The 72089-nt window shown below is 30.4% G+C and overlaps 6 protein-coding genes and 2 pseudogenes across 12 annotated transcripts; 5 read left to right on the top strand and 3 right to left on the bottom strand.

Annotated features, from left to right (window-relative positions):
- Nucleotides 1–2294: 2294 nt before the first annotated feature.
- Nucleotides 2295–4929, bottom strand: LOC100809169 (ervatamin-B). Of its 3 annotated transcripts, XM_014776053.2 has the most exons (4): nt 4313–4731; nt 3157–3374; nt 2889–3023; nt 2295–2748 (listed from the first exon to the last, which is right to left on the bottom strand). In XM_014776053.2, the coding sequence occupies exons 2-4, from the start codon at nt 3331–3333 to the stop codon at nt 2734–2736; spliced, it is 327 nt and encodes a 108-aa protein (XP_014631539.2). In that variant the 5' UTR covers nt 3334–3374; nt 4313–4731; the 3' UTR covers nt 2295–2733. The 3 variants fall into 3 exon arrangements, 2 of the variants coding, with proteins under 2 accessions (XP_014631539.2, XP_040871472.1); XM_041015538.1 differs by having other exon boundaries at nt 2295–3023; nt 3157–3313; nt 4313–4929; XR_005891536.1 differs by lacking the exon at nt 3157–3374 and having other exon boundaries at nt 2295–3023.
- Nucleotides 4930–6501: 1572 nt separating this feature from the next.
- On the top strand, nt 6502–10564 carry LOC102665249 (uncharacterized). Of its 5 annotated transcripts, none has more exons than XM_041015536.1 (5): nt 6502–6855; nt 7421–8571; nt 8886–9842; nt 10051–10100; nt 10220–10564. In XM_041015536.1, the coding sequence occupies exons 2-4, from the start codon at nt 7558–7560 to the stop codon at nt 10063–10065; spliced, it is 1986 nt and encodes a 661-aa protein (XP_040871470.1). In that variant the 5' UTR covers nt 6502–6855; nt 7421–7557; the 3' UTR covers nt 10066–10100; nt 10220–10564. The 5 variants fall into 5 exon arrangements, 2 of the variants coding, with proteins under 2 accessions (XP_040871470.1, XP_040871471.1); XM_041015537.1 differs by having other exon boundaries at nt 10210–10564; XR_005891535.1 differs by having other exon boundaries at nt 6504–6855; nt 7484–8571; nt 9946–10100; nt 10220–10563.
- Nucleotides 10565–11710: 1146 nt separating this feature from the next.
- LOC100808625 (two-component response regulator ORR24) lies at nt 11711–18379 on the bottom strand. Its single transcript, XM_003524158.5, has 7 exons — nt 17736–18379; nt 16045–16445; nt 15534–15610; nt 15392–15428; nt 13525–13726; nt 12989–13418; nt 11711–12516 (listed from the first exon to the last, which is right to left on the bottom strand). Exons 2-7 carry the CDS (start codon nt 16358–16360, stop codon nt 12373–12375), a joined length of 1206 nt encoding a protein of 401 aa, XP_003524206.1. The 5' UTR covers nt 16361–16445; nt 17736–18379; the 3' UTR covers nt 11711–12372.
- Nucleotides 18380–34888: 16509 nt separating this feature from the next.
- On the top strand, nt 34889–41786 carry LOC100808098 (protein MALE DISCOVERER 2). The gene is made up of 15 exons (XM_014775699.3): nt 34889–35042; nt 35116–35257; nt 35464–35890; nt 36004–36136; nt 36301–36372; nt 37206–37349; nt 37436–37558; nt 38664–38807; nt 38909–38970; nt 39061–39516; nt 40084–40274; nt 40358–40490; nt 40618–40775; nt 40851–41036; nt 41163–41786. The coding sequence occupies exons 3-15, from the start codon at nt 35791–35793 to the stop codon at nt 41421–41423; spliced, it is 2163 nt and encodes a 720-aa protein (XP_014631185.1). The 5' UTR covers nt 34889–35042; nt 35116–35257; nt 35464–35790; the 3' UTR covers nt 41424–41786.
- Nucleotides 41787–48698: 6912 nt separating this feature from the next.
- LOC100807567 (CBL-interacting serine/threonine-protein kinase 12) lies at nt 48699–50814 on the bottom strand. The gene has a single exon (XM_003524157.5). The coding sequence runs from the start codon at nt 50567–50569 to the stop codon at nt 49016–49018; it is 1554 nt and encodes a 517-aa protein (XP_003524205.1). The 5' UTR covers nt 50570–50814; the 3' UTR covers nt 48699–49015.
- Nucleotides 50815–54150: 3336 nt separating this feature from the next.
- LOC102663611 (P34 probable thiol protease-like) lies at nt 54151–55644 on the top strand (annotated as a pseudogene).
- Nucleotides 55645–56761: 1117 nt separating this feature from the next.
- Nucleotides 56762–58616, top strand: LOC100790604 (P34 probable thiol protease-like; annotated as a pseudogene).
- Nucleotides 58617–62677: 4061 nt separating this feature from the next.
- Nucleotides 62678–64650, top strand: LOC100807034 (uncharacterized). Its single transcript, XM_003524156.5, has 2 exons — nt 62678–63079; nt 63369–64650. Exon 2 carries the CDS (start codon nt 63427–63429, stop codon nt 63952–63954), a length of 528 nt encoding a protein of 175 aa, XP_003524204.1. The 5' UTR covers nt 62678–63079; nt 63369–63426; the 3' UTR covers nt 63955–64650.
- Nucleotides 64651–72089: the final 7439 nt, after the last annotated feature.

Genomic DNA, 72089 nt, shown 5'->3' with positions numbered 1-72089 from the left:
TGGTTTGATAGATTATGATCGAGAGAAGGATAATTCTTAGATTAGTCCTGAATGGAGAAAATATATAAGAGTAATCACCAGAGAATAATTGTAGTTTGATTGGAGCTATTCCATTCCTGGGTGTTTCATCTTGTTGACAAAGCCGGTGAGCCTTATTGGTTTAAACTATGACTACTTGATCGGTCGTTTAGCCAGTATAAAAATAATGAAAAATGTATTGATTTCTATGGCCGAGTAAACAATACAGAATAAGATCGTCAAATATGCAGAAGGGTCAAACACCATTTGAGACATTCTTCTCCATCGTATATCTAGTTGGTTGTTGAAAAACTAATCACATGCAAATTACTAAATTACAAAAGACCTTGACTCAATAATGTTCGGTCTTCCACTTAATAAATAAGTCATCATCAGACACTAAAGGCTTTTTGGCCCCCCTTAATAATCCTTTACAATTGGCAAACCTCACTCATGGACGTAATTTATTCATACACGTTAATTAGAATATGCAATAAGATTGTTAGTATGAGTAAATTTTGGGTAAATTATTAAATATATAAATACATAATATAATAATAATAATAATAATAATAAAGTTTTTCGTAATAAAAATTAACAAAAACTGAAATTGTTATTAGGAGCAACAACTACATGATCTTATTCAACAAGTTTAATTTCCTTCACATTCTAAACCCAAACCTTGACTTCTAACCCCCAAATTCCGCAAATATTTAGTATACCTCCCTCCATCATAATTTTTTTTTAATTTTAGAAATTGTGGGTTGAAAAAAAAAGATAGAATAAGGTGTTCTGAAGAAACACGAAATAGAAATTTTCCTGGAAATTCCTCTTACACAAAATGACAAATTGCATACGAATGGTATGGTAATCAAATTAAGGCTGAAAGAAAACACATACACAATGACAGTTTAAAACTACGTCCTGAAGTTGGCAAGTATTTGCTCCACAAATTCGAGGTGCTAAATGCCATCTCACCTGCTCTGGCACGTGATCTTGGTTTCTTTCTTTTGCCATTATATACTACTGATTCTATATATGTTAATAAACTATGTTTGGAATCGTTTTGGAGGGTAAGTTAAGCGGATGAAGTTATCACCCTACCGTACCCTCTCCCCGAAACCAAAATTCCCCAATGACAACTAGGACTTTGAATACATTATTAAGCTTAGAGACTTAATTATATAAGATTTATATTCCAAAATACCTATTATGAAAGATAAAATTATTTTTTATTATTGTGAAATACCTATTCTGAAATTTATTTTTTACTGTTACGAAACACCTATTTCAAAATGGTATTATATGAAAAGGATAATTTGGAATTTTAAAAAATTTGGAAGGTGCATGATTCAAATTCCAACAATCTTATTTATAGGAAAATGATGTGAGAAATCCACATCATTGAAGAAAAGAATTTAATTATATAAAATATAAAAGAATTATTTTAAATATAAAATATAAAAAATAATGAAATTATAATAGAGAATTTTCTAAATAATTTTATTTTGTTCAAAATTATGTACTTTAACAAATCAAATTTACCAGTATTTTGAATGAGTTATACAATTTTTTATCTATTCAATTATATTAGAATACAAGTTGTCAGACAAATATTTTTTTTGTCAGATATTAATCTCATTTGTGATATGTGATTGTCATCGATCTAATAAAATTTTATACATCGTGGGATTCAAATATGAATTTTCTCACTAGATCATTTTCATTCATATAAATAAAGTGGAATCATATACTACTATGTCAATCCAATGATTGATGTAATAGAATATTTTTATCCTAAGCTATTTATTATGAACAATTTATATTAACTAAATCATTAAATATTTTTCAGTCAATAGCAATGCTTATCCTAAGGTATTTGCCATTAATAGCAATGCATATTCCAGTTACATTAAACAAATTTTCACCTTACTTGAATTACATGAACCACTTTGTATTCGTTTTTTTTTTTTTTTTACTATTGTTGCTCCACCTACTTATAGTGTCAATGATAACTTGGAGGACTTATTTGGTGATCAAAATAGAATAGAACAGAACAGGAAATAACAGAATTTGAGAAGGCATATGTTTTTGGTTGGGTTTTTTTCCTTTAACAAAGACATATATGCCTATTTTGTTTCAATTTTCTTAGCGTGTTACAATATACAAATTATATTGACGTTTTTGAGTTGCACATACCTCTGCTTAACATTTTTACTAACGAAATTTTCGCTTACAAGTCATAAACCAGTTATGAATATGCTCCAAGAAATAAATTAACCCAAGCCAACTGGTAGAACTACCACCATTCATTATTATATTAAAGCATGCACCTTAACCCGAATTACAAAACGCACTTGTAGTTCATAAACGTTATCATTTTTGGAGAAAGGGCAAGTACATAAGTAGTAATATATATGGCCGGATCCAAGACAAGACTACAAAATGTTGGTGTGGTTAGAGAAACCTATAGGTTTCAAAAGGATGGATAGTACTCCATGCTCTAATTCACTATAAAGCCAAAGATGATGCAACCTCTTTGATTGGAAAACCAGGCGCAGCATTGATGGGACATACACCATAAGGCCACTCATCGCTATCATTCCTTTTTATTAAGAGGTAACCTTTCTTTCCATAGTCTTTTTCTCTTAAGTTTTTTTTTTTTCACTTTTACTTTTACTTGATGTGTGATTTCAATTCACACTTATACTTGTATTACTCACCTCCATTCTGTGATTATGAGAACACAAGAATTTACACAATTAGCATACACATTAAACATACCCAAAGTTTTTAATTTTGAATAACCTTTAATCTATAGACATTATTAATATTCAATTAACCCCTTGTCAATAAATAAAGATACTTACACCCGCGTAAAATTGAAGGCCAGTTGCATCTATGGTCACATTAACAGGCTGTTTGTTAACACGGCACAAGAGAGCTTCTTCTCGTCCAACCACAACTTCAAGGTTATCTATACTAACAACCTTGTTTGCATTTGCCTTCAAGAAAAAGAAAAAGAAAACCTCAAATTAAGAAAACAAAAGCAATGTCTAAATTTATTGTTCCAATTTTATTTTTTAAAATTTTGAAAACGCAAAAACTAAGCTTGGAGAAAAAAGTGTTAACCCAGACCTTGCAAGTACTATTTTGGGCTATGTAAGGATAATGAGCTTCTGTGTCAACGCCACCATTATCTATAACGTAACCAAATGCATTGAAGTAAAAGCCTCCAGCACAATCATTGCTAGCAGGGTCACAATCCACGAGTTGTTGTACAGATAGGGTGACACTGAAAGCCCAAACCATCATCTATAACTATTTTGTTTATTCCTTCGAAAGCCCAATGCTTTCTAACAAAATAACATGTTAAATCAGTCCGAAAAATTCATACACATATATATATATATATATATATATATATATATATATATATGGGGTTAATGTTGTAAAATGAAACTATTTTACTACTCGTATCTTTTTGAAGAAGTATAAAGAAACAAAAATCTGTAAATCAACGACTTTGCTTTTAGTTGTTTCACAAAATATTTATTGTGTTTGAATTAATTCATTTTGAGAATAAAAAATTATGTTTTTTGAAAAATGATTTTTAATTCTAAGTTAGAAAATCATATCATATGTAGCCGGCTACAGTGAACAACACAACTCATTTTGTCACTTACTTGAAAATAAAGAGATTATTACTTTTAACACAAATTTGAGACATCAAAAAGTTGTTTCTTTAATTTTATAGCGTACTGTTAAGATGCACCGTATATATATATATATATAAAAGTCATCATATACAATATCTCATACAGTTTAATTTTAAAGTGGGGTTCACAATCACAATTTTTTTTAACCATGATATTAAATTTTTTCAAGTTTTCGCAAAACTTACTACGTACAATGTTATGTTTAATGTTTAAAAGATAAATAAATACATAATATTAATAAATTATAACAAATTTAGGAATAATAATAATAATTCATTTAAATAGGCCAGTCTGTTAAATTTAAAAAGCTTTTTAAATAATCTAAATTAAGCTAGATCTTTTTAATTAAATAAATTTTAATAAAAAAACTTGACTTAATTTATATTCTAAAAATGTTTTGATCTGATTTAGCCTTAGACTAAATTTTATACCTTGTGAGTGGTGTGTGCTCTACTTTAGTCTTAAACTATAATATATATGCTATATGGAGTGAAATGAAGATTCTCAAGAAGGGAGGTAATATAATAATAATGAAAACAATTTTTGAACGATGCCATATTAGAATAAAATCTTACGGCATTTTCCTTGGTCTCTAACTTCAGTGACAGCTTTCCCTTGTTCCTCCAATCTACAGAATCAGGAAGATCATCATCATCATCATCACCCTTCTGCAGCTTCTTCGTCCTACTCTCCAATTAAGTTGGAGCAGCTAGGGCATCTCTATTTCTTTCAAGTAGGTTTCCGCAAACTCCTCAGGAATCATATCAGCAAACTTGTTCAGACCCAAGCGATGCTGCGTCGGTGACTTCCTTTGGAATATGCCTGCTCCTTCAGCCACTCTTGAAACACTTCTTCATCCTCCCAAGAAAACTTCTCCAACTGGGTACTGGACCAAGAAACAAGGACCAAGAAAAGAATAAATAACTTGGTCATTTGGAAAGTCATCATTCACAGAAATCAGTAACCTTGTTAATGGTTATGTCGTTCCTGTGGAGCTGCGTGACATATATGTTGAGTCCGTGATGAAGTTCTTCACCTGCCACCTCGCTGCTAGGTGAATTATTATTGATCGAATACTCACGTTTAATTCGTTTCCTATTTTTTATGCCTTTTTTTAGTTTCTCTTGAGAAAATGTTAAAAATATACTCCCACACACATTCTTTTAGACATATTTTATTAAAAATTATAAAAAGTTTGTAAATAAATCACATGTTATTTAACCATTCTCTGATTTTTTTCATAGTTTCAATAAATTTTCATTAATTCAAGAAAGTGTGTCCCAACACTAGTGTTAAAGAATGTGTTCATAGTATATCTCATTTTTCTTTCGTTAAATTATAATTTGATTTTTTTTATAATTTATAATTTTAATTTTTCTGTGTTTTCTTTGTGATTTTATTTTTTTCTATTTTAAAAAATTTACGATTTTGATTTAATCTTTAATTATGCATATATTTATTTTTTTATTTTTTTATTTTAATTAATTAAATTATTTTTATATGGTATTTTAAGTGAATATTTTAGGTTTAGGGTTCAATTGGACTAAAATAAAAGAAGAAAAACATATGTAAAATTGAAGATTGAATGACCAAATTACATATTAAAAATTATAAAAACCCAAAATTATAATTTAAATTTTTGTTTTTAGGTCGTCCAATATCCAAACTTGTAAGTGGAGTAAGTACGCGTTATTCATTCTTGGCATATATCACCAGGATTTATTTATATGTAATTTTGTTCGCACGAGTCTCATGCCATCTTCCCATTCCAGAGGTCCCCCAACGCTGTTTTTTTTTTTTACCAAAATGATAGAAAAACGATATTTTTGTAATGTTGGTAACTGTCCAATATAAATTTACAGTACTTATGAACATTTAAGTAAAAAATTGAATTTTGCAGAGTTAATTTTTTTTATATATCTAGTTATTGTATTGAAGTTTTACTATCAAGTGAATTCAAGTTTGAATCCTCTATTTTAAATAAGAAGTAAATTTCGAAAGAATGTGTTAATGTAAAATTATTTATAAACTTTTAGCTAAAAACTTAAGCGTTAAAGGTAATTCATAACAATTTATACTGAAATTAAATAGTCATTGACATTGTCTCCATGGGTGTTCTTTTGCAAATTATTGTCTAATAAGCATATTTAAGAAAGTCAATGTAACAATTTTTTTTAAAGGACTCAATATATTATATGTCAATTGTATTGGAATTTGTTATTATAAGTTCATTTTTCTGAAGTGAGATAGTTTATACATAAATAAAATGCATAATAAACTTAACTTTTACAATTCAAATTGCTAAATAAAGATGAAGAAATATTTAAAATTCTAATAAATTAAAATTAAGATATATTTAAAATTTAAAATTATCAACATACAGATAAAATATATATTAAAATTAAAGTTGAATTCGTTTGAATGATATTTAACTTTGATTCTTGATAAAAATGATTTTTGACTAAATTTTATTTATTTATTTATTGAACTCCCAATTAAGGATGTTTCTTTTCTGTCATTGAGGCGGAAAAAAAAAACCAATTTACTTGAATGGCCGGGATTCTTCTCCTTAACGTTTATTTCTCTCTTGTATCTTTTTTCAGTCTCTAATACAAAATCAAAATTAAATAGTAAATGAGTAGAAAAAGCAAGCGCGTGGTTGCAACAGCACCTCATCACACTGAAAAAAAGTGTAGCGACTAATAGCATTGGAGTGGAATATTTAGTCGATTATGTTGTCTTCGTCAGACACATTGTAAAATCCGAAAGTACGCAGAAAGCAAAAGAAGACGAAATACCGAACCTTTCTGTCTCTATCTCTGCTTTCCTTTGTTCTTACTCATTCATTCCGTTTTGCAACTTACCAACCACTTCCTTGTGACGTGTTTCATTCATCTCTCATGGGACTGAACTCTCTCACCAAGTGATGTTCACTCACTACTTATTTGATGATTCTATTCTATCCCATTTTTTGAGTTTTATATGGCCAATTCGCATTCTTAGTGCTACATGACCATGAAAAAAAACACACACCTACTCTAGACACTTTATTCAATTTGGCTTGAACTGCAAATGCCTGGGATGACCATGTCCCGTGTTTCATGCTGTTATTAAATAGGTTTGTTTGATCTTTTCTTCATTACCATTTATTTATTTTCCTCTTGCACTTGAATTAGTACTCTAGTGGGAACTTAAGTTAAGCTTGTTAGTTGTTATGATATGATGATTCATCAAAGTTCTCTTGCTTTATCTGTTTAATTTATTAATTGTACGTTGTTGCCTCTGTTGTTTTTTGGTAGCAAGACTTGCAATGGTTAAATATTTGTATAATTGGCTTATTGAGAAGAGGAAAATAGGTTTTTATAGGAATCCTATCATCCCAGGCTTGAATATTTGGTTTCCTAAGCAACAAATATCAATTTTCCCGTTCCTCACTCTCAATAGACCATTACAGAATTTCTCTTTTTTTTTTGGTTAATGGTGGAGAAAATGGAAAGTTATTTCAGTCATCAATATCCTGTTATCATGAGTTCATTTTGGTTTAAAATTTTGCTCACTGGTTGCATCATTGTGCTTCTCTGATCTTGGTTCAAGTCCGGTTGAATTGAAATTTGAAACAGAGAATCTGCTGTTTAAATTGTAATTTAAAATGTAATGATCTTGTTCCTCCACCCTCTTTTCAGATTTTCTTGATTGAATAGAACGATTCTTATACCACATCCTTTTTGTGCTGAAATTAGTAGCAGATGATATTCCCTTGATTCTTGAACTTATTATTGAGAGTGCAACATAGAAGAGTTCAGTTGAGTTGGTGTGGAACATGATGAATGAAAGGAAATTGAACATTGATGCTCCTCTTATGTCGGTGAGGCGCTCTTTTGGTACATCACCTTCCTTAACTGAAGCAAATAGAAAGATATTAGAGAAGCCACAAACACTTCCAAACTACAAATCAGACACCACTTTGGATCAGGTAACAGAACCTGTTGCAGTGCCTTTCAATTGGGAGCATATCCCTGGAAGGTCAAAGGATTATGATGGATCAGAACCTCAACTTCCTACAAAGGCTTCAATTACCCCAATTCTCCCCCCTGGAAAATCCACAAATGTAGCCAAACAATCATTGGAAAAGGAACCTAATGTTGCAAATAACTTTAGGCCCCCAAGCATATCAAATTCTTTAAGTGAGAAAATAGATTGCAACAAAGAACATAAAGATGAGAAAATGAAAAAGGTGGAAGAGAATGATGACTATGATGATGATGGTGATGTTTATTCTGATGCACTTGAAACACTGTCACCTACAGAGCCTTTGTCTATGAACTGTAGTGTGAGTGATGTGAGTGGCTTAGATAATGTGGTTGCGGATATGTGTGGAGCCTCTTCTACTGATAAACAAGCTCATGATTTCATGATGAGCAGGTTTTTAACTGCAGCAAAGGCTATGACTATACAGCCTCCTCAATATGCTTCTTCTAGAAAGCAAACTGTTCTGACTGAACAACCTAGGGAATTTATCAAATTGGTTCCTGAACAAAAGAAGTCATTTGTTAGTAGACATATCACTGACATTGTACCATATACTGGTCAATGTCAAGAAGAGGAAGAAGAAGAGGAGGAAAGTGACAATGAAACTAATGATTATGCAAATAATTCAGCTAAAGGTTGCGGATTATTTCCCCGCTTATGTGTTAGAAATTCATTGTGCTTATTAAATCCAGTGCCTGGGACGAAAATGGGGAATCAGTTTCCCTTGTATTCTGCCTATGAGGTTGGAAAACCTGATAAAAGTTCTCATATTCGCTCGCATAGACCAGCTCCATCTATAAAGAAGGTAACAACTACATAACTCTTACTTTCTATTCTTGCATTTCACCCTTCAATAGTCAATTGTACCCTTCATGACATTTCTATGTGAAAATTTTGTACCAATTTCTCTCTTCATTAATATTCACAAAATTTGTATCTATTTCTCTATCTAATACCCCCCATGAAGAGAGATTGACACAATGTCACATTATAAGTACATTAAAATTCAACATTGGAAGATCCATTCCCATTTCCCACCCTTACCCTCCTTCTGAATATAAACATTTTCACCAATCATGACTTCAACTCGTTTACCACAGTCATGAATTTTTGCTGCAGGCTTGGGATGCTATTAATAAGAGCAAATCAAGCTCTAGAGCTGCATCACCAGACAAGCAGGATGTAAGAAAAAAATGGACTAGTGAATCAAGCAGGTATACCTACTCAGGTGAATTGAAGAAGCTAGGTAGGCTCTCTCCCTTTCGTCGTTCAAGAGCTGCTTCTGCTGGCGTATCTCCTTTTCAAAGTAAACCTCAACCTCCCTTTCCTGGAGCAAAGTTGCTTGGTGATTCCAAACAAGATGATAATAATCATTCTGGCAAATTGAAATTCCCGAGTAGAGGGCATTCAAGTATTCAAGAGGTGCTATCACAAGGAGCAAAAAGAAGCTATAGCTTTGGGAGCCTTACTGTTGAAAAGACATTGTACATAGATACTGCAAGTACAATAAAATCATCATGCTCTAGTTCGCATTCTTTAGGTAACACAATAGTGGTAGGAAAAGACAGAACTTTCCTACTAGATTCTTTTCGAGATATGAAGCACCTAGAAGCTTTGGAGGAGAATTTGGATTCCCAAGTGTTGAATCCTGTGGATGCCAATTCTCCAACTTTGTCTAGCATGTTACATCTCATGGCCAAAGAAGATAAAGCTGAAAGATTGGCAGCTGATCAAGAAATTAATCTAGAGTCCATGTCCTTGCAACTTGTGCCAAGTTCATTTGACAAAGATGCAGAGATAAGCAAGCAGCAAATTGTAGTGGTTGATGATTCAGGAAAAGTTGGCAATGAATATGTTCTACATCCTCTGGCCCCACCATTGCCAAAGTCACCTTCTGAATCCTGGCTTTGTCGTGCCCTGCCTCTAGTTTCTTCTAAGAATTCATTCCCACTTTCAAATCAAGGTACACATTCCCAGGCTAAAAGGCAGGGTTTTAGTAGAGCATCAAGCTATACTAAGTGGGAAACAATAGTGAAATCTTCGAATTTGAATCATGATCATGTAACCTGTTCTAAGGTAACCTTATTAATCCCTTTAGCCGTTCGTTTTTTATTTTTAGACTTCCCCAATGGTTAAGTCACAAAACCGATGAAAACTCACATTTAACTTTTCTCTACAGGAACTAGTCGTGTATAAATCTCAGCATATGAAATCATAGAGATGGAATTCGGGAATGTATATCATGTTATGGTCCAAGCTTTTTATGTCCTTTATTTTTTTTCAGGCTTATGGGATTTAGTTCTCCTTCTATTGGTTTTTGGCATGACAGCATAGGTTAGATTTTTGTTTTTTATACACTCTCATATCTTATTAGTTATTATTTTCTATTGGATTTTGTTTCCATTTGTTGGCTTCTTAATCTTGATTCTTGACATCATGTCAGTATTTTACAGAGAGGAATCGATATAATTTTTGGTGATCAATAAAAACAATGAAGCTTCTTTGAACTAGTGGTACTTTCGGTGGACTGAAAATTACAGAAGCTACCCCCAGAGAAGTGCATATGCACTACTATTGTTTGCCTTTTCACCTTGTTGGTACTTCCTGACAGCTTGCTAATTAAGGGAAACGAATCTTCTGTTTCATCATATGCAGCTAATCTTTAAGTATCGACATTTTATACATATGAATGTATATATAAACGACATTACTAATTACTGTTATTCATGCATAATTTTTTCTTCTTTTATATACATTATTACAAACAGAAATTCTTCTTGAGATTTTTGTCTGTCTTTTTCTTTCACTTACATAAATTTATGTTCAACAGTCCAAGTATGAAAATCAAACTAATTTCCGATTTAGGGTGCAATAGCACTTATTCAATGGGAATTTATTCATAAGCTTGATTATTATAATAAGTTACAAAAAGAAAAAACTATAGAAATGTCATAAACCACTTTTCTAAGGTAAAAAAATTAAGCTTCATATGAGCTCTTCATGATCCTACTAGTAAACCTAGCACATCATATACACGAGTAGAGATCCTCTTCAATTACTGGAAATCTCTAGTAGAAGAGAAGACTAACCCCATACGCACCACTCCCCTTTGCAAAAGGCAAGACGACATGTAGCATAGATAGGCAATATACCCACTATACATGCATGCCAAGTTATGTGTAATAAAATTGACTTTTTTTTCTTTTTTTTTTTTTATCAAAATAAGTTATCTCGCAAAACTAAATATCAAAATAGATGTTTTACATAATTACTTACCTGTCATGTTTTATCACGAAGAATGTAAGAGGTGTCACCCAAGGTGACATCTTGTGTTTTTTTTTTGTCTTATAACAAAAGACGTCATCTTAATAAATATTAGTCTTATGAAGTATTTAGTGTCGATTTAAGCAACACAAATTGAATGAAAATGTGACTAGGGATTTAGTCATTAAACTGGTAATTTAACAACTCTAAATACCTAACAAGGATGATACATTTTAGGATAACATTTCTTGTATTTTACATAACAAAAATCACCTATGACAAATAAATAGTTTAATAAAAACACCTATTTTAATAATTAATTTTGTGAAATAACCTATCTTCGTAAAAGAGTTGATAAAATTCGTTGAGGTTTCTTGAAACTTTATCTGAATTAAAGATTCAATTGGTTTCTCTATAGCATGAACAGTTACTGTGCTATAGAATTTATAATTAAGAAAAAATATTTTTTATCTACCAAAATGTAGAGTATTGTTTTAAAAACGAAATAAATATACAAACAAATTCTAAAACAATTTGGGGGGAGAGGAGCACCGCGCATCCTGATCAGCAGATACAGTTCTTAAACAAAATTCAACTGAATTCTTGGATGATCGACTTTGGAATAGAAAGTGAGAAAGGGATTCACATTCACTGGTTCTTCTATACTTTGTTAAAGAGAGAGTGTGAGAGAGAGAAGAAACAATTCAAGTACTCTTTTATATAGCTGCTTCAAAACTTAACTTTAACTACACAACTAGTGATATTCAACAAACCAAAAACACAATCGCTAGTAAGGAAAAAATCCACGCTCATCATAAAACTCGTGTGTGCAACTCAATTTCTTTTCTAACACATAGCTACTAAATCCATGCATTTTCCAACATAAATCTTCTTCTCTGTAGGTGCAGAAGTACTACTGGAGCTCTTGCAGTAAGGCCTGATCGCCATACTCTCAGTGTTGTTGAACTACGTATCCATTGCATGTACATACACAAAAGGTTAACGCCTGAACATGATGAAATATGTGTTATTTTCCTTCACTCTCTTTTATTTTACTTTGTGCCTTATCAAATCAAATACTAGCACACAAAAAATCTATCTGTTGAAAACTCACTCGTAATCACGACCACCACATTCATTTTACACTCAAATCCGATTTAATTATTATTATTATTTTGGGTGTGAGGAGAAACCCTATGTACTGGCAAGCCCATAATTTAGCGTTTTAGCGACATATAATTGTGTAACTTAATTCGTTTTAGTATCGATATATCTTCACTCAGACTATATGAATGGCTGGGTTGTGTGGTATTTGCATAATACATTGACATGGTTATAAGTTCTATGAAAGTGAAAGTTTCGTGTTGATTTCTTGGGTTTCTCTGCAATGATCAGTCTTGCCATCATTGTTGCCATCTCTCTGACTTAAACTCAGTCGCAAATCAGGCGCCCATTGGTTCTCTTTCTGCAATTTTTCTTGATTCGACTGCATTTGGTGAAAAAATAAATAAAAATTCTATCAATGGTGAAAAAGGTAAAAAAAGAAAAAGAAGTTCAATACATTAACAGTACTTATGCGAATATGATGAAGATTTTTTTTAATATATCTCACTACTAAAAATCAATGAATTAGTGATCGAATTTAGTAATGAAAAATTTCTTTTTTATTATATGTTAGTGATGGATTTTTTTTAAATTACACATAAATTGTTCTATCAGTAATTTTAATTTTTCTAAGTGTCTAGTTTTTATTTATTTTTTATTTTAAAAAGTATAAAAAAATATGCTTTTAATTCTTGAAAAGGATTGAAAATGTAATAGTTTAATTTTATTAAATATAAAGACTAAAAATAAATTAAATTTAAATGAAAAAATGGCATATTTTCAAGCACCAAAATATATTTAAGCCAAAAAAAAAGAACATACAAATCTTAGTTTCTTAAGCTTAATATTGTTACCTTAATCCGAAATGGAGGCTCAAATTCTAGCTTGAAACTGTTGGAATAGTTGCGATGCTCGTCGGAGTTTGATAGATGCTCCTTGATTCTTGTGTTGTTTCCAAAGTTCAACTCACTTGGTCTAAGCAGAGATGCTGCAGTGGTGCCAAATTGATGTACAACAGGTTGTGACACAGCATTAGAAGTAATATTGGCAGGCAACCTTTTCTTCCAGTGATGGTTGTTCATAATATCTAAGGGAGGCCACTTTTTCTCTTCAAGAAACTGGCTTGGTCTCATGGGTGCAATGCTGGTGGCATCCATTAGGTTAATTTGGTTTGAAGATAATGATCTTCCTTGCGTTTGTAAGGCAGTTGAGGAGACAACTTCGTTGCTAAAGTAACTTGGTCTTCTAAAAGGTTGATGATTATTGAAGTACCATTGTTGGCGCCTAGTGATAGATAGGTATATATATTGCAAATATAGATTAATTAGATTGCAAAACCATGGAAAATATTGGGAATAAAATCAATTAAAACGTGCATGCATAGCTATACCTTAAATCGATGGCTTTTGTATGTGAATGTGATAGGGAGCAGGGATGCATGAGACCATGGAAATAACTGTGGTCGTTGTAATCACTTGCTAGAATAATTCCTCCATTTCCCATCTTAAAATGTTGACGAGGATTCATGGACTGATGGGCTACATGAGAAATACGACCAAGTTCATGGGTTGATTTGTATGTTTGACCTAATACTGCAAAGAGAATATGGATGAATATATAGTAAAAAAAAAAAGGTAAAATAAAGTAATCCCAACCTTAATTATGTCCTCTTAGAAGAAAAGTTTTTAGTTTTTCGGAAATCATATATTAAATAATTTAATTTCTCATATGTATTTTTTTAAAAATAACATTCTTAAAAAAAATGTTTCTTAAAAATATTTTTTTAATCAATTATTCATGAAAAAATTTCATGTAAAAGGTGAGAGTTTTATTTTTTCTTAAGTTTAATTTTTTTTCTTTTATTACAATAAAAAATATATTATTCTTTATTAAATTATATAATATAATAAGTAATTAAAATAATCAATAAAAATATATAATTCTTTGATTCTTACAAAATTTATCTAATAATTTCTAATTTCTAATTTCTAATGACTAATCAAATAAATTATAATTTTTTTATCAGCAAACATAATTTTCATTCATAAAAATTGTGATTTGAAGCATACCAAATGCCCCGCATGAGTTTTACCGTTTAATTAAGTATTTTTTTTACATATTTTTTTATAATAAGATTTGACTGAGAACGAGCTGAGTACAAAAGATACTGAACCCATAGTGATAAGACCTATAACTACAACGTGACTAAGTTTAACAATACAAAACATTCTATAGGATCTATATACAAATAACTGAAATAAGAAAAAAAGATAGCCATGACCCCCTCTTGGCAGAGACTCAAGATCAAGACTAGGTCCGAATTTTAATCCGGTCTGTTATAGAAACAAATTAAATCAAAATGACCATGAATAATCTTAATCAAATAATGTTATAGAGTAACAATCATTATGGTTAAACCACAAAATACTAAACCAGCAACCGTCCAGCTTAATTTTTCTTTCCTCTCTCAACAGGCTACATTACAATGATCAATGGTTTTAGATGAAAGCACAAGACTAAGACACCATTGATGGATTATCTTGAGTTTAAAGTTACTTTAAAGTTGAAATTTTAATTTCAAGTAAAAAATGTTTAATAATTATATGAATTTTCAAGCATGAAAGTTACTTATTATTTATGATTTCTTCTATATGATGCTTTTGAATCTTAAAATCTGAAATAATAATAATTATAAAAAAGAAACAGACGACATCAAAATGTCTTAAAACTAGTTTTTCTCAAAATTTTATATTTTTCTTCATTAAAATGCTATATTTTTTTCTTAAAATTTTGTTTGATTCAACCTCTCTTTTTAAGAAAAAAGAGAGACCCAAAAATAAGTTGGCCAAATTACTTAAAATCACTCCATTTGATTGGTTTCCTTTGAATAGTTTTCTTAAACTTCTTAAAAGCGGTAAAAAAAAAAGCATTTTTAAAAAACATTGTTTCTTATAGTTAAATTATCATATTATGAAAAAAAAAACTAGATATTAATGAAAAGAAGTTAATTATTTGCCTCTCTAAGTATAACACTTGTCATTCTCATAGTTATTCTAAGCTAATCAATTGTTCCATTCTCTATATCTTGGGTGTTATTATAACATTTTCAGTGTGAGTTGTGAACTTTGCATCCGGCATTATAGGAGAGGAAACTATATCTTACAAAATATGTAATTAAGCTGTATTCCTATCTTATTGTACACAAAAAAGGATTCATCTGCTTTAGAACGCTTTGCAAGATTTAAAATAGTTCTCACCTTGCCCAGCCTCGTCTAGTTTCTTGCTTCGATACATCTGAAAGGAAAATTGCATAACAATGAATTTATTTATGTCAATAAAACATCAATTAATTTTCAAGGGGAAAAAAATATAATATCAAACCCGCAATTTTGTTGCTACCTGCAAGTGACTCTTGACATGAGCAATGCTGAGGCCTCTCACATTCATTAGCTGAAGCACCAATTTGGGTGTTGCTCCTACACCAATTGAGGCAAAGATTTCAGCCAAACATTTTAGGGCAAATAATAGGCTTTTTTTACTAACTAAAATTTCTTAAGAGAGAATACAAGGGTACTGTAACTGGAACACAAAACTCTAGTAATATCATATTAAAAGGCTAAATAAAGACAAACTTTATGATCAATACATTAATAAAATAAAATAAAAACAATGAACTCTACATGTCTTTAACCTTGAGTCCACTAACAATATTATATGAGTTTAATAAACATTTATAAAATAATTTTATTCTATCATTTTATAAAATTATTGTTAATATCTTAATTATTATAAAAGTTAATAAACATGATACTTATGACAAAATGATAATATCAATATTTATATTATAAGTGCTTAGCATATTTTTTTCATTGTATATAGTAAGTATTTCTTTAATCCATGTCTCACTTACTTTCTTGACCTCCAAGCCTTTCAACAGCATGCACAAAGGATAGATGAAGTTCAGGTGTCCACCGAAGCCGAGGCATTTTTGATCTAACATATTGTCTCACGCCACCTCTCCGTTCATTACTTCCTTCCTTTGTCATGCTGCTACTTTTATTAGTTGAAGTACCTTCTTCCCTTGCTTCCTCGAATCCCTTATCATCGTTGTCATTGTTATCTTTGCTACTAGCTTCTTCATTCAAATCAAAGGATGAGCATTTCTGGGATGATCCCATTGAAGAGTCATCATCAGCATGTTCACTCCTCTCATATTCATCTGACATATTTATTTGTTGTTTTGCTCGATCAGGATCACCTCCAACTTCAATTCTTTATTAATGTGTACAAATTATGAATGGCATTTCATGTCTGAAACAAACACGACATTAATATATATTTAAATGTGCAGATCAAAGTTGGCAAAATAAACAATATAAGGGAATAGTGATTTAAGGAAGAGTTTGTGAGAACAGGCTGTAATTTCTCTGCAACAATTACGAAGCTTTAAAACTCAATGGTAAAGTAATAGTAACTATCTAGATTACAAGAAGTTGTACCAAAGAAAATTACTAAGCAATGAACAGTGAGAAGTTATGACACAAAGAGCAGTAGTAGGTCAAATTGAAGAATTATAGTATAAAAGTGCAACCAACTTCTCTACCGAGAAAATGTGAATAAAATTTATGAGGGATGTGTTAAGTACTCAGATCTACTTATTCAAGTGGAAAGGAATTAACTGAAGTGGTAGACGAGGAAATTCATTACTACTAAAAAGATGGAAATTATATGAACAAACGCTTTACTTTAGTTAGGTCATGCCATTTCCTACTCCGGAAATATAACAAGAAATATATTGTTTTAATTTAATCACTGAAATAATAAATTTCAAAAGGCTCGTAAAGGGTTCGAGAGATTTACAAATTAAACACACTCACATGATCATGTTCATGAACTCACACGCATATTCATGTGTAAATCGTAGGTAGTGAATAAGGAAACTAGGATATAGCGTAAGGGAGAGAGAGAGAGAGAGAGAAATTGTCCATTCAGCGTTAACTAACATTTTATAATCAATTTTCTTGTCTTTTTATCTGTACAAATGCTTTATGATATCTTGTGTAAAATGGGATTTCAGGACAAGAACAAGGTGCGCTGACACTTGTATCTTCAATTTTAATTATGGTTCTTTCTCTAAATATTAGAAAAACATGTATGATGAAGAAAAAGGGTTAATTACTTTGCCGCAAACCTATGAAAGATATATTAAAAAACAAAGTCAGTTCATCACCATGAACAAAACACATCTCGGGTAGGGAGATGCAGTTCAGAAGAAAGTATCCGGTGCTTAAAATTTTTCTTTGAATGAAAAAACTTAGGAATTGATTAAGAAATTAATCCTCAATAGGTTGTGTATGAATAAATTTCAAGTGTTTTCGGGAAGTAAAATATTGGAGAGAAAGCATTTTATATGTAATCATAAGAAAAACAAAGAGAAAATAATAGTATTCATGATTCAAAGTACACACCACAAAAAGGAGACGGGGACAAAACCCATGAAAACGGTGAATTGTTTAAACTGGTATCGTTGATGGTTTGTCCAAGAAATCAACAAAAGAAAAAAAAAATAAAGACAAAATACTTTGATCTTGAGTGTTTCACCTTTTTCCCTAAAGTACCAACCATTCACGATGATGATGTGCCTCTATCCTTTCTCTTCCAATGAGCCTATTCACGATGATGATGTGCCTCTTTTCTTTCTCTTCCAATGACCCTATTCACGATGATGTGCCTCTTTTCTTTCTTTTCCAAGCCTATTGATCATAGATGCAACACTGCATATATATATATATATACAACCATATCTTTCTTCACTTAGTCACCTATGGAGAACCTTCGTGGCCTTATTGTTATAAAACTTTAAAGAACATAACTCATGGACAGATTGCGCTGGATTTAGTCTTGGATGATGCTGTGTTCTTTGACATGCTTGGAAGGGGAAAAAGAGAAAGAGAAAGAGAAAGAGAGAGAGAGAGAGAGAGAGAGGATATACGGTCTTAGATTTGGGATGTCTTTGGCATATCATTCAGCAGAAGAATTAGAGTCATAAGTTTAAGATATTAGATAGGCTTTTATGGTACGAAAGGAAAAGAAAGAAAGAAAGAAAAGAAAAGAAAAAAAAGGAAATTGAGAATCAACAATATTCGGACAGACTACTTGTTCTCCTTAAATTGTAATAAACCTACATAATAGATACAGATGTTGCTGGTCCCTTTTGCACTTAATTCCTACCCTTTTCTCCTCTAACCTTTTTTTTTCTCCGTCCCCTCTTGACAGTTGTAAAAATCAATCTACCTCTCTGTCTGTCTCTACTCTCTAACTAGCTAGCTCGTGATTATCTTAATTGTTTGACCTGTGCTAGGGACTCACTTTGATGTTAATTATGATATTTGCTCTCTATTTTTTGTGATTTTATTTTATACCTCACTTTTATGAGTGAAAAAAATAGAAAGCAGGGCAATGTTTTTTTCTCTCTTTTTTCACGTACAAAATTGTAAAATATGAGTTTCGAAAATGTGATATATGAATAATATTACTACTGTTCGTTTTAATTGACCATGCTAGCTCCATATTCTTAATATAGCTGCCTGTATGCTGTGGACCCCATTTTTAATCCACCTTTCATTTTCTTCCCACCTAATCTAAGACTTTGTTCCCATTTCAATACTACTGTTTTTCTGTCCCAATAATGCGTGCATTTCTCAGTCGCTTCTCTCGTATACTATATTTTTAAAATATCTCTTCTTTTAATAATATACCATATGTTTCCACAGACTTCTTTGCTCTGTATGTTTAACTGTGACGTCTTATTTTTGGTATGCTTTGTAGAATATTAGCGATTGGACAACCTTAATTAATATAAGGCAGTAATGTAATAGGGGTGTGTGCTTTTAAAAATATAGTCAATTTTGGTGGGAATTGTGCAAAAATATAAATAACGACATGTATAATTTAGTTTTTGAGGCATTTTCAACGGTAACTGGTGGCTAAATGTGCATTTCATGATTGAATAATTGACAATTGTAATTTACTTTTCTAATTAAGTGCATGCATGAGCTATATGATTGGAATCTTGACTCTGACTTTGAAGACTTCCATTCGTGGAAATGGAGAGGAAAAGACAATAGGTATTTCTCAATTTACTCAATATTGAATTGAAATAAGGAAGTCCAAAGTCCAAGCATTATATTATAATCAAAATAAATTAATACTGTAACTGAACATAGCAATAGCCGAGGTATTTTAACCATTAAGATCTCACTTTTTAACCAATATAGTAATTTACTTCTGTTGAGAGAATCTGTAGGAAAAAGATGATTTGTTAGCAAAATGTTTGACAATTGAGCTTTCTTCTAAAGGAAATCTAGAAGCTGGGAGGGGAAGTTGAAATTTATATCAACTTTATTGACTTCTGATGCACCCAACTCTTTTAATTTGTTGAATACCGCAACCATATATGTGGTTTAACTTAGTGATGTCTTTGTCAACTCCAGATATTATTACTATTAACACCAATTTTCCTACTGCAGGTTTTTTGTTAAATGATGAAAATTGCTCTAACTTTCAGGTGATCAAAACCCGTCATCAGGTACAACTCAAAAAGTGAGATTGCAAATTCTGGTTTATCTATCCTCTGACAAGTAATTAATAGTTAATAATATATATACATATATACACACACATGACACATACTCACAGAAATAAAGAGAGTATGCTATATTAACCCTTTTTTATAACATTATATTTTTTCTTTTCTTTTTTTATCATATTAATTATCTTATGATACACTTATTCTTTTATATTATATATTTTCTTTGTTCTTAATTATAAGATTTTTAAAAAATATTTATTTATTTTTATAACATCTTTTTTCTAATTTTTAGGTATATTAATTATTATTTTCTTATATATTTTTACTTAATTATTTTTTCTCCAAATATTTATGAGAAATAATTAAATAGATAGACATATAAGAAAAATATAATTTTGAAATGATAATACAAATAATTAATAAATTTAATGTGACTGACTAAATTAATTACTAAATTAATTATTTTTCTTAAAAAACATGAATTAATTAAAAATCTTATAATTAAAGACAAAGAGAATATTATTTGTATATTTTTTTTTCAAAAAAAAGTGCAAATACTATTTGTCAGTATATTTGGACCCGGTCGATCAAGTAATTGTTTCAATTTTGTATTGATTGCTCCTATTATATATATCACGTGCTCCATTTTTATACATACATACATACATTATGTTTTTTGAGACACTCTTTATTATTAACCGAGATTTATTACTAAAAGTATAGAAATCACAAGTAAAATTCATGAGAAAGTAAAATTCACATAATCCTCATATATATTTGTTAATAAATTTCAAATAATAGAAAAATCATTTAAAAAAATATGTTGTTACATTTTGTAATGCAACAATGTTTAACATATAGTTGATAAAAAAAGCCTCAAACATATTATTGATTTAATTCTTGGTAACATATATCGAAAATGTTATATATTTTGTATTGAGAGTCACAATTAAAGTCATTTCAATAACCTCTACATTTCAAAAAAATTAATCTTCGGTAATGAGGTAAGATAAAAAAAACTAAGAAAAACACATTATACTATTAATTATTCACCAAATTCAATGCACAAGTAATCGAGGGAGGCAGGTCTGAAGTTTGGTACATGAAAAAAATGAGGGATGGCAGGGTCTGAAATCCGAAACCAAACATGTCTCTCCCATAAGATGTGCTGATCATAAGGGCACAAATTTTGGTCATTTTCCCACTTTGGGTTGTTTTTGTCCCAAAACGACAAAGAGGACCTGTAGATTGGGGCAACGTTGGAATCAGCCGAGAAATTAGGTTTTGCTAGATGGCGCCAAACTCCAAAGCTCGTTTTGCGTGGCATGTGCATATATATATATATATATATATATATATATATATATATATATATATATACACATTTCAAGCCCAGTGCTCGATCACAGAATTAAAGAAAAGGGTTTGGCAGAGACAAGATTACGTGGAGAGGAAGGGAAAATAGGAGAGCCTATATCAATAGAGATTAAGAAATTTAAGAGAATAGAATTGGTTTTGTCCTCACGTTTGCATGAGAGTTGACATTTCACGATATATTAATTAAACTGCATAAGAATCTTTCAAAGAATTAGGCGTATTTTTATATTATTTCATGGATGACGACGTCCAACCTAGCAATACATTATTATATATACTGACATACCTCAGCGATCTACAACTATAAAATACTACAAGATATTAAGCATTTCTTGATTGACCCATAAAGGAGAATCATGTCTTATAACAAGCACCGGAAAAGAGTTTTATATCAACAATTAATAATGTGCCAAGGTATATTATCCCTCTTGTGCCCTTGTCCTTTCGTGATTTTTGGTAAACGTTACTTATCTATATTTTTGTTGGTCTTGACAAAAAATTTAAAGAAAAAATTTCAAACGTACTGGTTGCGTAATAATTATTATGAATATAATGAGTGAGAAATCATTATCACCACGGATTAGTTTGATTTTTGACTCTTGGGACTCACGTAGGATGTTGCATGTTGCTGTTAGTATTGAATTGAAATTGAGAATCCATCATTGAACGAGGAATGAATGTACGGCCAAAGTAATATCATTATTATAATGCTAAATTTATAGTTTACAAATGATTAACTGCTGATCCATTTGGAAACCATAAGATTGGTTAAAGCACATTACACACAGTAACTATACGTATTTTGAATAAAAGTTTTTTTTAACAAGTGTAGTTAATTATATGGCACTAGTTAAAAAGCTAATTAAAAAATATTCACTCCTTCAATAATTTTTATTTTTTTTAATTTTTAATTTTTTGCCCGTATCCATAAAAAAACTTGATACAAGAAAAACTTGTTAAAATCAAATCATTAGATTAGTCTTTCTAATTAATAATATTTGTAATTAATAAATAAATGAAGAAAGTACTAGATATTTGTATATTTTTTAGATATTAAATGTATTTTTTTATCTTTTATTAAACATTAGGCGAAATTTTAAGAATATATTTCAGAAAAATATAAAAAAGAACTCCATTAATGTTACATTAATTTACATTGGCCAGTTTTTTCTCTCCTTAAAAGCATGTGTTTCAATAGATCCAACTATAGAGTTGCTATAACTTGTAAGTATGGGCTGCATGGCAAGTAACTACAATTATGGCGTCCCTCGGAATTTCAAGCACATGCCAAAGGATCCAGGAATTTTTATCAACGTTATCTATTATATATTTACGTTAAGTATTAGTCTCATCTCTTTTTTTTTAATCTAAATATATAATCATTATTTAAAGGAAGCCATCAATAAAAGTGAGGTATGCTTTAACTTTCAACTTGTGATTTTCTAAGTTACTACTACTAGGGCATTTATTTTGTAGGCAAATTCTAAGGTAGACTAAGTGATCCGCCAGTGGATCATGAGTTTTTATCAGTTAAAAGTCAATTTTATCCTTAAGAAAAACCTAATTACCACATTCATGTTCCTGGAATCTTTGTCGCTCCTCAACAATAGCCTACCTTCCTCCCTTCCTTATCCATCATCTGTCCTCGCCGGCGTTCGTGGCTGTCGGTGTTTTTCACATCGTCTCTCCTTGTATTGTCTTCTTCCCACAAACTTCCCATCTTCACTTTTCACTAGATCTGACGATAGTTTCAAGATTGTTACCATTCTACAGAAGAAGCTTTGCGATCACGGCCCCTCCATGTTAGTGCAAACGTTCATTAACCAAGGGAGGAAGGGATTCTGATTGAGGAACAAGTTAGGGCTTTTCAGAAACTCTTGGTTGCGGGTTTGATTATGATGAGAGCACAAAGGAGAATGCTAAGAGTTGTTGAAATTGTTACAAAAACAGAATGGGATGCACTGACTCATCATTGTTGAAATTGTTTTCTGTATTGATCATTTTATTGAAATAGAATTTTATCCTTGAAAGCTTTTCAATGGCTGTATCAAGAAAAGAAGATTGATGGAGAGGGTGAAGAGAGCTGGGCGTGAATAAAATTAACGATCTACAGGACACACATGGTATCATATGCAAAAAAATTTATCTCATAACACTTGCCAATTAATTTTCGGTGGAGTTTCTCCGATGTTGGGGTTGGGAAGACGTAAAGAAGATAAGAATAAAATTATCATTTTCTTTTTTCTTTTTATTTATTAAAAGAATATCTATTTTTAATCTAAACCATTGGAATATTTTAATGATAAATCTAAGGGCTAATATTAGTGGTTCACCCGTGGACCACTTGATATACTTCTCCACCCTAAAATTCGCCTATTTTATAAAGAAAACGTGCGTATTATTTTTTACTAAAAACATAGTTGGATTTAAGATGCACAAGGTCCATATAAAGAATATGCCTTTAAGATTATTAATAATTTACTGTCTTGGAATTTAATTTCTTCTTTTTTTTTAAATCATATATCACAAAAACATCTTATGAAATAAAATGGTGAAGAGTTTACTGGTGTTCAAGCATGTGCATCTCATTTTTTTAATCTTTGGAATTCATTCGCTTAATTAGCCTCTCTATTTTGCATGAATAAATTGTTAATTATATATTGTTATTTCTGAAAATGCATGAATTATACAGGCATTTATAAATAGAGATGCTTAATTACTTCTCTATTTTGCATTTATAAGTGATATACATATTAACATGATCTAAAAGGTTTTTTACACAATTATTTAATAATAAATTATTATATATAATAAAATTTTTGTTAACTTTTATAATAATTATCTTAAAATTCATATGAAAAATAATTTATGATTGGTTGAAATTGTATCTAGGATAATTGTCCAAATTATGAGTGAACCTGGATAAAATATTTAGGAAAAATGATCAATTTGATTATTGAAAGTGTAAAGCGATAATAATTTATTGGCTGAAAGAATAAAAATTTTGATTTAATCCATGAATATATAAAAAATATAATAATTATGTCTTTTCATTAAGTTTTATGGAACCATTTAATTATTAAATTATAATATTTAATGACTAATTTGACATTAAGTTATAATTATTAAAATTTATTTGGACATTAGATTAATTTAACTTTAAAATATATGATAAAATATAATTATTAGAATTTTTATATATTCAAGGAATAAATCTTTTATAAACCAATTTGTTATCATTTTATATTTTTATCTTTCTGATTTGCATTAACAAACAAGTTTTTGAAAATCTAGAACATTAATTTTTAGAAAAGGGAAATTGATAAACAACAATCACTAGTCCTCAGAATAAACCAGTTCTTTTCAAAATACCAATTAGGAATAAAGTTGAGTTTTTCATAAACATGCATCTAAACTTTAATTTTCAAATATATACATCAAGACATATTCAAAAATAAAAAGTTTCTAATTTATTCATAGAGCTAAGACATTGGAGCTTTCTGAGCACCATAGTGGACTCAGAAAGGTTTGTAGATAGAAATAAAATTTTAAAAAGCACAATTCAAACCTGTTATGTTATTTTTCTCACTTAATTTCAACTCCTAATTTTGTATAGTTTGTATTTGTAACACCTATATAGAGGCAAAACATTTTTGGACCCATCCTATTTTCTTACCTATATAGAAAATTCTTAGGATCGTAATTAGAGATGCTAATTATGGTGATTGCTAAAAAAATTACTTTAAAACAATGTTTTTTTTTTATATATATAACTTGTGAGTTTTATATCCGTCAACCAAGTGTCCTAGGTTTCATAAAAACAAATGAAATCCACCAATTATCAAAAATCACAATCGTTATTTTTAAAGTATTGGAAGTAGGAACACATTTTACCTTATAAATTATGTAAAACAGATTTTTTCCGCAAATGACATTTAAGTAAAATTTTAAAATGGAATTATTTTTAAAATTTTTATGATACAAGGCACATGTTAGTGGTCAAGTATGAGAAATTGTATATGATGTACAATTTTTTTTAACCCTTAAATTAATCTTACTCAAAAATTATTATGATGCATTTTCCACACCATATACCATTTCATACCTTGATCCTCTTCCATATTCTTCTCTCCCCTCCTCCGTTGTCCCCCTCGCCCTTGTCCCTCTCCTAGTTTCTTCCCTATTTCCTCAAGAACTAAACTAGATGACTTGCATGATTGATAGAGATGTACACTTCGACTAAATTACTTCACACTATCAATGAAGCATTTTAGATACTCTTTCAAGTTCTAAGGATTAACCACATTCCCCAATGTTTAAACCCTAACGTAATATATAAATGGATGATCAAACTAAGTACATTGAAATAAACACAAGAAGGATCAATGAAACTAGCAATAATATTAAATAAATAGTAAGAGTTTTTACATCAAGAGAGTTTGGTGGAAAGTTTTTCAACAATGGATTGTTTAGCCCTTCATGGTCATGAAGGGTTCAAACGTACAAAAGGATGTAAAAGGTGAAGGAATAGAGAATGAAGGTGAAGCGAGAAAAGAGAATAAGTTCCTAATGATTATCTTCTTCCTCTAGCTCAAGCTTTAGGGATTTTTCCTGTCTCTTCACGAACTCTCCCTACCTCTTCCCTTTTCTTCCCTTAAAAACCTTTCTTAAGTTTAAAATCCTGCGACTACGCGCTAAGCGCGTAAGCTAGCTAAGCGACCCATGTGCGCTAAGCACCTTTTCACTTGACTGCAGGTGCTCTATGCTGCTTCTTCGCCCTGAGCGGACACCCTCCCACTAAGCAACAATAGCTCGCTAAGCAAGTCCGACGCACTAAACACAAACCATCAGGCTTCAACTTCTCTCTTTATCCCTTGCTTGTATATCTACAAAATAAAATCATCAAACAGTATGAATTAACGATTTAAGGTACCTACTGCACAAAAACTCAGAGGATATTAAAATTATAATGATTCACACAAAAAGAAGTAATAAAAATGGAAGAATATTACTAATTCTTATATGTTTTAATTACATAATTTATTTATGCACATCAATTATCAAATATCATACATGAATTTAAACTTTTTTAATGACGTGTCTTCGACCAACTCCTTGACTAAATTTTTCAAAGAATTATTAATTAATAAGATAACATTGCCCAATGTAGCTGTTTATCTTTCTTGATAGAGGCAGAAACTAGTGTATAATTAAACGAGTTTTGATTGCTCCATAACATATTAAAGACCAAACAATTTGACTTAAATAAGAAATTTATGCGTGGCGTGAACTGTTATACGAAACAGTGGTTAATGAAGAAAGTAATTGGAATTGTGTTCAAAACACGAAACGAAAGATATTACTAGTAGACGATTTAAATTTCCCGTCATTTACTGCAATAGTATAAAAAATAATTTATAGTATTAATCCAAGTACTCATAAAATGTTACTTATGCTCTTAAATATAAGAAGTAATTTTTTTCATTCAAATATAACAACATTTCAACTAAACATTTCAACTAACATTATCTTATTTAATGTAATTATTTTTAAAATATTTTTCATTTAATTGAGGTGTTAATTTTAACGACTCTTTTTTATTTTTGATATAAAATTCCAATAAATAATAAGTTAAAAAAAATACTTTTCATTAAAATTAATATAATTAAATATGATAAACTAATTTTTTTAGTTAATGTAATGTGTTTTTTTCTATTATATTTAATATCGGATATAGTAATAAGTAAGAAGAAGTTGAAGAAGAGATAGCTAGAAGATAAAGGAAAATAAAATAAAATTACATTTTGTTGATCCAGTATTCTCTAAAAAAAAAAAAAATATCGAACGGTTTTACCGGTGAAATCAACTTAAGAAAAAAATGTTTGAAATGTAAATATTAAACTGGCAATTCCCACGAAGATCCTCAAATTCAGGGACAAATTGCTATCCTACTTGAGACTTTGGGTGTTTTTGCTATACCTAGTTTTGTCGATGAGCTATTTGAAATAGGTAGCTAAAAATTGAAATATGGAAATTAAAAGTAAATAAACTAATTGATTAAATTAACATGTTATAATTTGGCCAAATTAGTTGAACTAGCTGGTCAGGATAAAAAAATATAAAAATATATTTAATTAATTTTCATTTGATAACTATATATATATATATGTTTTAAAATAATGATCACTTTTAACATTTTAATTTACTTTAAATAACTTCTCGATCATATTAGAAATTAGGATAATAGTTTCTTTTTACTTTTTTTTTATCAATTTAAAATATACTTATTAAATGAAATGAAATAAAATATTTTTTAAAAGCAAAATGAAATAATATAAATGAATTATTATGCTATTTTTTAGATGTTACAATTTTTTTTCTTATTTTCAGTTTTTTTACTGGTTTTGTTGATTCTTAATTCTTTATATTTAATTTATATTTTTACACCTTTTATCAATTTATATTTTAAACATTAAATATTTATAAAAATCATTTTAAATGATTTGTAACCGTAAAAAATAAGCTAAATAATATTTTCATATAATTTTACTTGAAATATAAAAACATTCGTGAATTTATTACTTTTAATACTTATCTTATTTTTTTGTTATTTAAATCAATATTAAATGTTCCAGAAACATTAATTTTTGTACCTATCAATTAACATTTTAATAATTTGAATAATGTATTATTTTATAATAGAACATAGAATAATTTAGTTTAATTTCCTTATAGGAACTTACAAGTTATTTAAATAAAGTTTAAAAATAATAAGTAAAATAATGATCAATAATGAAACTTGCAAGTAATATCTTTCTTATGGAAACTTTCATGTAATTTAAATTTTAAGTAAAGTGATAACTAATATGTAAAGTTTCATCATTTAGTAAAATTGATTATTAATTTTAAAAATTCTATATATTATTTTTGGTACAGAAAAATTCTATTGAATTAAAAGGTCAAATTTTAAATTACTAAACAGTTAATTAGGCTTGACCTCTTTGAGTAGGTGTATGTCGTTAATTACCGCTATTTAAGTAGTACCAATATTATTATGTTAGTTCAAGTAAAATTAAGTTTGAATTACTTAAATTAAGTAAGTCTTGTGATAGAAAAATATAATTAGGATAGAGGATGCTACTAAAAATTATTATAAGTAGAGATTAATCATTAACAAAATCGATAAATATTTTACACTTATTATATATATAAAGTTTTTCTAAAGGTTTAGCTCCCTTAGTTTTTCCAGTAAAAAAAAAGTCCCTTAAAAGAGTCCGTTATTCGACAACAATTCTGAACTTTTTTTTTTGTCAGCTGGTGTCTATTAATCTAATTAGAACAAGGTTGTAGTTTATATTTAAATATATCTTATCACAAAATAACTAAAAGGTATGAAAAAACTTTAAAATAAATTACACCACCGTAATAATAAATAAAATAAAATAAAATAAAATAAAAAGAAGATGCATTACACATGTCGTATAAATAACCTAGCTATCGAATTACACCTCTTATGCATTGTAATTTTATATGAATAATAAATTTACACGTCTCACTCGTTCCCACTCTTAATAATCTGATCAGTGGTCCAATGTTGACAAAATTATTGTAATGGGGGTGTTTAGTATACTGAAAAAGACAGAGTAACAATAATAACGAAAATGTGAAATAAATAAACAGTAGCGGTCCCATGTTAACAAAACATATTGGTAATGGGGTGCTTGCTTACTGCTTAGTAGGAAAAAAGAGAGTAAGAATTGAGATCGTTGTGAAAAAGACAAATATATACCAGTTCAGTGGTCCCATTTTCCTACTGATCAAAAAGTATAAGAACCACTAGTATGTATTAACAATTAGAAACCGCTTAATTTTAGAAGATTTCATTCAACCAACCTTATATCTTCAGCTTCATTCACTTCTATATCAACTAATTATAATTACCGTTTGACAGATAACCATGATTCAAGAAAGCCGATAGAGTTGTCCCACAAGAGTTTCCAAAGTCCAAACCCAACGTACATGCAGTGGCAATGCATACGTGTCAAAGAGGCTAACTGGCAAAGGCCAAAGGGTATTAATTTACTATTTATCAATATATATATATATATATATATATATGCAACATTAATTTCTATATATACAAAGCAGTATATATATGTCCATAATTTCTTTAGATGGTACCACCTAATAGTCTAATACTATTTATTATTCTCATATATGTAGGTTCTTGTCAGGCCAGCTTAATATATAAATATAAATACATTCAATTTACTTACATATCCACTCCATCTCATGCATATTATAGTAGGGTCTCTGTTCTGCTCCCTCCTAAATCCTAATTAACTACCAAGTTTTTTAGGAAATTGAATAACGTCCTACTCTGTTAAGATACAAGAAAAGTGATCATAATAGGGAAGAGAGTGAAAGATTATTGGAGACAGAATTAATTGAAAAAGAAAAGAAAATTAATATTGCATATATATATATATATATATGTGTGTGTATGTATGTTCACCATTACTTCACCTTTATATAGTTGAAAACACGCATCTGTATCTGGCTCTGGCCTTTAAATAACTAACAGCAAACTGACAGAAGAAGGAGAGTTATTGAAGAGCTCTGGGTGATACTAAAAATTAAATGTCAGTTATATGCTCTTTCCAGTCAGCTTAATTGCAGAATGTGAGTGTGTTTGATTTCCTACAATGCATGATAAGAATTTAAAGACTTTAGCTGTGTTTACGGAACACGTTTCCCTCCACGCTTAACCAAATACTCACTTTGTTTTTATGATTTGAAAAACATTGTACGACAATTCAAATTTATTTTGTTTAACAAAAGAAGTTATATATAAACGCTACTGGTATTTCAACATTTACCAAAAGAAAATTTATAATAATTCACTGATCAATTTCTCTTGTACCTTATTTTTAACTCATTTTTGTTGTGTCTCATTTTTTTCATCCTATTATTTATTACATCTATTATTTTCTCTCTTTTTTTCTTTTCATTTCTCTTTTCTTTTAATCCTAATTCATCCCAATTTAGCATGTATGATAATAAGGACTTTTACCTAAATTAAGAAGTATCAATTTCTTCTTAGTTTGTAATATCTTAACATGTCCATTTTGGTTGTACGCAAAAGAGGCAATCTTACGTATGAGAATTTATTTCAAAAGGAAACAAGAAATGTATTAAGAAAATTTTTCCTCCTTTTTTATTAGTATCAAAGTCTAACTATCTTCTCAAAGTAAGAGGGTAATATGGGACTTATGGTCAGGGAATGTAATACGTGGAGACTCTGATAATACATAATCTAAGGTAATGATATTAAAAAAATACATAGTCTATATAAGGTTGTAATAATTGTTTGGCCTGAGAAGAAGTTAAATTGGTTAAGTTTCGGCTACTAACTAATTAGTAATTACGATCTCACATTTTCAGCTAGCTCAATAGAAATGCATAACGGTGACAATGACGAAGACATGTCGTGGAGTATTCATAAAAAATATTATTTAACATGTTGGTACTTTTGTTTTTTTGATAAAAGTTTTCTCATGATTTATTAAATAATAAAAATAAGTTTTTATTCTTATTTATCTATATTTAAGTTGTGTTACCTATGTTTTTTTTTTAAAATCAAACAGAGAATAATTATAGTTACATTGCCTAGTATACAATCTATTTTAGCAAATCAAACGTATCTTTAACAATTATCTCTATCAAACAAAATGCAGCAAAATCAAATATCAACATACTTGACTAGAAAATGAAATTTAAGGATTTTTTTCAGTTCAAATATTATTTGTTTTTGCACCAACTCCACATTTGTATGATGCATTCAAGTCACTTTATGCGATGTCCACTAATAAATACCGCAATTAAAGAAAAATAAAATACAGAGACCATGAATGGCTATGATGGTGCTAATCTTGCCATTTTGGTAGCCATTGATGAGAAGTGATGGTGACTTACTGACTAGGGTTAGATAATACCAAGCCAGCTAAAGGCAATTTGAATTTGAGGGGTGGGTGTTAATTGCAGTGTACCCCCAATAATTTATTTGGTCACTGATAGACAGGGTTAGTACTTGAATTCGAGGGCGGTATACAACCTTTAGGAGAATTCTTCAAAACAAAATTTAAGGAATTATTTTTGTTTTTATATTCAGTTGATATATTTTTATTTTATTTCTGCACCACCCCACGTTTGTATAGTGTACTCAAATCACTTTATTCGACATCTACTAATAAATACCATATTTAAAAGAAAACTACAGAGGTCATCAATGGCGCAATGATGCTGCTAATCTCGCCATTGGTACCACCATTGATGAGAAGTGATGGTAACTAACAGACTAGAGTTAGATAATACTAAGCCAGCTAAAGGCAAATTGAATTTGAGTTGGGTATTGCACTGTCCCCGATAATTTATTTGGGTTGTGTTTAGTAAAATCAGTTAATATATACTAATTGAAATTTATAAGTTAGTTGAATGTTTATAAATTAATACTAGGAGTTGGAAGGAAAAGTTACAAATTAACTTATTTGATTATATATATATATATATATATATATGTGTGTGTGTGTGTGTGTGTGAGGAAAATAATTTCAAAATTTTATATTATAAAAAAATGAATATTTGATTATTTTATATTGATGAGTTAAGCATAGATACTGTTTAAGATGCATGTTGTCGCTTTGTGAGTGTGAGAATAAAAGATGTGAAAATCAAATGTGTGACATAATTGAGAGTGACAAGGTAGGAAAGACTTTCTAAATTTTAAAAAATAAAAATAAAAATAAAATTTAAGTAAATTAGTGAGGATAAAAAAAAGTTACTAGTTTCAACTAAAAGTTTGTTTAAGTAACTTGTAATTAAAAATATCACTTTATCTTAAAATGAATCAACTTGTGAAAAAATACTTAGATATCAAATAGAAGTTTCAAATAACTTTTGATTACCAACAAAAAAAAAACATAAAAATAAGCTAGCAACGTACTACTAAAATAAAGCTTACTAAATAAGCTTTTGGTTCTAGTCAAATACAAGTTTATAAGTTATTTGAGTGATTTTTAAATCGCGCACTTCTTAGCCAGTTTAGAGAAGCTAATATGGTGGCGGATTGGCTAGCTGGAGAGACTCATAACAGGGAGTTGGAAGTTGGAGCGTTCAACCTCCGTATCCTTGCATTTCTCTCCTTTGGAATGATTTTTTTGGGTCACCTTAATCAATTCTTGAACTCAACAAGGGGAAAATCTTTTGGAAAAGGATAATTATAATTGTATATGCATTTTTTCTTAACAATTAATGTTCATTTTAACCACTAAGGTTGATATAGTGGTAGAGGATTTGAAAGTTAGCATGAAATTTTAAGTTTGAATTTCATTGTTGTTATTGTGAAAAAAGATCAATATATTATTTTAAAATATTCTTTATTGTTAATTAAAACTTTTTAAAAATAATAGAATTATGAGTTAAATACATTTAACAATAAATAGAATCTCTAACGTTTTAATAAATTTTAATCAATAATAAAAATACATAAAAATGTGTATTAACATTTTTTATTTCATTATATCCCTTTATCATATTTTTGTATTTATTATGTTTCTCTTTCCTACTTAACCACCCCACCCCAATGCAATATAGGATGCACGTTTAAGGTTATTCCTTTTGAAAACTGAATAGTATGACTTGTCCTTTGGCATTATGCATAGTACATAACTACATAAAAGGATTACAACCAATCATTTGACAGCACCAAAAGAAACAGAATAGAGAAAAACTGTAGAAGCTTCTTCCTCGTTTCACGGCAACAAACTAACATCACCAACAGTGAATAAAATCCCCTATGTGATTCCATGGAGGCAGTGACTTCAGATCGGACTCTTCACTTTAATCTTACATAGTTCTTTCAATGCTATTAAAGGAATTTTCATCTTTTTTGGGAATGACAAAATTTCAGGGCAAAGTATATTCGTCATTCCTATAGATCTTCATAAAGACAGCTTTTGGTAGTTTTTCTTCTCTAAAATGTTGAAGGAAAAAAGGACCTAAACCGTGCTCAATTGCAATGACAGGATCCTTATTCCTTACCGTGTTTCTCTAATTCACGCTATAGATTCTGTTTTCCTGTTTCGTTCACTATATCATCTCAAGAGCATGGCGTGGTAACTGAAGAAGTATCTTGTTTTAGTTTTCAGTTGAGCCTGACCTTAAACCAACTTTATTACAATTTTGTCTTAAAATTCAATTTTAAATAAAAGTAAAAGGAGAGTTGTTTTTATTAAAAACAAGTTAATAAAATAGTTTTATATCTCTTTTAAACTCTACTTTATTGAAGGAAAAGAGTTGTGTTTTTTTTTTATAATAAAAACAAGTTAAGAAAATAGTTTTATCTCTCTTTTAAACTCTACTTTATTGAAGTAAAAGAGTTGTGTTTTTTTTTATAATAAAAACAAGTTAAGAAAATAGTTTTACATCTATTTTAAACTTCACTTTCCTTTTTGAGAAAACACTATATATATTAAAATTATTATAGAATTTAAATTTTATGAATAAATCTATGATTGATAAAAAACATATTTGGGTGAAAATGTTAGTTACACATTCAACTAAATTTTCTTTTTCGTATCAGATTATTATTTATTAAAAGTCAATTTGAATAATTTTCATAATATACGTTTGATTTTTTATATGAATTCTAAAAGTATGAATAATTTGGAAATGAATGAGTTGAAATGATATTTTATTAATCTTGAAAAGATTTTAAATTATAGTGAGTATCATCATATACTAAGATCTTGATTTATTTAAAAAAAAGAGATATTATATGAAATTTAAATAAAAGAAAATTAAAGGTATTTCACATCCCATTAAAACTATGAAAGTATACCAAAAAAATATATTCTTCAAATACATGAATTATTTCTAAAATATTATTGATAATGCTTGCAACCATTGTTATTGTTGAAATTAATGATTTAAAATTAAAATTTTACAAATCTTATTTGAGATATTAAAAATACTTAATAATAAGATTGTAATAAATAATTTTACATCAGATAAGAAAATAAAATAATAATTTAATTTTAAATATAAATTTTGTTTAAAGTTTAGAGACAAGCCTCAACAGGAATAGCATGACCAAAATGCAACCAATAGCAACGACATTTATGATTTGAAATATGGAGGAGGAATTGATGATTAAGTTGAACAATACAAGTAAAGTTGAAATATGTATCTTCCTGGTTAGGTGGTCAATTTTACATAGTCAGACACTAATCTACGAGTGCATTTAATTGTCATGCCGTATATAAGTATATTTTTGTTGATTTGTCTTTACTTTAGATCGTGACAAGCAATTCCTTAGCCATTTTAATTTCAAATAGTCTTTGGATCAGAAAGGGTACTGATTTGCTCCACAGTAGAATCTATTATCTAATAATAGACTACATTAGTCATATTATTACTATTAAATGGGGGCATTAACAAGAGATTCCATTCCAAGTTTTTTTTTGTTTTGAAAGAATTCCATTCCAAGTTAATTATGATGATATTGTAAAAATATTAGTAACATTTTACATGCACCTTAATTAAATAAATGAAAATGTAAGAACTTTATTAATTACCACTATCCAAATCCATATTTGTACACAAATGAATTAATAATAGTGAGGGAGCAGTAAAAAAGAAAAAAAGAAAAAAAAAAGAGCGCGCGAGGAATTCGGAAGTGGTGGCCAATGGGGCCTACAACGAATTTTAGGAAGAAAAAAAAATATGAGAAGGGGGAATTGTGTGTGTGGGTGGTGGGGGGTGATGAGAGAGAAACTGAGGCAAGAGACAAAAGAGACAAAAGAACCCAACATTGTAAGATGATGAAGGTGGTCGGAGAGAGGTTTCTCTGAGATCCTCCTCTTCACAGGCAGCAATTTAACGTAACAACATTATATTCATTTCAATCTTTTAATTTGCTGCCTTTTTTTTCTTATTCTTCCTTCCTTGTCTCAGTTTAATCTCCCCACCGCCCCCCCAACCTGTCACCACCAACTGCATTGCATTGCATTGCATCATCAAACCAAACATTGTTGATCCTTCAGTTTCAACGCACAAAGGGACTTCTTTTCCTGCACCCTTTTCTCCCATTTGCATGGTAATTCAATTCCCTTTTTACCCCTTTTTGTTTTTTGTTTTAACATTGATGTGACCAAGAAAATTTGCTTGCTGATGGGGTTATTCCTTGTTTCTTCTTTGTTATGGTTTTGATTTGCTGTCAACTTTATCATTTTTCATTTTTTTTTATTGTTGGAATAAAAACATTTGTTTTTTTTTCTCTGGATGTAATGTAATTTCTTACAGCCCCAGCCCACATTGTTTGGAATCATTGAGAGGACGAATTGAGCTGGGTATGCTTTTGTTGAGCAAAAGGTTGTAAGGAAGAGATTGATACACAAAATGAGGGACCCTGAAACCAAGAGCTTCAATTGTTTTTGCTTTCCATTGTAATGTATAAGTTTTTCATAGTTAGTGAATTTTCTGCTGCTTCATCCAAATAGGTGGAAGGGTTTCTATGTACAGAAAAAACCTTCCAATTTTGTAAATTTGATATGACATATCATATAGCTTCCTGACTTTAAAGAGATATAGATATTGTCGCTACCAAAGTGGCATTGCCTTCTCATAGCAATGGAAAGCATATGGGGGCCATTTGGATTATGGCTCCGAATTTATGTTGGATTGATTTCTCTGTGGGGAACTCGACAGTGTTGGTCTCTGAACGATGAAGGTGATTTGCAGGGATTGTCCTTTTAGTCTCCCTAATTTACAGTGAATCATGTAATGCATTTCTTGTATCTTGATGTTTGATTTTTGCTGTTGCATTTGGAATGGACATTGCAGGATTAACCTTGTTGGAATTTCGGGGAAGAATAACTTCTGATCCTTTTGCTGCTCTGGCAAATTGGAATCCAAACGATTGCAACCCTTGCAAATGGCTGGGTGTACGTTGTGTTGATAGTCAAGTGCAAACGCTGTAAGTTCCCTTTGATTTCCTCTTTTTAATTTTTTTATCGAGATAGTATTTTTTTTTTTTACCAAACAGTAATACATATAGTTGACCTTGAAAGCTTCCATCTTGGTTGATGTGATTGCAGTTCTGAATTTTATGTGCTTATAGAATTTTGTGCCTTCTTGTAGGGTCCTACCTGATCTATCTTTGGAAGGGACATTGGCTCCTGAGCTTGGGAAACTTCGTCATCTAAAATCCCTGTAAGGGTTCTTGACCACGTTCATGTGTCCCCCCATCCCCCCCCCCAATTTTTTTTTACCATTATGTCAAAAGTAAAACACATGCTATGCTGGTGAAAGCTCTGATTAAACTTGATCTTATAATAATGTAACTTAAATCTAAGAGCTCAGCACTTGTCACATAGATATCATTCTTAAATTTAGTTAATAATCATGATATGCTTGAAAAATGAACTGCTCATACTAACATATATCTTGTTACAGTTGTATCATTTTCATATTCCTTAATCACACTATGCCCACATTCCCTTCTGTCTGGAATGTAGCCATTAACTCAGGAGACCAATAGCAATAAATAATGTCTGTGTAACCAAACAAAAAAGTTGATGCCTTTGTTTGTGTTATGATTTTTATATTTCTTTCTTTACCTTTTCAACATTCCTTTTCTTTTCTTCTCCCATCCATGCAATGTTAATTTGTAAGCCTGCCTGCCTGCAATATAGCAGTTCTCTCCCCAGCAAAAACTCTGAAGTAGCTATATTCTCAAGTATTCAACTCCGAAGAATTACAGTTAGTTTGCTCTCCGCTGGATTATTATACCGTGTTAGTGTCCATGAGGGTTCCTTGTCTCTGTTGGACAGATTATCATGAGCCCTTCTGTTTGGTTATTTTAGTTCTTGTTGTACTATAACTCAATGTTATACGGTTTGTTAATGTATGTCTTTAATGAAAGACTAAATATGGGCTACTTCTTCAGAAGTTTTAAAATCCAATAGTTCAGTTGACTTGATATAGTTATTTATATTCAAATACATCTCTAATTCAGATTTTCTCCCTTTGTTACTTTGAAATAGTGTACTATACAAGAACAGTTTTTCTGGTACCATTCCCAAAGAACTTGGAGGTCTAGACAAGCTGGAGTTATTGGATTTAAGGGGGAATGACTTGACTGGATGTATCCCAGCAGAAATTGTCAGGGTGTTGTTGTCAAAACATTTGTAAGTTAACTCTTTTTCTTTTCTTTTTCTTCATATATTTAGTTATATTTTTGGGGTACCTACAATGAAATTTAATTTTTTCCTAGGTTGGTTTGTGACAATAAATTTGAAGGCAGTGATTCTCAAGAGCTCAGATTGCCCTCTCATAACAATCATTTAACTCCTTTGGCAACTTTATCTCATGGCAAGAATAGAAAGTTTGCACACCGGTAAGTGTATCTTCATTTTTCTCCCTGACCTAGTGACCTTATGCTTTCCTTCCTTTAGCTTCACTTAAATGTAATGGCAAGTTAATGAGTCATAAGAACTACTGTTGTCACAAATTTTATTCTTTTGCAAACAATGAAGTCTTTTGGACAATCACTGGAAAATTATTTTCACAAGGTCAGGCATCAAGCCAAATATATTCCACGCAGTCAACTGCACTCTTCATGTGCCTATACTTATTCTAGACATCCTTGAGAAATATATAAATGATGGAGCATAGTGAAGATTTCTTAATGATGTCGATATTTAATTGGTTTAAGATGTTCTATTAATCAATCTGAGATCTCATATTGTCATAAATGAAATACTTAATTTTCTGTTTACATGGAGTTTCTGTATATTGTCTTCAATAGATACAAATCTTCATTCTGAACTTCTGATGGCACTTCTCATTGATCTGTTTAACCTTTTCTGCATCAACACCATGACAATGTTTATTCTTTCTTTACTGGAGGTCTATGTAGGTAAAGATAAATTGAAATTTGTTTCTGTTTTCAGTTTTTAATTTATTGTTTTAACTCCTTAAAACCCAGTTTGTTTTCGGACACACATTTATAGCAGTAGAAGTCACACTCTGTTTATCTATGATTGGCTCTTGTCAAATTGCATATGTGCTGCAAAGATTAAAACTTATCTAAATAGCATTTATTAAAAACAATCTGCTCATCATTTGTCAATTGATAGCCCAATGATTGGTGAAAACCCAAACTGTTGATCATTTCATTATGTTCATTGAAAGTTTGTGGTGTACTTCAACCATATAAACTCAAAAGAGACTCGCAGAATTACATTTGTTCAGTGTTTTTTTTCCATTTGATTTTCTTTTATCTGATCACCATTGTTATTTTTTTGTTGCTATGTGAGGAACTGAAATTTTTGTGTTGTCTTATAGCTGTGTTAATGTGGTAAGATTAGATTTAGCAGTAGCAAACTTTTAGTAGTACCATCCTGAGATTGTACACTTATCTTTATATGCTGCATCCTTTATGGTTAACAAGAATGGTTGAGTTTCTGATTTTTTGACCTTTTGATGCATGGTGTGAAAAGTATACAACAACAAGAACAACATGGTGAAAAAAGTATGTGCCATAAAAATTTCAAGCAATGGAACATGGAAGATTCATTTGTTATTCCACTTAAGGGAGCACTCAAAAATTACCTCAAAGCTGTCATTGCTGTGGCACTGCCACTGTGTGTAGATAACTTTCTTCCCCATATCAGTCTTAATATGTACATATATTTTCTTCTTTCATCATGTTTAGCTTACTAAAATAGTCTGCTCTTATTTGAAGGTTCAAGCTAGGAAAGGCTACTCCTCATGCCTATGAAGAGAAATACTGTAAAAATCTGACTAGTAAGTGGAGAACCTTGATTGGTTTATGGCCTAGAGAAATTGATACCTATGCTCTTAACTGACTTTCAAAGCATACCTTCCATCATGTAGGCTCTGATGAATCAGATTTTGGCCATGATGAGTCAGAGTTTGGCCAGAATGTACCAAATATAATCAATTCAGTACGACGTAAGTTGTTTGATCAGTCCAGTAACCTTGCAGCTGCACCTTTCAGTGGTGGGCCTACTATAGAGATCAGTTCTGTTCCAATTACCCAGAGCAGTGGAGCTTTCCCAGCTGTGCCAGACACCAATAAGAAACAAAATCAGTCACCTGCACCATTGCCTTCATCTTCTAATTCTCCACCTGTGAATCAAGCAAGTCAACAAAATTCACCTAATGGTGCATCTGGAAAATTATGGAAGTATATTATTATAATCGCAGGTGTTGCTGTCTTGGTCATTGTTTTTGTGATCATGCTTTGCATTTGGCGTAAACGAGCAGCAAAAGTAATAAAGCCTTGGAAGACAGGAATAAGTGGACAGTTGCAGAAAGCATTTATAACAGGTATTATTTCAGTAAATGAATAAATTATTGATATTGAAAATGACTCTTTAACATAACTAATTTTTTCTTACCAAATTTTAAATGCCTCATACTGACTTCCCTCATATATGTTCTTTAGTGTATAATAATGTGATTGATTATTTTCATTTGTTTATATAAGTTACAATAAGTCCATTACCTTTTTTTAAGGTTTGGAGAGTCTCCTGTTCAACTTGTTCAAGCATCATCTTCCTAATTTGAATAACGACAATTTTGTGAACGTATTTCATTATTTTATGGTCAGCCAATTGCAAAAAAATGGATATTCTTCTTGTTATGCAATATATATACTATCTAAAGTGTCAACCTATGAAACAATTTTGTCTGAGCTCTCTTCCTTAAGTTATTAGCTCAATCCAAAATTCCTGCTAAGTGCTATGATTTATTGTCCTGGCTAGGGACTCTGGAAGAGGTTACAGGTTCATGTTATGGTAAAGAACTCCCAATGTCCCCCATAAAATGAGAAGAAAAGAAATTAATGTTAACATATTATGGTGTCACAGTGTTTTGTCCTTGTATGTAATGTAGGGGTCCCCAAATTGAATCAGGGAGAGCTGGAAACAGCCTGTGAAGATTTCAGCAATATTATTAATAGTTTTGATGAGTGCACTATATACAAAGGAACACTATCCAGTGGAGTCGAGATTGCTGTTGATTCAACTATTGTTACTTCTGCCCGTGATTGGTCAAAGAACATGGAGACAGCCTATCGCAAAAAGGTTTTCTCCTTCTCAAATCAATTGAGAGAGGGACTTTCAATTCTTAATTACCTGTTGCTAATTTTGTTCCTTGTATGCTTCAGATTGCTGCTTTGTCCCGTGTTAACCATAAGAACTTTACCAACCTTATTGGGTACTGTGACGAAGAAGAACCATTCACAAGGATGATGGTGTTTGAGTATGCTCCGAATGGAAACTTATTTGAGCATCTGCATGGTAACAACTTCCATCTCTCTCTAAAGAGGCTCAAGTTATTACCTTGCGCGTAGCAAATCCCACTAAAGGGTTAAGTTCTCTTTGCAAAAAACAAAATGCTGAATTTGTGTATATTTGCTCTCTTCAGTTAAGGAAGTTGAACCTCTTGACTGGAGCGCAAGGATGAGGGTTATTATGGGCACGGCTTATTGTCTTCAGTATATGCACCATGATCTAAATCCACCAGTAGCTCATTCCAACCTCAATTCAATTGCTATATTATTAACAGATGACTTTGCTGCTAAGGTATACACCTTTCTATTTTTTGTTTTTAATGTGTGTTAGGTACCAAGTAACATATCTCCATTCTATTGCTCTCAGATATCAGAGATCTCTTTTGGCAAGCATGCAAAAACCAACACAACTGGAGATGAATCACAGAAATCTTCTGAGTTGCCACCACAGGCTGATCCTGAAACTGATGTCTATAACTTTGGAGTATTGTTGCTTGAAATCATTTCTGGGAAACTACCTTACTCTGAAGAACAAGGCCACCTTGCCAACTGGGTAAGTTTGAAATTTGTGCCCGTTACTTTGTTTTTCTTTCCTTTGGAAGTACCCTTCCTTGTACTTTCAAGTGCAACTCCATTGTTCTATGTCACTTAAACAAACAAATCCTGATCAACTTCCTAGGCTGCTGAGCACTTGAATGATAAGCGAAGCATCGGCTATCTGATCGATCCCACGCTGCAGTCCTTCAAAGAGGAAGAACTTGAGGTCATCTGTGAGGTGATCAAAGATTGTCTTCAATCTGATCCAAGGTTAAGACCTACAATGAAGGACATAACTCCCAGATTGAGGGAAGTTCTTCATATATCACCCGAGCAAGCTGTCCCAAGACTCTCTCCACTCTGGTGGGCTGAACTGGAGATCTTATCAATGGAGGCCACTTAAAAAGTTCTATCTAACTCTCTTCTGTGTATTCTAAGTCAAGTCTCTCTCTAACCTTTACCGTGCTGGAAGAGTACAGCTTTCTGATAATGCTATATGGTATTTGCCACTCAAATTCTTTAATTCTATCTGTTCTTTCGTAAGTCCATATAATCGAAATACCATAGTTATTCTTGTCCCAGTGGAAGCGTGTTGTGTAATTTTGCAAGTGGGGTGTTGTAAATTGTACTTTTGTTGATGAATTATTGGGATGTAAAAAAGTCTTGACAAATAAATTGGTGTTTCTGTCCCAATGAACATGCAACTTCTATAAGGGTCTATTCAATTATTATTAATGAAGCTTTTAAGTTGTGACTGTTCCCCGAATAAGATAGTCTACCAATTCCAAAACAGACATGTACGAATTTTTCAAAAGGAAGGCAAAATAGTTGAAAAAACACAGCATAAACAACGACAACTGAGCTTTATTTGATTCCACAATTGAGTAATATGCATCAAACTACGTGATTAGATTATTCGGCTGCACCGGTTATATGCAGGTAATTGACTAAATTATTTAATAGTTAACAAAAACATACTTATTGAACTATCAGTTTCGCCATTTACAGTGCAATTTGGCTTATGTTCAAATATATAGTTCGGTTAATAGAGATATTTTGCACACCCCTGGCTGTATATAGACCATTCATTTCACTTTATTACTTTAAAGATATATTTTTTAATGGTACAGGTAGGAAAAACAAAAAAAAGCAACATTTGTAAGTTACTTTAAATATCTTTAAAGATATTTAGTATTGTCACTTGTCAGACCGTCATTTCACCCCTTATCTTATTCGCAATTTATGCGATCGATATCTTTGATGTTGAAATTTTATTTCTTAACGTGACACATTTCTTTTTTAACTTTTGGTGGCAAAAATATCTAATGGGGTTTTTTTTACAAATTATTTACCTAAATGGGTCTGTTTTGAAATTATTTACTCCATGGGTCTGTTTTTGTACTACAAAGCGTCTCCCCGAAAGGCGCGTTCGTCGTAAAGGCGACACGTGGCAGCACCTGGGACGCGCCCTGCGTACAGGCGCGACGGGTAGCGCTGCTGCAGCAGGCGCGTCGGGTCGTGTTGGGTACCCAGGCGCGACGGGTCGCGCTGGGGACCCAGGCGCGACGGGTCGCGCTGGGGACCCAGGCGCGACCCAGTTGGGTCGTACTTTATTTAATATTTTTTATATTTTATATATTGTTTTTATTTAATATATTTTTATATTATTTTATTTTATTTTTTTATATTTTATTTAATAGTTTCTATATTAAATAAATTATTAACATTATATATGATTTTAAAGTCATAAATAATTTTTTATATTGTTTTTATTTATTATATTTTTTATATTTTATTTAATATTTATATATTAAATAAATTCTTAATATTAGAAAAAAAAATTAAAAAAAATATTAAAAAAAAATATAAAATATAAAAAAGTAAAAAATATTAAATAAAATAATATTATAAAAACAATATACAAAAATATAAAAATATTTAATAAAATAATAAAAAAATATTATTTTAAATAAAATTATTTATGACTTTAAACTCTAAAGTTGAATTTTAAAATTATATTTAATAGTTTATATTTTAAATAAAATTTGGGTTGGGATTATAGTGGGAGTAGGAACATCTATGTGAGTGGAATTTTTTTATATTTTATTTAATAGTTTTTATTTTAAATAAAATTTGGGTTGGTAAAAAAATTATATTTTTTTAAAATTCAACTTTAGAGTTTAAAGTCATAAATAATTTTATTTAAAATAATATTTTTTTTATTATTTTATTAAATATTTTTACATTTTTGTATATTGTTTTTATAATATTATTTTATTTAGTGTTTTTTACTTTTTTATATTTTATTTAATATTTTTTTATTTTTTTTCTAATATTAAGAATTTATTTAATATACAAATATTAAATAAAATATAATAAATATAATAAATAAAAATAATATAAAAAATTATTTATGATTTTAAAATCATATATAATGTTAATAATTTATTTAATATAGAAACTATTAAATAAAATATAAAAAAAATAAAATAAAATAATATAAAAATATATTAAATAAAAACAATATATAAAATATAAAAAATATTAAATAAAGTACGATCCAACTGGGTCGCGCCTGGGTACCCAACACGACCCGACGCGCCTGCTGCAGCAGCGCTACCCGTCGCGCCTGTACGCAGGGCGCGTCCCAAGTGCTGCCACGTGTCGCCTTTACGGCGAACGCGCCTTTCGGAGAGGCGCTTTGTAGTACAAAAACAGACCCATAAAGTAAATAATTTCAAAACAGACCCATTTAGGTAAATAATTTGTAAAAAAAACTCCATTTGGTATTTTTGCCTAACTTTTGGCTACAAACGTTCACTTTTTTCATATTTGTGCCACATATGCAAAATCCGTACAGTTTCGCTGCTGATTTCCCATTCAAGAACCACAGTTAGTTCACTCTAGGGAAAATGTATACGAGTACAAGATTGGTTCGCCGCCAAGTGCTTCTGATTAGTGTGCAAGATGTTTTTATTTTTTTTATTCGTAAAAATTAAAAATGATATAAAAAAATTTACATATTTTAATTAATCAATTAAGTGAAACACCATTAACAAAACATTTTCATTTATGACTTCGGATTAAGATATGCACAAAACTAGTGATGATGCTTCAGAGATTAATTGTAAGTCCTCATATGATCTCTCCAATTTTATTAGTTCATTTTGGTAATCTCTCCAATGGTTGTTTTCCCCGCATTTTACTCAACGATCACCTAAATTAGATGCTGCCCTCACGTAATCATGTGGCCTCAAAAAGTCTTCCAACTCAAGGCACATTATGGGAAAAAATTTGAACTATTAAAACGCAAACTCGTTCATTATGAAATAACCAGAAATCAAAATAAAGAAAATAGTAAAAAATAAATAAAAATAAAACGAAAATCCACAAATTTATCAAATGATCATAAACCTAAAAAAATTTCCTAAACACCTCTTTTAACTAATAAATAAAAAAAATGGTTTGTCTAATAAATAAGTAAATAAGCCCAAAAATTATTGAACATCTGTATTCACTATTACGAAAGCTTTTAGAAAAACATCCATGCAAATTTATTTAAACTTAAACAGAATGTTTAACGTTTTTTAGTTTATTTTTATAATTCTTTGGTAAAACATATCGAAATAAGTTTTTTAATCTTATTTCAAAAAAAATTATAATCAAATTTATAACATAAACTCACAATGAAAGTTTTTGTTTCCTGAATGCACATGTAATGAAAGTTTAGTAAATAAGTATTTAATTAAGGTTACATTCGAAATTGGAAAATTAGTTGATAGTTAAAAACTAAAAGCTGAAGAGTTAATTTAATAAATTATAAGTCTTCAATAAAATTAGTTGTTGAAGTAATTAAAAATGCAAAATGACATAAAAAAATAATGACTAAAAAATTAGATAAATATATTGAGAATAAAAATAAAAGAAAATATAAAAGTTAGAATTAGAAGTTAGAAGCTAATGTAAAAAAAAAACAGTAGAAATTATTTTTAAAAAAATATTTACTAACCAATCAAACAAGTTTTAGTATAAAAAAAGTTAGAAATTAATTAAAATATGTTATGGAACATAACCTTTTGTGTTTTTTAAATGTTAGTATTCCGTAAAATGTTAGTTTATAATATTTTTTTTAATTTTTATTCTTAATATATTTATCTGATTTCCTACTTATCCTTATTAAATAAATTATTATTTTATTATAATTTTACATTATTCATTTATTTTAATAGTTAGTTTTATCAAATACTTATAATTTAATAAACTAATTTTACAATTTCCAGCTTTCAGCTAATTTTTTAAATTTTAACTAACTTTTTAAATTTTTTAATTAATTTTTTAACTAGTTTTATTAAATATATCTTAAATTATTTATACAAACGTCTCATAATTCCATCTTCGATGAAAAGAAATGACAGCAGTAGAAACCTATTGTAAATATGTTCCTTTCAAAACATTTTCCATTATGAAGTAAAAGAGTTTAATTATCATTTAGCGTTGGTATAATGATTCTTATACTATGGTTTTTAAATTAATTGTTATAATAATTAACTAATTTTTTTATACATAACAGCATGTAGCAGATGATAATGTAATTTTTTATACTATTAATACATTCTAATTAAATTTTAAATAAAACTTATGGATTACCTACAAGTCACATAATTTATTTGACGAGTGTATTTTTTATTTAGTACAATTTATAAAAATTTCATAAAAGTATATTAAAAAAATGTATGATATATTTTTATTATTATTTCTAAATATCTTCTAGAAAAGTACTTATTAAAAAATTATTTATAAATCATGTCCATCGATAAGATATATTCATGACATAAATCATATATCAAATTGGAATATTATAATAAAACATGTGATATAAATACAACAATTTTTACAATAAATTATTATTTTTTAATTTATAACTTTTTATCATATTGATTATTTTATTCAAACACGTCTAATTTTTCTCTCTCTTAGTTATAAAATTTGGTATACAAGTAAATATCATTTCTGACAGTGTGCCGGTCAAAGAGTCTTGTGTATAATTAAAGTAGTGTTTAATAATAATAATAATAATAATAATAATAATAATAATAATAATAATAGTGTTTGATAGGTGCGCTCAAAGGAGACGAAACAGAGAATTTTTCATCCTAATAATATAAAAAAATTATTCGAATAATATAACCATAAAATTATTTACATAAATGATAAAAATTACTATTTAAGGTGAGGAATCAATTTATCTCAAACTGATTTTTCACCTTCATTTTTATTTTTATTTTTATGCTGCGAAATCCATTTTCCAAGAATCAATTTCACATGTTAATTTTTTTTGTATCGTACATGATAAAGGATGTTTGATATAAATACTATATTATGCATGTTTTCTACAAGACAATTTGATTAAACACTAATTTTTAATTTGTAATGGTATAATTTATCTCAAATAATATTTAAGAAAAATACATATATTTAAATACTTAATATAAATATAAATAGTAAAAATGATACAAATCATTGTGCAGAACCGATCTTTCACCTTCGTCTAATTTAATTTTTTCATTTTGACGTGTTTATTTTATTTTTTCTAAAACGACCTTGTTACATCGGTTTCTCGAAACACATGTTGTATGGCCTTTTAGAACATAATTACTTTGCTATTATTTTTTATTCACAAAAATGTTACTAGGTTTTATTTCAATTCAATCTTCTCCTTGCCACGTGGGATGTTCAATAGTTGAGATTTTCTCTTCTTAAAACCATCCCCTCCATAATAGTGTCCACTTGCATTTAGTGACAAAACTAGAAAGAACTTATTGTAGTAGGCTGGTTTAAACTTGTCTAATCAAGATAATATCTCTTAATATAAAAAATTAACATGATGAAAACAAAATTAAAAATAACAAGGCTTAAATTAGAGGAGTAAAATAAGAATGATTAGTAGGCTGGTTCAAACTCGTCTAATAAAATATAAGACTTGAGTTTTGAATATGAATTGTATAAAGATTCTTGTAGCTTAACCTAATGATGACGGGATGTAAGCTTAGTTTAACAAAAAAAAAACTTGAGAAAATCAAATTTGTGCTTCACTTTAAAAACTAAAAAAAATAATTTTTTATCCAACCATTATAATATGCGACCTACATCGACTCAAGTAACATATTTTGTCAATTCTAATTTAAATGACAACTTAAAATATAGAATTGAAAATCTTAAAATGAGTCCGAACATGTTGTTTATGTTCAACTTGCATCTATTTGTAGGATTGGACATTTGAAAGTAATTATAGATGTCTTATTATTCCATTTCCTCTTCACAGCAAACACTAGCTATGTGTGTTATGAAGTACTTTGTTATAGACATTAAAAAAGTGAAAATCAAATATTTTTTTAATTCTGAATTCTTCTATCAAAAGTTAAGAATTAATCCTTAAGTAAGTGATCTTTCTTGATATATATGTTTATAAACATATTATATTATATTATATTAGTAATCAATATTCTTTATTCAAATATAACTTTTATTTAAAAAGAAAATACTATCTGCCATTCAAGTCCGCACTAATAAGGAAAAAATGTGTTTGATATTATTCCCTAGGGAAATCAATTTAAAAATACAAAACACCCCTATCATGCATCTTTTTCAGCCTTCCACTTCCCAGGTTGGTTTTGAATATATAAAATCAGCTACAGAAGAAAGGTGGGCATGAAAAAGTTTTTGAACAGCGAAATAGGTCCCAACAGTCGGTTCCATTAGCCACAAGGGCCCCTACAATTTGAATTATTTGAAACCACTGGCTCTCCTATGTTTTGGACCACAGAAAGAAACAAGCATTGGCATTGGTGAAAGATGAGTCAGAAGACACAAGCGCTCAATCTAGTTCAACACCAGGGCTTCATTGCATCAGCACAAAGTACCAAATGATCCAGAAACCCTAGATTAGTTATGGCATATACATAATGTCAAAACCTGTGTGTATTTTCTAACAAGTCTATTTGCACTTAAAAAGTCTCTTCATGAAATAATAACAAAGTTTCTTAGAGTTTATAATTTATAATTTGTAGGCATAACACCTATGCATTGCTATGTTTAGTAAATACGACGGTTCCTTAGGCACCACTTGTAAGTGTGTAGGGCCACGCTACAACCAACTTATGGTGTCTGTTTTGCTGAAGCATTTTGGATCAAATAATAGGCACCACTTGTATGTGTAGGCCCGGTGTGAAAGCAACATCCCTCCCCCATAACTTCGCATAGCGAAGAGCCTCTGGGCAATGGGGTACGAAGAAGAGGATTTTATCAATGCTCTACAATGCTTTCAGATTTGATCGAATCTCATCTATGAAACAGTGCAAGCAATCTTCTTTTTTTAATAGTATAAGGCTTTCATTTTCCTTTACACCTGTTAATGGTGGGAGAAAAGGATCTGAAATCTTGACCTGATTTGGTTACATATACTAGGACGGGTTGTTGTTGTGACATTCTGATTCCTGTTACTCCCTTAGAGTGAATTCCCCCAATCTCATTCCAAATTAAGGTGATGAATATATGGAGTTAATATGAAGCACTAGACACCCAAATCAAGTGCAAGACCTCGTGGAATCACAAGAAAGTTGCATTATTATTTTCTCATTACTTGCAATAAAGAATGGAAATAAATACAGTTACAGAGCAATTTACCAAGACATGTGAACTGTTGACATGTACACTTCATTCACTATATTTAAATTAAATTAGCCTTACAGAAACACAACATTTGGACATACAAATACAGTAGAATCTAATGCTCCAGTCAAGGAGCAAACCTAAAAATGCCGGAAAATTCTCGAGGGAAAAAGAAAGTAAAATTTAACTTACACACAGCCTAAAACAACAAGAGAGAAATAGTATGCTATCATCTTCTGTCATTCTCCTGCTACCTTAATTAATGCAAGCATTCATTATCTTTTTTGTTTTCATTCTTTGGAAACAATCATAGTGCTCAAGACATGGTCAGATAGTAAACATGGCCATATTTTCCTGTTGACATTCGAACTTTGATTCACCATGTTGTGAGATACTAGTCTCATCTGCTAGACCTAACTCTCGTTCGAACAAACATTCATTATCTGAATGTCTGTTAAGGGCAGAGTCAGAAAGTGTTCGATGTTGTTGGAATTCAGATTGAGTGTGTGTAGATTGATGACAAGAAGAAGAAGAAGAAGCAGATTCCTCCATCCCTAAATTCTCCAACGCGGGTCTCAACTCAGAGTTACAAAACTTCTCATACTCGGCCTTATCCCCTCCCTTTTTCTTGACCTCCACCACCACCAAGGAAGGTGTCAACTCAAAAACCTCAGCAGCAATAGTCAAAGGCCCCTTCACACCTTCTCTACACCCCTCCAAGCTCACCCTGCAATCTTTCTTCCTCACACTGAAACTAACCAACTGAGCAACCTCCTCCAATTTTGATATAATCTTCGACACCGGAGCAGATGACACAAACCTCGCCTCATCACCCTTTTCCTCAAACAACCCTGATAGATCAAAGCCCTGAGAAAACGATATGATGTCAAACGCATTCAAACTCGCAGGCCTCGGCAACGAACCATTACTATTCTTCCTCCTAATCTCAACCTCAGAATCCGATGTTGCCAAATCATCATCATGATGAAGTAACAGTTTCTCGTCAAAACTACAAACTCTATCATCCTCCACATAAAACTTAATCTGCTTGAAACCCTTCTTGAACCAGCGATTCTCCATGACTTCAGGAATAGAAATCCTTGTCTGAGGGTTAGTATCAAGAAGCCTAGAGAGAAGTCTTGTAAGTTCAGAAGAAAACCACCTGGGACACCGAAACTCACCCTTGTAAATCTTCTTATACATAGCCATAACGTTACGGTCATTGAAGGGCAAATAGCCGGCCATCAGAACAAACAAAACAACCCCACAAGACCAAATATCAACCTTTGCACCATCGTAGCCTTTCCGCGACAAGACCTCAGGAGCAACATACGCAGGTGTCCCACAAAACGTGTGGAACAGCCCGTCCTGCCTTATCTGATCCGACACGGCACTGAGACCAAAGTCGGAGACTTTAAGGTTCCCATCCTCGTCCAGCAACAGGTTCTCGGGCTTCAGGTCCCTGTGGAACACGCCGCGCGCGTGGCAAAACTCCACCGCGGAAACTAACTGCTGAAAGTAATTTCTCGCAACTTCTTCTTTTAATCTTCCCTTTGCGACCTTGTTGAAGAGTTCGCCGCCACGCACGTACTCCATGACGAAGTAGATCTTGGTCTTGGTGGCCATCACTTCGAAGAGTTGCACGATGTTGGGGTGGCGCACGCGCCGGAGAATGGAGATCTCGCGCTTTATGTGGGAGACCAAACCCCCCTTTAGGATTTTCTCCTTGTTGATGATCTTGATGGCGACTCCTTCTCCGGTTTTGATGTTGCGCGCGTGGTGGACCTTCGCGAAGGTTCCGTGCCCGAGGAGCTTCCCGAGCTCGAACCGCCCCAGGAGAAGGTTCGGGTTTTCCTTCTTCGGCGGCGCCACCTCTGCCATGGTGATGCTGGTGATATCGATCGATCCTGTGAGATAAAAACAATGGAAGTGTTCGCTAGTGGTGATGGAGCTTCATTGAAGTTGTGAAGCCATGGAATTTGTGGGTGTGGTTTCTATTATTAAATTGATAGTGTTGTATTGTGTGTAGGAAAATTAAAGTAAATTAAATAATTCATTCGTATTCATGGATTTACTATTGAAAGTGTGCATTCTTTTTTTACAGAAATGATTAATTATTTTAAATTTTGAAATGATTAATTATTTTAAATTAAATATTATACTTAGTATTTTGTTAAAATTTAAATATTAACAGGATACTATCTTGATGTTTATAATGAAAAAATAAAAGAGATAATCAAATTAAAACTTTAGGAAATATGTAAAATTAAAATAAAACTCTTAAAATTTAATATATCTAAATGAATCGTTTAGTTTATATTATTCTTTTAAACTTTTTTAAGTAACACATTAGATGATAAAATTTATAAAAATAAAAAACATAAGTGATAAAATTTGGAAGAAAACTTACGTAATAAAATTCATGAATCCATGAATGTTTGGTGATAGAATATGTAATTAAGTTTTTTTTTTATCTTTTTTCTCTTTTATTAAGTTTAAATTAAGATTATAGGTTTTTTATGACACAATTAGCAATTTAGGTATTGAATAATTATTTTCTTATTCAAAATGATTTTTTTATGCACAAGATTTTTGCTATCTGTAGAAAAAATAATTGATGGATTTGATTTAAATGATTTTCCATCTATTTTAGTATTTGTTATTTATGGTAGGTGTGCTGATTGTTTGTTTGTGACGTGGATACTTAATCATTGACTCTGGCAACGGACACAGTGCAGGTGCAGCTGATGTTTCTCACTACTTTTCTTTTCACTTGTGTTTAATTATAACAATGTATTGTCTGCTTCTAAGTACATATATGGTACTACAAAATATTACTTAACTACTTTAAATTGCTTATGAATAATTCTATATTGCTGATATAGTAAATGTTTTATTGAATAAAGAGTTTTAATTTTAAATTTAGGTCTACGATAATAGAATGTAATGATAATGTATTGTTGAGTTAGGAAAACAACCGGCGGAATTTAATTATTTAAATTTTGTGGCATTAAATTTATAAGATTCGCTAATGATTAGTGGTTCAAGAAAATGTCCCCACTATAGTATTTTATTAATAGAATTTAATCATGCTAATAATAATAGATTTCAATTTATTTATAATAATAATAATAATATTTTTCAATTTAATTTTAATATAATATCTGTGTGAAACGTTTTTACATTAATTTTTTATTTTATATTAAACATTAATACTTTAATCAATAAATTTAACTGTAAAAGAATTTTGATATTGTCAATTAGTCAAAAAAATTATCATTAGAGTAAGTTTACTAACTTCTATAAACTTACTAGAAAATAAGTGTAACTATAAAAGTTACTTTTTTTATAAAAGTTTTGAAAAAACATATTTATTATGATTTTTTACTAGTTAATAGTTTAAAAATTCATTACATTATTACCAATATATAGAAATGAAACTGAAATTTTGTGGGTATAAAAAGATAAAATTATTAATAAAGTATGGATTCTTTCTCGGCTGCTTTAAAACTTAAAAAAAGTATATACACGTGTTGATATTTTGTATAAAAAAACTATATACTTGATATATCTAATTAAGTATCTTGTAATTTTTTAAACAAAATCGACATTCAAATATATGAATAATAGCAAAAAAAGAAGAAGTATGTGGCTGTAATTTTCAAACGAGAAGATTTTTTATACTACAAACGCTAGTTGTTCCATTGCCATAGACATTATGATTGCATCTTACTTTTTGTACAAGAATTTTTTCGTATGATTGTTTTTTTGTTAAAATACATTTTCTTTGCCCTTGCAATGTTCCATCCATAATTTTGATCTTTCGTTTCTAAATCGAGACGAACATTAAACACTAAATCGGTAGGAAACTTGCTTTCTTTGTTTCATATTGTAAACATTATTAATCTTTTTTCGAATTATACAAATTTATAAATTAGATAAATTTTTTTAATATATAAATTGCTTTAATTTATTTTATTTATTTTTACATATTTACAAAGTAAACTATTTACCCAATAAACTAATAAGTAACAATCATTTATCTATTATTTATTAAACAAGGGCTTAGATTATTTTGCTAATGAACAACAAGGGCTTAGATTGTACGAGTACGATAAAAAGATTATTTATGGTTTTCAGGATTATTTTGGGGTCCCTTAATTTTAAAGTGGAATCATCATCATTCTTCATGGCCATGTGCCTCCTTTTCCTCTCCAAAATGCCTCCGAAAACTACTTGAACTCTTTCACCGTCATTGGTGCTCCAAATCTCACTATCTCATATAACGACTTCGACCCAATGAGAGTCACAACTCACAACATAAAAAGAGACAAACCAAAATAGATGTTTTTGGGTGTGGTAGCAACGAATGAATTTGGACTACGGTACGGGGTGTAGGAAGCAATGCCCTAAAAATTATGATATAGTTTTGTTGGGCCAAAAGGCCCATTAAAAGGACAATATCAATGAAATGGAGGGGGACAGGAGAGGTGCCCCATGGGCCATGATACATAAACAAAAAACAAACTCTTCTTCAGAAGAATTAGAAGATACGCAGTGCAGTGCAAAGAAGATGAAGGGGATTATTAGTGTCTTTAAGTAGATGTTGATAAAGTAAGCATGTTCTGTTTCAGTTATTCTGGTTATTAAGAGTTTTATTGTGATATGTTTTGTTTAATTTGGCGTTTCATTTTTTTTTTCTTTTTCTAGCCAAATAACCTTCGTGGCGCATTTTATTGTGTTAAATATTCATTTTATTTCATTAAAAAAATCATTTTGTTAGTGTTGATTTGGTGATTTGTTGATCTTTAATAGTTTGATAAGATTTTGTTGATGTAGTCATGTTCCCATTATTTTATACTCAGAAATTTCTAAATTTGATGTCATAGTTTTTGTTCTCTCAATTGTACCCTTCTATACCTATATAATATATTGTTATATATCTTATTTGCCTGATAAAAAAAATGCAGTACGTACTTGTATGTAAACAAAAGGTGTTTTATATATAGAGAGAGTCATTGTCTATTCTACTTTATTTTATCTTAAAATGATTCAAGCGCTAATTAAATGTTACAAACAGGTAGAATATTACACGTTTAACATCAATTGAATGTTTTTAAAATGGCTACGTACAAGTTGATTATATTCTATAGACAACCCACTTTGTATTAGCACAAAAATTACAGAAAGAGATAAATCTTAAAAGAAAGAAATCTATCTTCAATTTGATAACCCACAACAATAAAAATAAAACAAAAAAAATTAATTTAAAAATTAGTTCTTGTTATTTTAATGTGTGACACTCCCTTATAGCTATAGCTAGCTTGTAGGCCGAATCACAATTAAATACCGCAAATGCAAACCAAAAACATATCCACCACATATGTTAATTAGGATAATAATCATTATTGTATCCTAACAACGTACGTAGGATCTTCATCAGTCCTTACCCACTAATCATCATGACTTTCCTTTTGTTGCTTCTTTTCTCCCTCTTATATATGCATGTCTCTCTTCTTCTTCTTCTTCTTCTAGTTCCAACATCCCAAGTGTCCGTTACATATTGGACCTTGACCTAGCCAAGTTTACCGCACAGGAACATGTGTCAATACTATTCCAACTATGGAAGAAGGAGCATGGACGGGTCTACAAGAACCAAGAAGAAGAGGCAAAGAGACTTGACATTTTCCAAAACAATTTGAACTATATCAGGGACGTGAATGCAAACAGAAAATGACCCCACTCCCATCGTTTGGGGTTGAACTAGTTTGCTGAAATCACACCTGAAGAGTTCAGCAAAATATACTTGCAAGAACCCAAGGATGTGTCACTGCCCATCAACATGGCCAACAAGGACATAAAGAAGAAGGAGCAATATTCTTGCGACCATACACCTGCATCCTGGGATTGGAGCAAAATGGGTGTCATCACCGAAGCAAAGTACAAAGGACAATGTGGTACGTGTTTTTATTAAGAATCCTTCTGTTGAAAAATATTAATTTGGTTTCTTAATTCTCATTTTTAGCAGGAAAATACTTATTATTCATCTACTTTTTCTTCCATCCCTTTTTTACCATTTTTTTTTTGTCTATCTCTATTTATTTTTTATATATCGCAACCATTACTTTCTCTATCTACATTTTTCTTTCTTTCCATCTCTAATTATTTCCACCAAATCCATCGCATTTTGTAGTGTACGAATATCATCATTCTTTTCAATAAGCTTCTTATTCTTATACAAGATTTAAAAATATTCAATAATTTTCATTCTAATGATAGAATTCAACTTGAATTTTTAACTTATTTTTATTGAGTCTCATTTTATCTTTTCCCACACACAACAATTCAAATTTTGACTTGGGAAAATTATTTTTCCAATGATTAAGCAACCTTGCTTGTAGTCATTTATACAAGCAACTTATGTAAGCATTTTAAAGAATTCATTAATTTGTTCTAATAGTATTCTCAGGTCAGTTAACTACAAACAATTATGATTTCTTCAGGACACACATATTCTCCTTGATTCTCTTGAAATTGAACTCGTTATGTACCTTAATTTTACTGAATGGGGTGTGATTCTGTGTATGTTTAGGAGAAAAGAAAGGATAAAATGTCTTCGTCTGTGGACATGATTTTGATTATATTGTCATTTTAGATTCAGGGGAAGAAGGAGGCCAAGGTTTTCTTTTTTCTTTTTTTAAGGTTATCATGATTACGGTGGGGACTATTCAACAATATTACTTAATTATGATTATTATCTGTCTATAAACTTAACTGAGTATTTTAAGTAAGATTTTTTTCTGTTAATCATTGTTTTTCATCTAAAAAGACTTAAATATTCTTCCTTCACTATAAAAGCCAGAATTGTATCACATCATCTTGAATGCAGTGTCCATTATATGGACCACATTTGAGTACAAGGCCTGCAATATTGAATGATTTTTCGATTTTGCACGTGTGAGTGAGACAAAAAGTGCATGCAAGTAAATTAAGGATACTAATATTCCTTTCAATTTATATATGTCCTATTTTTTTTAAAAAAAAATATACATCACTATAGACATGCGTTATTATTGCTTTATGCTATATTTCTCTTTTGCCTGCTAATTAAATAACCTAATTGAGTGTAACAATTGCATATGAACCAAATGAAGGAAAGACTCATATGATCTAAACCGGAGACAAATAACAATCAAATGCGTCCAATTACCTAAACTTCAGACACACATTGCCGTCGGACTTATAAATAAATATATAGATTATTTTGAGAAAAAAATTAAAAACTCTAAAACTTATTTAACTTTGAAATAATTAATCAAGCTGATAAAAACACGCTTGCAATTGAAATCCAACCGGGTGCGGTAAGCTGCAATTTCACTTAATTACATTTTACCAAACCGAAACAAGTATGGTTATAGTGAAGCTAAAATTTGAAAAATGTCCTATTTCACATTCACATCAAATTAATTATAACTAAACATATAAAAACATCGTGATTCAAGCCCTAAAAGTCGAAATCAGATAGAATAGACGTTTAACGTTAATTGAATTTTTTTAAATGGGTATATACAAGTTTACTATTTTATATATAATGAAAAATCATTGTGTTAGCACAAAACTTAGAGATAAATTTTAAATATAGAAAGAGAATTATATCCAATTTCATAATCCAAAATAATCAAAAGAATATCTGGCTAGACTGGCTTTGGCACTGCCTGCTGCATAATGAAAATTCATATGAAAAGAATACGAAAGTTCTAGTTTAAAAATAAAAAAAGTTGGGAACTGTCACTCCACTCCTGCATGTTTGTAAGCCAAATCATAAGAGTGGTGCTATTTAGAGACCCCTCTATTTTAAACACCCCATTTACATCTCATTTCTTTTTATCTATATTTTTCTCACATTATATATCACCTATTCTACTTATATTTTTTTTCTCTCTTAATTTTCTCTTTTCTCTCACTAAGCATTTGGGTGTCCAAATTAAATATATTTTTCCAAATCACAATTCAATTACGTATCAGAAATTAATTTACACCAAATACATAACTACGGGGGAACTTCTTCAGTCATTACTAGCTAGCTCACTAATCACTATATATACGAGATGGTACAAGTGAAGTGACCATATCTTAATTTCAAGCCATAAAAACTTTCCATCAAGTTATGGGTTTCCTTGTGTTGCTTCTTTTCTCCCTCTTAGGTCTCTCTTCTAGTTCCAGCATATCTCATCGTTCCATATTGGACCTTGACCTAGCCAAGTTCACCACACAGAAACAGGTGTCTTCACTGTTCCAACCATGGAAGAGTAAGCACGGACGGGTCTACCATAACCAAGAAGAATAGGCAAAGAGACCTGAGATTTTCAAGAATAACTTGAACTGTATCAGGGACATGAATGCAAACAGAAAATCACCCCACTCTCATCGTTTGGGATTGAACAAGTTTGCTGACATCACTCCTCAAGAGTTCAGCAAAAAGTATTTGCAAGCTCCCAAGGATGTGCCACGACACATCAACATGGCCGACAAGGAATTGAAGGAGGAACAGCATTCTTGTGACCATCCACCTGCATCCTGGGATTGGAGGGAAAAGGGTGTCATCACGGATGTAAAGCACCAAGGCTTGTGTGGTACGTGCATGAAACCATTGTTTTTAGTACGTAATTACTAATTATTAACACTAGTATTTTTTTTTCTCTCTTTGAAAATGACTTGTGGAGTGTGAAACCATTTTGATAGGGAGTGGGTGGGCATTTTCTGCCACGGGAGCCATTGAAGCGGTACATGCAATAGCAACAGGAGACCTTGTAGCCTTTCTGAACAAGAACTCGTAGATTGTGTGGAAAGCGAAGGTTGTTCCAGTGGATGGCCCGATGATTCGTTCGTATGGGTTTTAGAACATGGTGGGATTGCCACTGATGCTGATTATCCTTACAGAGCTAAAGAGTGTAGATACAAAGCCAATAAGGTCTGTGAATATATAGCTGAATATGCATGCATGCAATTCCTTTTGATTAATTTAACCCTTCATCTCTTTGTTTTGTGCACTTTTTTTTCTTTCTGGGAGTAGATACAAGACAAGGTTACAATTGACGGATATGACATTATAAGAATGCCATATGAGAGTACAGAATCAGAGAGAGAGAAAGCGTTCTTATGCGCCATCCTTGAGCAACCAATTAGTGTCTCCAAGTGTTATCTTACATTTTATACAGACAAAAAAATTAATAAACTAATAAAAAAGAATAATAATTTTATATAACTAACTTTAATTATTAAATAGATGAAAAAAATATTAATATTATATTAAAAAATTAAAGTGATATTTATTAAAGATATTAATGAAAAAATAATTAAAATTACATTAAAAAGTTAAATATAATGCTTAATGGGACTAATTTTTTTCTCAAATATCACACTCCTTCTATAATAGAGCTAGTAATTGCTAACAGTAATATATACAGTATCTTACTATTTGGGAAATATTATATCATTATTATACTATTATTGTTATTGATTTGTGCAGGGAATTTATGGTGGAGGAAACTGTTCAAAGTATTGGGTTAATCACTTTGTTTTACTTGTGGGATATGGTTCAGCTGATGGTGTAGATTACTGGATAGCGAAAAATTCATGGGGGGAAGATTGGGGAAAAGATGGTTACATTTGGATCCAAAGAAACACGGGTAATTTCTCAGGAGTGTGTGGGATGAATTATTTTCCTGTTTATCCAACTAAGAAGAAATCAGAAACACTGGTGTCTGCTGGCATTAAAGCTCATAGAAGAGTGGATCACTCTCCCCTTTGAGCCGTGAAGGTTCAATCAACGAGTGTTTGTTTTCTTAGAGACAAGCATCGGACGTATGTATGATATGATTCTGTGTGACCATAGTCTTCCACGTTGTACTAATGTCAAAGGCAAAAATAAAACACAGAACAAGTTTTTCTTCAAATAATGTGAAGGTAGAAAATGGAACCATGCCTCTGTTGCATGTGATTCAAAATATTCGCAGATGTTTTTTTCTTTGCTTCAAGCCTTTTTCTTCAACATGCATGCTTCATCATTGTATTTTTCTTTATAGTAGTATATATATACTATATACTATATAGCGCATTGAATTAATTAAAAAGAAAACATAGTTCAAGGAGTATTCTAATTTGTATATAACTAAGTCAAATAAAAAATAAAAATAAAAACAAGTTACAGGATCTAAAAAGCAATCAGAAAAATAATATATATTGATCACTGGAATAAATTTTTGTTTCACGCAATTTAAATAGACTTACGGTTTACCAAAAAAGTGAACTAAAATAGATGTATATATAGGAGATGTTAATTAATTATTAGGTAAAATACCTGTATAATCAATACAAACATATATACATTTCATGCCAAATTTGATTTGACATTGGCCAAGATAAAGCGATCGATGACTATCTTCCTCGCTCCCACAAATAGCATAACATACAAAATATATTCTGCACCTAAAAGGCTAAAACAATACTTCTTTCTTACATTAACAACCTATCTAAACAAAGATCAATTTAATGCTAAGAAAATGTAGAAACATATCACATTCTTTAAATTAAAGAACGACGCTGTTAGAAAGATTATACTTTTTCATAGAATTTTTTATTCATGTATTTATTTGTGCGATGCTTATGTCAACAGTAAACTTGACAACATAAAATTCTCTGTTTACATTGGCGTAAACAAATAAAAAAATGCACTATCCTTTTGTTGGTTGACATTAAAGTGAATGGAAATAAAATAAATGCAAAGAAGGAAAATGACAATATCCATCACTAGATTCGGTACAAAATTTGGATTCAACGTTGATAAAATAAATTTTAAATAGAATTGATTTTGTAAAATTGATTTTAAAATAATATAATTTGTTTAAATATTTTATTATAAAATTAAATTAAGAATAAAATTCAGTATAAAATTTTGAATCCATCAAAATTGTTTTACCCCTGAATCAATTTTGGGTCAAAAATTAATTTTTAATCATTTTCTAACGTGGAATGAAACATGAAAAAATTATCCAAAATCAATTTTAAATTCAATTAATTTTCCAATACCAAACCAAACAGCACTTGCTAATACCATACCGGAAAGGAAACAATGGGAACGGGAAAAAATGAAACTTAAAAAAAGTACTTTGAGAAAATGAAGGAGAAAGAAGTTTTCATTAAAACAAAAAAATCATCATCATATTACAAATGATATAAATGTTATTTAATGTAATTAGATTTTCTTCTTACTTTCGTTTATGATCAAACAATAGAAAAATATTTTTTTTCTTAAAAAAAACTTCTCTTTAATATAACAATAATGCAAAATAGAAAATTCGTCCTTTTTATTCTCATTTGCACTTTTATTTTATTTTTTTATTTTGTTATTTTTATTTTTATCATTTTTCAATTTGTTTGTTTCATTTGGTAACTACTGTAATTTTAACATTTGATTCTCCTGTACGATCTTGTGTTAATCCCACAAGCTTTCATCCTTTACTCGGTTATGAGACTAATCTTTAATTAATTGAAGACTTAGTCACAAAATTCATTACTTCTCTCCAAAGATATATTTTGTAGGAATTGAATTAAATTCAGGTCTTTTTCCATAAATTGAATGTGTCTTATCAAACAAGTTACGTCAATTGCATTTTTTTTTTCTTCATTACTTTGGATTTTATATTGTTACACGTTTAAAATGAATTTAAAAAACAAATTATCTGCTGAATAAAATTCATTTAAAAGAAACACGTGGCCCATTATTAAAAAAACTCCAAACTGAAATAACTCTCTTAAGCCCAAACCCGATCAATAGGATAAATTAAAATCTAGTCCATAAAAAACAAACACAAAAGTTGGACCCAAAAAGAGAATCATAGGAATGAGATAACGGAAAAGTCCAAAAAAATCATAGTTAATAAAAAAAGGAATAATTTATTCACGTCTTCCTTTTTTCTTTATCTCTTCAGCTTATTGTAAAATCATTGCAAACAGAGAGCAACACTGCAATTTTTTTGGACAAAAAGATGCTTTATGTAAATGTGTACTGCTTTTAGTTATCCTGGCACACTGACATAATGGAGGAGACTCTTTGTGACATAGGTTAGCACTTTATAATACCTCTGGATTATTTGTTTGCTTGTTTTAACAAATTTCTGCAATTCATTCATCAGTGTATGTAAACTAGTATGAACCAAATTATAGCAGCGTTATTAGACTGAATATTAGTTGTGAATTTCAAGGAATATTTTTTTTAATTTCGTATGAGAGTAGATGTCAAATTCAAAGGTTAATATGACAATAAGTTTAGTAATTAAAGGACTTACAAGTTTTCATATTTAACCTTAAACTCTTCAAAATAGTCTTTGTATACATATATAGACTTTAAACTCTTCAAAGTTATCGTAGAAGACTTAATGAACAGATTAACTTAATTGAATGACAGACTACACTTTGAGAAACTATTTTGTTTTTCATTTCATTAATGGAGGAATTAACATATCTATGTGATATACAAGTCTCCTAAGATATAATATGTTCACCCCAACATGATTAAGACTTCGCCATGTGCTAAGAATATTTATAATACCTATACCGAGACTTCAATGCAACACTCAAGTCAGGTTGGTCATTAATATGTTATGTAAGAATAGAACTCTCACACACAAGTTGATAACCTTCCTCATCTTTCCTTGCAACCGTCACTCAGGATCTCCCCTAAGGACGTGGTGGGTCCTTACATTGTCGACCTGTCTCTGAGCTCCTAAACCGTACAGTATAAGACTATAAGTATAACATTTTTTTTATCGCATAATAAAACGAAGTTAACTTGGCCTCCAAATTTGGATGACACGGAGCAAATAGAATATCAAAGCCCAGCTTTGGACCCTCCCTCAGTGCTTCACATGATGCCCACTAACATCTACATCTGCACTTATTTAAAGAGCGGGCCACATTATGGATGTGACTTAACTCAAATTAATAGGTAATTAAATACTTTTAACTGCATCTCTTCTTTTGGCCAATTCTCGCAAGGCTTGGCTAATGGCTATTAATTAAAAAGTTCCATAATGCAACAAGACATATACTAAATCATATCATCAATCACCCCTAAATTACTTCCTAGCTTTCCCTAATAGATTAGGACAATCACTTTCTTTGATGTCATTATCTTAATTTTGAATACAAGTTTGTTTTTTTTTTTTTTACTTAAAGCCTCTTTGAAGTTTGAGCTACCACTCTTTACATAACAAGGAATAAAACATACACCATCCAATGCCAATTTGGCGACATTCATGATAAAAATAACATGTTTGTGAGTGTGTCTGTGTCATTCAGTTTCAGTTAGTTGACTCTCTTTAAAAGAGAACTATGATATTCGAAGTTGAAATCTTAACGCTTATAATTTATAAACTTTGAACAATTAGGAAAGGAGAGCAACATCTCTTGTCGTATAGTAGTTTACTAGTATAGATATTAGGTATCTTTCTGAGGTACATAGGTGGTACTGCCATAATTTTGATTTGAGCTGTGTCGTTAACTTTTGCATGGATCCCATATGAGTTATTATAGAGTGACAATCTGTGTACACAATACCTAATAATCATTATCTCATTACCTATCTAAGAAAGTGATTACTAGTGAAGCTGCGGCCCCAAAGAGAGTTTTGCACTACTGTACAGATAATGTTTATGCCTTACCATCATTACCTCATCAATATCAAATATGGTAATGGTACTAATGGACAGAATAGAAAAGTAGGTGTACTTGACTTTAATTCAATGTATAGTGTATGATAGATGGCAAAAATGGTGAAATTCCATGTATGAAAAGAAAGAAAACGAAACGGATAAAAGCAGTTTGGAAGGGTTGCACTTGGAGATGTGGCTAGTAGACAAACACATTGGCCATAGTCAAAGCACTTCACAAACCTAAAAGCCATTACACTTCACTTTCCAATGAAAACCACAATCCACATGCTCTTGCTTGGGGATATTGAACGATCACGAACTCTCCTACCTCCTCTACGCTGTACCCCATTTCCCAGCTAGCGCTCATACTCCCATTTCACTCCAAACCAAAACACATTCTCTTTCTCTCATTGACTGACCCTACTTCACCACCCTTCTCAACCAAACTTTAGCGTTAAATAATTAATAATTAATATTGTTCATTCAGGGGTCTACAAGTGCCAACTTTTTATTGAGACAAGTATGTGTTTTCATGACACATTCAAAAGGGGTTCTAAGTTTTTGATTGCTGAGAAGTCCCATCGTTTAATATACCATTGGTATCCCAATCTTTCAGTCCTCCCGACCTAATATTATTGAACTCAGTAAAGGGAAGAGAGTGTTAGCTCGAGGGATGAGGGTAGGGTCCCTAAATTATGTATCAAAAGCCAAACTACAGGGTGTTAAGCAATTATTCACGCCATGAATTTTCTCCCAACCTAGCAACGAAAATATTCCTCCCACCTATTCAAAAGCAGCAAACCAAAAATTAACAAATTTCAAAAATAGGGCGAAATCTTTTATATATATATAATTCTTATCGATTAGATTAGAATATTTTTATTTCTGAGTTTATTAACCATATTCTTAGCACATTTATTATTTACTATTAATTTTTATTTAAATTATCTTTGTTTCCTCCCCCACAGTATATTATTTACTCCTCCTGGAGACACCAATGCTAAAAAAGGGAGGGAAGAAAAAGCCATGAGAAACTGCATAAGGTGCTGCATCTCTTGCATCCTCCCATGTGGGGCTCTCGACGTGATCCGCATAGTGCACTCCAATGGCAGAGTAGAAGAAATCGGTGGCACCATCAAGGCCAGTGATGTTATGAAGGCACACCCCAAACACGTCCTCAAGAAGCCGTGCTCCTCCGCCGCGGATGCCGCCGAAGGCGGCGTCGGCGGTGGGGTCCCAAAGATCGTGGTGGTGCCACCCGACGCAGAGCTCCAACGTGGGAAGATTTACTTCCTCATGCCACTCCCTCCTTCTCCTCCACAAGAGAAGAACCAGCAGAGGAGGAAGAAGAAGAAGAAGGAACACAGAGAGAGAACAAGGAACAACACCAACGTGTCCACGACTATGTCTATGACTAGCTTGCTTGTCTCTGATCGCTACTTGAATGATATACTCTCAGAGAAGGTGTCAACGCAAAGAGACAGAAGAAGAGGGCGTGTTGCTGTGTGGAGGCCTCACTTGGAGAGCATTTCTGAGTCACCTCCTCATATGTAACAATTCTTCTTCTTCTTCTTCTTCTTTCTTCACAAGTCACAACCTTTGCCTAAGGGTCATGTCATGTCCATATAGTTTATATGATAATCCTCATATAGGCTTCCAACCCCATTTTTTCAAAATATGTAGAGAGAAAATAAATAATTTCCTCTTTTTTTAATACTTTACTCTGCTTCTGCAAAGGTTGCTGTGTACATAAGGTTGTCCATATAATATGAGGTTTGTAATTAACCAGTTGGAGAGTTTAAGTTATATTTAGACCATAATTGAGTATGTTTTCGTCAAGGTTTTATAAAACGGTCTGCGACACAACACGTCAAGGTTTTAAGGTTTCTGTGGTAGTAAAATATTCTGTATCGGCTACATTTATCTGAAATTTTCTGTAATATTAAAGATCGCAACAAAACTCTAACCGTAATTTAAAACCTTGGTTTTAGATAGCAATTTTTTTTTTGAGATTTTATGGTCGTGCTACAATTAGTGGGGAATGAAATTGATCAGACGGTATTATAATTTTGTAATTTTCTGGAAGAGGTGAAACAAGCGAAGAAGTTTGTAATGGGTTTCAATTTTTTTTGCCTTTAATTGTTGAAGCTCGGAATTTAGAATAGTACACGCACAAAGATAAGCTATGATTGAGATGCAGATAGAACGATCCTACTCCTACTGTGTCACTGTAATATGTGTAATTCTGTATTGGATCATAATGGAAGGTGATTACGACATGATAGATATTATGCTTTTGCCAGGCACTTGAGTTTTTTTATTTATCATTATTTCTATTGATTCACTTGGGAAAATGATATAGTAGTTCGTCAGTGTCAGCCATCCTTTAAGGAGAGAGAGTGTGACATAATGCTACAATCACTTTCTATGAAGTACTGAGATGTGATTATAATAGAATTCCTTCAAGTTGATAACTTTTCCTCCTTTTTTCTGAACTGGGAAAAAATAAGAAATTCTTTTGGACCCCCAAATGGGGGAGGACAGATTCATTCATCAGTGTCTAATCTATGCAGTGCAAAGTCATGTTGTACTTCACCCCACTACAAACAAGTGAGGGGAAAAACAAGTGAGGTTAGATGAAGAAAAGGCCAAAGAGATAAATTTGTGATAAAAAGAATTGAAAGTCCCCACATTGCTTTCCCATTATATTCTAATAATGCATTAATGTTATGCTAAGTTTGCATAAATTAGCAGGATATGGCTTTAGTTTAAGCATCTTATTCTTTTGGGTATGTTTATGATTGGGAAATGGTTTGGTTAGTGGCACTGGCATCATGCAAAGGTTATTAACACAGTAGCCTTTGACCTCTGGGATTGGCTGGATGGCGAGAGCCTTGAGCAAAGCTCTATTATAGTTTATTTCTGGTTCTGATTCTCCTTTTCTTATCCAAGAGCATTTATGTTTTTTATTTACTTGAATGTTCCACCATCAGTGGCGAATAAAATGTAGACAAAGTAGTTAGTGTGTAGATTACAAAAGTTATGCAGAGTAGTAAGTTAATGTGTAGATTAATAATGTAAACTTTCTACGTTATTGTTATTATATACTACTGGAAAACGGCGTGCGACAATTAAATCTTTGATCGACTAAAAGAATTTTTCCTGTTTATCTCATGATATGTCAGTGTTATCATTGTGGTTCGGGTGAAAATAAGCATTTTCTTGTTCTCCAAACCATAGAATTTATTACTAGAATTTTATATAGTATTTATCTGTCGTGCCTTTTCTTATATAGAAATAAATTGACATGGAAACAACTAAATAACGACAATACTTTTATCCTGTGTTTGGATGAGAAAATTTTAAATTTTGAAAAATTTTAAATTTTTAAGAATTTTAAATATTTTAATTGAAATTCTTTTATTTTTAAAATTTTATATTTGGATAAAAAAAAATTAAAATTGCGAGGAGGAAAGAAAATAAATGCAAAGAGAAGAGAATATATGGTTGGTGTGCTTCCAAAGAAAAGAATATTGATGCGGTATGGAAAGTCACATGAGAGGTGAAACACGACGACACCATCATACTTGACCGCGACGGCATTCAGTCAACGGTGCAAGGCATGGTCCAGACCCTCCGCGTCGATGATCACCTCCACCGCGTGATAGGTAGTGACGGCTGCTCCCCTGACTAGCGGGTACAATTCCACCGCGTGAGCTCAGATGGTGTTTCTTAGAGAGAAGATGATCATTGGTGTGAGGGAAGAGTCGCGAGTTTGAGAACGAGATTTAGAAAAATTTTAGGTGGAAGAGAAGATGATGGTTATAAAGAAAATGCACAAACATTTTTTGAAGTATCAAGAAGAAAATTTTAATTTCTCATCTTTTAAGAAGAAAATTAAATTTTCACATTTTTAGTTGTTTAAAATTTTGTTTTAAAATTTAAAAAATTTAAATTCTTCATAAAAGAATATCCAAACAATTTTAGATTAAAGAAATTTAAATTCTCTAGTAAATTATTTTCCTCAGTTAAAATTTTATATCCAAACATATTCTTAGGGTTAATTAAGTTTCTAGTTTTTTTAATTTTTTAGATTTTAATTTTTAGTTATTAAAAAAATTATGTAATTTTTAGTCTTAATTTTTTGTCCGCATTTTTTGTTCTTCTAAATATTTTTGGTTATTTTTAGTCTCTTGTTCATTTTTATGGTTTGAAATTAATATTTATTTTATCAATTTTTAATTCCTAATTTATTTTATATTTAAAATTATTTTTGAACAATAAAAATAATGAAAAATTAAAAATGGACGAACAGTTTTAAAAGACTAAAAACAAATACAAAAAATTAGTAAAAGATTAAAAATTGTCAAAAATATTTTGAAAACTAAAAATTATAATATAAAAATTTAAAAGATTAAAAACTTAATTAATCCGATTAATTACATAAAATTTGAGAAGAAGTGGAAGAGAAAAAAGTATCTAAAAAAAGATAACAATATACTGTACTTTTTAATATATATTCTTCTAATCACATCCTCTATAAAGTACATTATAAAAATAACTTATATTTTTACCTTCTGAAAAAGCTAACAATATAGTTGGAATTTAGAATAAAAATATAATTTTTTTTTTAGTTTCATCACTTATTATTTATTGAGTTATTTTTTCTCTGATGTAGTTTTGAATAAATTCTAACCATTAGAAATAATGTGTTATTACGATCTTCAAAGTATTTTTATGTTGTTTTATTAGAAAGAGAAATAGAGAAAATAAAAAACAAAGCCTAAAGAAAAAAAAAATCTCCTTTCACAAGAAGATAAAAAAATGTGAGACCCACTCAAAATTACAATTTTAACCTTGTTGATTAGCCTGCCGCTACCTCACAAAATTTAGACGTATTAATAATAAAATGTATTTTTACAAGAAAACTTTATTTTCTTTCGCTTCACTTTTTTATCCAACAAAACATGTAAGACAAAACTAATGTTTTATTTCTATTTTACTTCTTACTGATTTTATCCTTTCTAAAACTCTACTCAAGTAAATTATAAAAATTAATCTATAAATTAATATATTAAACTTAATCATTAAAAAATATAATGTTTTGCTTTTAAATTTAATCAATAAAAAAATATAATGTTTTTCTTTTAAATAAACTGTAAATTAAAATTAAGAAAAGTTGAAAAAATTCTCACAGTGAAGGAGTTTGATTAAGACCTTAAATTCAGAGTTTATATATGTTTCTATAGCCAAAGGCAAAGCCACTTCATTGATACATAATCAATTGCCCCTTCAAGAAATAATATATCATACTTTAAAGCTATAAGGTGAGAAAGACAAGCGTATAGTGTGTGCTTCTTTTTTTTTTTTTTTTTGATAAAGAGGGTATAGTGTGTGCTTTAAAAACTCAGACTATAGGTCTTCTTATATCATAATCAAGATAAAGACTAATTTCTAATCTTGTCACATATCTTGTGATTAATGAATGAAATAAAACATGTTCATAGAACAATTTCCGGTATCATGCCACTAATAATCTATAAATCATTTTTTTAATAAATACTTCCACCAACTAAGGAGATCGATAACACCATGGAGTTTTGTTTCTTCGTAACTCAAACTAATTAAGTTATACTTAATTTTGCTTTACACTATGAATCCATGGTCAGATTTAACAGTTGTACTAAATTTAATGGTGGTATGAACTAAACACAAACTAAAATCAAAATGTATTGTCTCTTACGCACACAAAAAAGATACATATACGAAAAATGAAGAAATATGAAAATTTAGCAGCCATGGTCCCATTAAGATCAAGATAACTAACTACATTCCTAATTTCATTACGTAGTAAGTCAAGTACAAATTTTATATCTATTTTCTCTACATTAATTTTTATATCAAGTCCTACTCATTAAATGTCCTGTAGAAAGAAAATAAACATAAACCTATCACGTAAAATTTAAATATGAAAACATCCATTTTTCAAATAAATTTCACATCACTTCACTGTGTCTCTTTCTTATTCCCTCTTTTCTCCAATAGCTGGGAAGAATGCAGGATACGGGATAACAAAAGAAGAGCTCTTAAGGATTTGGCAACTTTTTCAAAGAGGGCGACCACTAAGATTGGGTGGATTCTTATAATTAAAAAATCAAAAATGAAAAGGTGAAAAAGTATTTTTTTTTTTCTTCCTCTTGTGCTTTTTGTGGTGCAGAATGTAAGGAATCGAAAAAATACAGAAAAATGCAATCATAGATGCAAGCGGCGCCTCACTTTTACATCGATAATTATTAAGATTGAACCTAAATGGATAGTCAAATATTAATTTCTTTCAAGGGTAGAAATTACTTAAATGAATTTTATCTTTCTCAACAAAATATATATTTTTTTTTTACAAAACTCGAATCATGAAATTTCATTCATAATAAATTGGAAGATAGAATATGTTGATAAACTTTGAATCTAGCATAAATTGTGGCCACTTTTACGAGTAAGTGGGATTTAATTCACCAAACATTTCCATTGCGTATTGATTAAAATATTCTCATGTGCTTAAAATCAAACTAAACAATTTTTAATTATTATAAAACGAACCAAAATAATCAAATCGGAAATTAGAAAAATTATATATTTTTATTACGATTTGATTCGATATTTAGTTTTTATTGTAAAAAAACAAATCAAACTAAACTGTACATTGTTTATATTAATTTTTCTCTTATACCCCCCATTTAATTAAAGTCTCAATCCTATACTGGGAGGGCATTTTGACAACACATAACTAATTGTGTGTGAATAATTTGTAATGTACTTTTTTTTCATATGAGATTCATAATATAGTTATTAACAATTAGTTATTAAAATTTACATCATGTCAATTTTTTTGTTAATTGTATAAAAAAAAATTATTTTAAAAAAAATTAAAAAATTAATTCAAACCAAACTATAAAATAACTGATTTAATTTGGTTTAGATTTGACAATGTATTTAAACTAAATCGAAACACATTATTTTCCTTTTTTCATTAAAATTTCTTCCTTATTCTCATTTCAAGTTTCAACCAAACAAAATATCTAATTTAAATCTATCCCCTCTCTTCCTCTCAACCTTTGAATCAAACAGTCCCCCAACGTACTGTATTAGATATATGAGATTCTGATGAGAAGTTTCAAAGTTTATAAAATCTAGAGCTCTCAAAGAACAAATTTTCTTGATAGAGTTGTCCCGAGTTCTTGTTAGTAATGATGAGGCTTATGGAATTGGCTTGAGGTGTCGGTGCTGGAACAAAACATAATCAACATAGAGGAAGAGAGCAATTTGATAGTATGAAAAACAAATTGGAAGACACAAAAGTTCCAGGTTTTGCATGAGGATTGACGTGATTTAAAGGTGGGACGACGTCCAATTCAGGTGATAACCTGCCTAGAAAATTTAATTTATATGTCAAAAGATCTAATTGGAGGGATAGGATAGGGAATAGGGAGTGATGACAGATGATTTTTATGCAGACATTTGAAGTATCTACAATTTATCTTGAGTCCTTTACATTTTTTACAAAATTAATAAATTAATATTTTTCGGAAAAAAAATCTTTTTCTCAAAAAAGTTATGTTTGTGTTGTTATGGTAGAGCGTTATATAATGGAAGATTTTTCTTGGGATATTATATATGAATTCTTGAATCTATTGAAATGCGGTTAGTACTCTAATATGAACTCTGACAAATAATTGAACCCCCAAAGATGTGATGGATTTTGCATTCTCACGTGTCTTCTATACTAATCAAGTTAATGTAGTAATTTGTAGAGTAGATCCTTCTTTTAATCCCTTGATACAAGTCAAGTTCTATCAGGTCTCGTGTTATTAACTCCCCCTCCCCAAAAGTTATATAAATAGATGTAAATCCTCTACAGTTGTTATTAACTGCCCTCCCCCAAAAGTTGAGTTATCATATTCGTATGAAACATCCATTAATTTTATTAATAATTAATTTCGTTCAAAAAAAACTGACGGATAGAGATACGGAGGGAATATTGAGTTTGGGCTAATATTACTCTGAATTTGTTCCAAAACAGGGTGTAAAGAAGGTTGGAAATTGTCCTGGCATGATAATTGGCTAATATTACTCTGAAACATTCCTTGTCTGGATTATTTCAAATTTCAAAAGATAAAAATGTGTAGCATACGTGGGAGTGGTGAAAAAATGATATGACGTTTGGGCTTGTAAATTGAGGTGGAGGAGTTTTTTGGTCTAGGAAAAACCTACACTAATTATTAAAGGTGTTTATGTAATTATGTCCCTGTTAAATTCAATCTCCCTATATATTTAAGGAAAGGGCAGATGCATGGGTTTGGAAATTAGGTTGGATCTGTGTACAGGTTCCTTCGGAATTAGTAATCTCTAATTACCGATTTTGATATTTTCTAAAGTTTCTGGAAATGTCTTGTTCCTCAAAAGGTTCTTACCTTCTCATGCCAACTTCTCTTAGATATATTGCCAACAAAAAGGGGATTATTTAGAAGAAATAATGTCATTAGTAGTCATGGAACTAAATGATATGCATTATGTAACCATCTTTTTTTGCTTGAGTACAGCTCGTTTAGTGGTGTCATTTGCGAGTCGTACATAATGAAAATTTATTTAATGATTTGGTTATTTTGATTTGCTTAGTGTTCAGGATATCATTGAGGTTGCAACTTGGTCATGATTTATTAGCAAAATTATGTGAGAATAATGTATTCTTCTCTTTTTGGTGTACAAATATGGTTGAATGTACTAAAATTGAGTCTTGTAGGCTTCAAAGTTTCCTTCAAGTATTTAATAGTTGGTATACTCTCTCCGTTTTCATAATATGATGTTTAAGGTTTTTCATAAATATCAAAGGAATGTAATTAATTTGTTGGATTTTAAAGGGTTCATCGCAATGTGGATTGCAGCACATTCCAGATAGAATTTTTATCTGTGCGCTGGATGCTCAATCAAAATATATCTATCCTGATTTTAATTTTCTTTTGTTATCCTTTGAGTTTTCTCAAATAAAAAGGACCTGGTAAAATGTTTTCTAGTGAGGATTGTTCGGTGATTCAATCTGAAGTTATGGCTGACTTGCTGATTTTTTCGTTATTTGTTGGTGTCTAACATGACATTTTTTTGTCATTTTTATCCTCTTCTTTATGACTACCAATATTAAAATGTATGATGGTTTAAATTAGTTATGTATTTTAAATTTATGATTTTATAATGTCACATAAATTTAAGAATTTTATATAAAAATTTATTTCAATATTAAGGTTTCTGAAGTGTTTAATAATTTCCCTTGATTATTGATTTGAAAAGTATGTTTTTAATTGACAAAAATAGTAAGCAATGATACTTATATAAAAAATGATGTATCAAATACGTGCTCCAACAACAAGTTTTGTTAAATGCAATTTATTTTTAAGCAACTTGTACAAATAACCCCATTGTAGATTCTTTAAGTAGAGTAAGAAAAATCAATTATATTCATTCAAATAAAGTTTTCTTAAAATTAAAAACATAGGTTCAATTTGTAAGAAATTAACATAGGTTTCATTTTCACACAATATATTCTTGAGAGAACGTAAAGAACTAAAATCTTCAACAAAAAATTAGTCTCATATTCGGCAAAGATAATTATAGAAGGATATATTCAAATCCTATCAGAG

This window comes from Glycine max, chromosome 5 (genome assembly GCF_000004515.6).
Source record: "Glycine max cultivar Williams 82 chromosome 5, Glycine_max_v4.0, whole genome shotgun sequence".
Taxonomy (NCBI): domain Eukaryota; kingdom Viridiplantae; phylum Streptophyta; class Magnoliopsida; order Fabales; family Fabaceae; genus Glycine; species Glycine max.
The sequence above is the reverse complement of the archived record's forward strand: the minus strand, read 5'-3'. Positions and strand labels throughout refer to the sequence as shown.

What these genes read in the sequence shown, in the direction of transcription:
- LOC100809169 (XM_014776053.2), bottom strand. Translation starts at nt 3,333, where the DNA reads ATGATGGTTTGGGCTTTCAGTGTCACCCTATCTGTACAACAACTCGTG. An exon ending in CCCAAAATAGTACTTGCAAG is followed by an intron (nt 3,024 to 3,156) that starts GTCTGGGTTAAC and finishes TTTTTCTTGAAG; the next exon opens with GCAAATGCAAACAAGGTTGT.
- LOC100808098 (XM_014775699.3), top strand. Translation starts at nt 35,791, where the DNA reads ATGGAAAGCATATGGGGGCCATTTGGATTATGGCTCCGAATTTATGTT. An exon ending in CTTCGTCATCTAAAATCCCT is followed by an intron (nt 36,373 to 37,205) that starts GTAAGGGTTCTT and finishes ACTTTGAAATAG; the next exon opens with TGTACTATACAAGAACAGTT. An exon ending in AATAGAAAGTTTGCACACCG is followed by an intron (nt 37,559 to 38,663) that starts GTAAGTGTATCT and finishes TGGTGTGAAAAG; the next exon opens with TATACAACAACAAGAACAAC.
- LOC100808625 (XM_003524158.5), bottom strand. Translation starts at nt 16,360, where the DNA reads ATGTCAGATGAATATGAGAGGAGTGAACATGCTGATGATGACTCTTCA. An exon ending in ACAAAAGCCATCGATTTAAG is followed by an intron (nt 13,419 to 13,524) that starts GTATAGCTATGC and finishes ATCTATCACTAG; the next exon opens with GCGCCAACAATGGTACTTCA. An exon ending in AGCCTCCATTTCGGATTAAG is followed by an intron (nt 12,517 to 12,988) that starts GTAACAATATTA and finishes CACCAAATGCAG; the next exon opens with TCGAATCAAGAAAAATTGCA.
- LOC100807567 (XM_003524157.5), bottom strand. Translation starts at nt 50,569, where the DNA reads ATGGCAGAGGTGGCGCCGCCGAAGAAGGAAAACCCGAACCTTCTCCTG.
- LOC102665249 (XM_041015536.1), top strand. Translation starts at nt 7,558, where the DNA reads ATGATGAATGAAAGGAAATTGAACATTGATGCTCCTCTTATGTCGGTG. An exon ending in CAGCTCCATCTATAAAGAAG is followed by an intron (nt 8,572 to 8,885) that starts GTAACAACTACA and finishes TTTTTGCTGCAG; the next exon opens with GCTTGGGATGCTATTAATAA.
- LOC100807034 (XM_003524156.5), top strand. Translation starts at nt 63,427, where the DNA reads ATGAGAAACTGCATAAGGTGCTGCATCTCTTGCATCCTCCCATGTGGG.